Here is a 58,291-nt window from a genome sequence, read left to right on the forward strand (position 1 = left end):
ATGATTACAGAATATTAAGCTTGGACTTACTGCTGATGAAGGAAATGCCCTGTTAACCTGTATCCAGACCTACACAAGCAGCAAAGAAGAAATTACAAGAAGGCTAATATTAAAAGATCAAAAGTACCTATAAAAGAATTTCAGAAGCTGCTATGGAAGAGCACAAGTAAAGAAATTGAGAAGACTTATCATTAACTTTTGAGCAAACCCAGCTTCTTTAAGGACCCATAAGTCCAATTTATAAGTTCATCCTACTCTACATATGGTCTGATTCCTAAATTTGCTAGTAGAGAGAAGAGAGTGACATTTTCTATTTCAAGCCTGGGTTTCCAAATCAAATATGTTAGGAACCTTAGGATTTCTTCAAGATGAACTGCCCTCTATGGTCATCTTATCAGCAATTCTTCCTTAATTTGGAAAATGATTATAGAGTGATTGAGCTGTCTCATGTATAGCAAAACTACAAGAGTCGTGTCCCTTCTTTGATACTTCTAGATCACAATATAGACTTAAATTTCCCAACTACCCATTTAACATTCCTCTCGACTTTGGAAATCTTCCCTGTAATGCGTATCCTTCTCCACTAGGACCTTCAAAGCCAATTCAAGGCAACAAAACATTTTGCCTCTATTATATTAGCTTCAAAGAAGGCAATATAACTAAGAGTTCTCTTTCCCCCAAAGTATTGAATTTCCTCTTGCAAGTCTATTCTTCTTCATGGACCATTTTGAAACAAAAAAACCAGCTGGAAGAAAAGAATTGAAACCTCCATTGGAATGCTCACAACTAAGCAACAAACTAGAGCAAAGCAAGCTGATAAAACTACCACAAACACTTTCTACTGCCCGGATTTTTTTAAGAACACGCCATTAACTGAAACAACAATGAACCCAACATTTCATTGGCCGAACAGGTTATTTATGCATTATAAATTCTAGAGTTTTCTTTTAGAATGATTTTTTTCGTAATTTTACAGAAAAATCTCATGGAAAATCGTAAAGAAATCATAAATTCTATAGTTCGGATAAGTTCAGATCCAGGAAAAAGAAAAAACAGCCTGGGAATTTCCCAGATTCACCATCAGGAACTTTTCATAATTTAAGACCAGGATCAAGTAGAAAACTCCCTTCAACCAAGACAAATACAACCACTTCACTTAGTTAAGCTTTCCTTCCGTTTTTCTAGAAACATAGAAAAAAAAAAAAAAAGACAAGATGGAAAACGATATATCATTTTCTTTCCCCTTCCCACACTTTCTCAGCAACCAAATGGAGCATTAAGCGCTTGGCTTTTCGTCAATCCGCCGTGAAACACCACAATGTGCACAGGAAAACCACTAGCCATACTCTGTTTGGTTGCTGAGAAAAAAGGAAAGCAAATAACAGAACTTGGAACCCTTAATGTTCCATTGATTCAAACTGCATGGGTGTTAGAAACCAAATCCCATCCCAATATATAAAATTTCTTCTGATTTTTACTCCACTTTCTCAGTAACCAAACAGCTTCAAAATCCAAAACAAAAAATAAATTAAATAAAAAAAGGCAAAAAGTAATGGAGGTTCAAAGAATCAAAATGAAGAGAAAATAGCTAGAAACTTCAATATACTCACACAGGGAAGGAGAGAGATAAACGGACAGGCGACGTCGTTTCAGCCGTTAGAAAACTACACGGCGTCCTTCCTTAATATAAAACGACATCTGAAACGACGTCGTTTTAATCAAGTTGTTCAGTCATTCGTATAAATACCTCATACCTCACACTAAACGCACCCACACATATTTGCCAATCCTCCACTTCCATTACCTTTTCCGACCTGATACCTTTTCCGACCAGCTTCCTCCACTTCCATTACCTTTTCCGACCTGACTTATGGCTGAAATAGAACACAACACTGCGAAGCAACTGAAACAGTCTCCTCTAGCGCAGGGTGAGGAGCGATGCGCTTATTGCCCGAACAAAATGAAGATCAAAGAATCGGAAAGACTAGCGCACTTCAAATGCTTCCACAAGAACTATATCTTTTGTTGCCACGGGAAATGTGGACTGGCATTTCCTGATAAGGCAGAGTACAGAGAACATCTGCTGAAGAAACATGGTGACAAACGCAGAATTTGATGCAGTAAACTCTCTCTACATTCTATTTTTTTGGTTTTTTTTTTTTTTTTTTGCCTTTGATTATTCTTTTGTTATAATCTGTCTCTTGTTTTTCTTGTCAGGTATCATTTGTCGCCTTCTTGTGTTGCATTTTAAATTCCTGTTTTGCATTTTAATAGCTTCTTCCTTTTCCTGGTGAACGTGCAATTTGATGATCATGTGTGTAGACATTGTTTGTAAGTTTTTGGTTTTCTTACTGCATCTGAACAGCTGATTTTCTTTTGTTTCAATCTATTTTCTGCTTTCTCTCTGTCTCTCTCTTCGAAATTTTGCTTTGTGGAGTTTCTGTTGAGAAGAAACAAGAAACTGTCTAATGGCATTGCAGGAGAACTACAGAAACTCTCTGTTTCTCTCTTCAGTTGTGAAACAAGAAACTGTCTTATGGCATTGCAGGAGAACTACAGAAACTCTCTGTTTCTCTCTTCGAAATTTTGCAGAGTCGTGGAGTTTCTGTTGAGAAGAAACAAGCAACTGTCTTATTATTCATTGTTTTTCTTTTTTCTTTTTTTTTTTTTTTACTTTTAAACGGTTTTTAAAACCATTACTTTTTTAAAAGAATTTTATATAAAAGTTATTATAATTTTTTTATTTTTTTTTTAAAGTATATCCAAAGCAACACTAAATTTATTTATTTATTCTTTTTAAATATATATAAAATAACAAAAATTACTACTCATAAAAATAAAATGTAAAGATTTATAGTATTTACTTATGGTAGATTGGAATAAGGTGGTCAGTCCAAATCTGACTCATTTGATGATGTAATATTTTGTCTCCACATCACTTCTCAATAAACTCGGAATAACTTGGAGGGATACAGGTATACAACTTGTTTCAAAAAGTTCAAAAGACCAAAATTTGCTATTGTTTCAATTCTAGAAGCAAGATAGGAAACCAAGCAAATCATCATTTGACATAAGGGGAATGTTGATATTAAAGGAATATTATTTATTAGTGTCTTCCCCATGTGAATGATGACAAAGTTTGACACGATTTACAAACACGACACTAATTCAACATATTTTTTACAAGTTTTAATTGAGTATAAATGAGTTTTAGTCAAATTCATGTTAATATGTATAACTTATTTAATAAATAGGTAACTTTTTACACAAATTTAATTTGTATTGACCCACCTAATAAACTCATTATTAACTTAATTCTATCTTTAAGCTATTTAAGTCATATTTGACTTATTTTTAATTTGTTTTTAAATAAATAAGTTAATTGAGTTATAAAGATATTTGATTGAGACATTAATCATATAAACATGTACAAAGATCTAACTTAACTTGATTATTAAATAAGAAGATTTAATAATTAAATGAGTTATATGACAAGTTACATGTTTAATAATTAGGTAGTATTTAGACTTATATTTCTTATACGATTATTATTCGTGTTAAGTTTGGATTGAACCGTGTAGCAGAATACCCAGGCTTTGAACATGACATGAATACGACCCACTAATATGAATTGTCATCTCTAACAATAACACCCTATCTCATTTAAGAGGTATTTCTATAATTTGGAAATTAACAAAAATTATTCTAGTCATCTTAGGAATGACCGAATAAGTCTTATTAGATTGTGTGTAAATGGGCCACTTGCAAATCACTGGGCCACTTGAAACTTTCGGGGCTAGATTAAGATATGGATGTTTTTTGTTTGTGTAAAATTTTGAAATTTCGGGAAGTGGAATTTATTCCTATACGAGAGATTTTTCCTCCTTGCTCCACAAGGGTGTTTGTTTTTCTTTTTAGTTTTTTTGTTAAAGCAATCTCGTTTATGTTGTTTATTTTTTTTTTTATATAACTTATTATAAACTTTTTACTAAATAGAAAAAAATAAATATTTAGTTTTTTCCAAATAAAAAAACAATATATTGATTTTTCTTTAATTTTTAATATTTAATAAAAATAAAATATTACAAAAATAAATAATCTAATACTTAATGCTATTAAATATTAAAGTTTTATTTAAAGTTAAGTTAAAAAACAAACACCACATTAGTATAGAGAAATGAGGTCCGGATGAAGAATAATTTTAGGAGTTTTTGGATCTACTCCATTTACATTCCTAATTTTTAATATATATGAGGGCTTGAGCTTGGAAATGGATGTGTTTTTTTCTCCATGAGACAAGAATATTTAGAAAAAAAGGCAATTTAAAATAGAGTTTTTTTTTTTTTTTTTTTTTAACATATGAGACTCTCCTAAAAAATAAAAAATAAAAAATACACTTTTTTAACTAGAAGAAATATCAAGATTGTAATTCAGGTTATTAAGTGTTTCTATTGGAAGTATTTTTAGTGAAAACGTTTTTTCTAGAAGTATTTTTAAGGGAATTAACTATCAAGTATTTATTTAAAAAACATTATAAGTGATTTTTCAGATTTTTAAAAGTGTTCTATAAATTTTGTCAAACATTTAATTTTTTTCAAAAACATTTTTTAAGTTAAAAGCGTTTCTTAAAATCAATATAAAATAAATTCAAAATATGTTGAGGTTGTACTAAGAAATATTGTATTAAATATATTTGTGTATTTAGGTGATATTCAATAAAATAAATCATGTAGATTTTCACACCATCATATTGATTTAGAAGTTAGTCCTATAAATTTAATTAGATTTGATTTGACGATAACACCTCAAATTTTTAAGAAACAAGTTTCGTAACCACCAAGCTACTTAAATAATTTGATGCTATTCTGCTCGAGATAAGTCATTGAAATAAGCTCCATCTATTACCCCCTCAACCTCTTCCCTAGCTCCACCCTGCAAACTACCATTACTACATGCAGGGTGGAGAAATGTTGAAGAAAAGTTGGTAAGCTAAGTGTATGTCATGCTCATACATTTGTGAATAAATACAATCACTCAATAGAGGAAGTTGGTTTGATTCAACTAACAATTTGCTTGTGATTAACTTCAAAGATATTTGACATTGTGATCATGTCCAAAATACCAACCTAATTTTAATATGTTACCTTTGGCATATAAAAAAATGCACTTTACTTGCTTATTGCTATTGCTTATGGTAGGTTAGATGTTATGATCTACAAGCGTTTGTTCTAAAAATGAATTTTCAAAAATTTGTTTTAAAAACATGGTATTTTTTATGAACATATTTTTACTTATTTTTCTAGAAGATGCTTGAAAAATAACTTCACAAACGGAAAGATTAATTTAAAATAAAATATTATAGATAAAATTTATTTTTAAAAATATTTGAAAATTATTTTTTGAAACTTGATTTCCTAAAGGTTTTCAAACAAGCTTTTAACCTCTATTTTAAAAGTGCTTTGAAAAATAGTTTAAAGTTAATAAAAAGTTTATTTTACATATTTTCTATGTTTTTAAATATGTACATAATACTTTTTTTTTTTAATTTTTTTAAATCCTTAAAAATTTATTTTTTAATTATTTTCTAATTATCATATTTATTTTCCTATTACTTTTTATTTTAAAGAAAAAAAAATCTGTTTTAAAAAATTGTGACCTATCACCCCTGATTTCTCTTCCCCTATCCTACAATAAGAACCATGACAAACTCTGTTTTCTTCTCCAAAGAAACCAAACAATGGACTTAGGGTTTGTTGGACAATTATTTTTAAGAATAGTTTCAGTTCTTCGGAAATTAAAAAAAAAAAATCCTTTCGGTGAGCATTTTTAGTTGTTTTTTTTTTACTTATTTTTTTTTATATTTATTTTAGAAAATAATTATATAAATGTGTAAAATGATTGAAAGTAAAATATCTGATATAAAAATTATTTTTAAAATATTAAAATATGTTAAAAACATTTCAAAACAGATTTTTATTTACCAAAATATTGAATAATAGTTTTTAAAAACTGTTTTAAAAATCTGTTTCTCATAACTATTTTCTCGCAAACATTTACCGAACATGTTTTAGTTTTTCGTTGCCTCGTTCCAGTAACCGGGCGCTGGCAGTGTGACTACTCCGTTTCTTCCTCCACGTAAACGACGTCGTTTCCCCTTTGCTTCCGAAACCACTTTGGTTCGCACCTCTCTGCTGCCAAAAGACGCCGGTTAAGTTTATCCGATTATGCTTCTCCGAGGATAAAAACGACACCGTTCTCTCCTTTGAATCGGAGCCAGACGCCGTAGATCAATCACTGTGGCTGCAACGGTTCATCAGGAAAGAAAACTTATTGGCCGTTCCCTCTCTTATACACTTGGGATCGAATTTCATCTCCCTCAATTTGTGTAGGTAGTTTACAGATTTAGGCCACTGTTTGTAGCAAATAACATGCAATGGCTTGTCAAGGAGTCTGGTCGCTCTTGCATTTATGTGTGAACACTGCGCTTGTCAAGAACTCCTATTCCTCTTCGAAGGATCGTTGGCCGCGTACTTTGAATAAACACTATGCACTTCCTGAAATTGAGACTTCTGAATTCCATTCATAGATGCAAAACTATCAGGTCCCTGAAGCAAATCCATGCACATTTAATAGCTTCGAGTCTCCTCCATGACGAATTTGTACTCAGCAAAGTATCCGAGTTCTTCGGAAAACATATTGGGTTTGTTGACTATGCTTTTGATTTTTTGAATCAAACTGATCTCCATGTGGGCACATTACCATATAACACCTTGATCGCTGCCTATGCTAGCAGTTGTACTCCCAAAGCGGCATTTTTGGTCTATGGAAGGATAGTGGGAAATGGGTTTGTGCCAGATATGTATACTTTTCCAGTGGTGCTGAAAGCTTGTACCAAGTTTCTGGGTGTTCAAGAGGGTGAACAGGTTCATGGGGTGGCGGTAAAGATGGGTTTTTCGTGTGATCTTTACATACAAAACTCGCTCCTGCATTTTTATAGTGTTTGTGGCAAATGGGGTGGCGCTGGTAGAGTGTTTGATGAAATGCTTGTGAGAGATGTTGTGTCTTGGACTGGCTTGATATCGGGGTATGTGAGGACTGGGTTATTTGATGGGGCTATAAATTTGTTTTTGAAGATGGATGTGGTGCCAAATGTGGCGACTTTTGTTAGTGTGCTTGTGGCTTGTGGAAGAATGGGGTATTTGAGTATGGGGAAGGGGGTTCATGGTTTAGTTTATAAGCGTGCATTTGGGATAGGTTTAGTGGTGGGCAATGCTCTTATGGATATGTATGTGAAGTGTGAGTGCTTGTGTGAGGCCAGGAAGCTTTTTGATGAGCTTCCTGACAGAGATATTGTTTCTTGGACTAGTATCATAAGTGGGTTGGTGCAATGCAAGCAACCAAAGGATTCATTGGAGTTGTTTCATGACATGCAAATTTCAGGTGTGGAACCAGACAGGATTATCCTTACTAGTGTTCTCTCAGCCTGTGCAAGCCTTGGGGCTCTTGATTATGGCAGATGGGTCCAGGAGTACATTGAACGCCAGGGAATTGAATGGGATATTCATATTGGAACTGCCTTGGTTGACATGTATGCAAAGTGTGGTTGTATAGAAATGGCATTGCACATATTTAATGGAATACCTAACAGGAATATTTTCACATGGAATGCATTACTAGGCGGTTTAGCAATGCATGGACATGGTCATGAGGCTCTCAAACATTTTGAGCTAATGATTGGAGCCGGGATAAGGCCCAATGAGGTGACCTTTCTAGCCATTTTGACAGCTTGCTGCCATTCTGGCTTAGTTGCTGAAGGCCGCAGTTACTTTTATCAGATGATAAGTCAGCCCTTTAATTTTTCTCCGAGATTAGAACATTATGGATGCATGATTGATCTGCTGTGTAGAGCTGGACTTCTAGATGAAGCTTATAAGTTCATTAGGAATATGCCGTTGCCGCCTGATGTGCTCATATGGGGAGCTCTTCTTAGTGCTTGCAAGGCAAATGGAAATGTTGAACTCTCCCAAGAAATTTTGAGCCATCTTCTTGAGCTTAAGTCACAAGATAGTGGGGTTTATGTTCTTCTGTCCAACATGTATGCTACTAATGAAAGGTGGGATGATGTAACAAGGGTAAGGAGATTGATGAAGGACAAAGGGATAAGAAAGTTCCCTGGGTCAAGTGTTATAGAGGTGGATGGTGAGGCTCATGAGTTTCTAGTTGGAGATACTAGCCACTCTCGAAATGAGGACATTCATATACTGTTAAATATTCTTGCTAATCAAGTCTATTTAGAAGGACATTTTTCAACCTGTTAAGATGAGTATAAATTCTCTGCTGAATTTAAAGCTTCCTTTTTATCATATATATATATATATATATATATATATTATGTACATGGGTGTGAATCTGTTCATCAGATTTTGAACATTTTGATCACATGGATAATAATTCCTTTATAGGTGAGTTAGATAACTTAAGCGGTCTTGCATGAGTTATACCTGTTGTATTGACTACTAGATCAAGTATGCTCTTTATAGAAAATGAAGATATCATACATGGATGTGGGAACTTCTGGACCTATGAAATACTTGGAAGGACCAATTTTCTTATAGGCACCAACCATGTAACATCTACATCTAGAATTCAAATATTGTATATGCCTTCAGTTTGATCCTAACTAACCATAGTAACAAACTTGCAACATGTATATGTTTTTCAAAAAAGTCTTGTTGTCCTTGATGCTACTTCACCTCAATTGTTATTTGAATGAGTAAAAGTTATGCCTTGGTTTGAGTGGAGATTGCATGTATAAGTGAAATAAATTCGGTTTGAGTGGGGATAGTATGTATCGGTGAAATAAAACATCTTATGAATTTGCAGTAAAAGGATTGAATCTCATTTCCTATCTACAAAAGTTAAGTGGAAATAAAACATAAGCATTAGAGACTGTGTATCCCAAGATTGATAGATTAGGCATTAATCATGACTTGAAGAAGGTCCAAATGACCAAATGCCTCATATATCTTCTCATTATTTCCTATGGTGATAATGACATCCACATAAACTAAAAATGGTGGTCCTATTGGTACTGTTAGGAAAAAGAATGATCAACATGGGTCCTTCAATTAGTGGAGACAGTATGCGTTGTACCAATAATACAGAGATGTTTCAAGTGTAACAAGTATTCTATAATTTTTTCAAACTTTGGTTCTCTCCTCTTGAGGATCGACTTTTTTGGCTACATCACATGGGCTTGTTCTTTGAGGTCTCGACAAATAAATTAAAATTGATATCTATTGGATGGGGACCATGGAATGATGTGTGGCAACAAGTTTGACAACCCTAATTTACCAAGTTCAGATGTTGTGCCAGAGGTATTTAGGCAAGTAGTATTTTTTTTTTTTTTTTCATAAGTTGGAATCATGATCTCTTTTTTTTCTTTTTGGTTTTTTGTTTTTTGTATTTTTTTGGTGGGTAAAATAAGTTTAACCCAATATTGTTCAATGAGATGAATCCTCATTTCTGATGTCTTTACAACTAGTCTAAAAATAGCCAAAGAACCATTTTCTCTTGGAGAACTTTCTTGTTATAAATTGCAGATTGACCATTTGCTCTTTTTATTTAATTTTTGTTGGGTCTTTACATGGCAAGTATCTCCTTATACATAGGGTGAGTTGTTAATATTAGTAGCTTACGAGTCACTTTCATATCTTTTAATCTCTTATTTGGTTTTCATGAGTGTGGAGCTCCCATTTTTCCCTCCCCTCATTTTTTTTCCTGAGTAACTATATGATGTCAATAGAACAGTTTATGGAGACACATGAATCAGTTTTTTTACTTTGGCTGAAACATTTGCATTGCCTGTTCATGGATAGTCTGTTTGAGTTTCAAGTTGCTTACTTAGTAGCAATATCTTCCATTGATACCTTTTAATTTCACAGTAGAACCTCTCGGGCTTTATCTGCCTGTGGATGCAGTCATATCCTTGTATCATGCATAAGTTCTTCTATTTGAATACATGTTTCTTCATTTGTTATTTCTGTTTTTGTGCTTATGGACTAAAGCTCCCATTTCTGCATGGTATAGTAGTATTGATAGTGGGATAGGAGGTGAACTGCAAGGACAGTGATGTATCAAGCCTGGGAGAGTGGACTCTTAGAGTGTGTGGCAGTGGTCTCTAGTTAGGGAAGGAACACCAAAGAGCTCTTGAGAGGGACTCTTGGAGATCCTAAACCAAAAGCGCTCTTAATCCTTTTTTTTATTGTGGTATTGATAAATGAACCTTTAGACGCTTTGTATACAGACCCAAGGTTGAAACTTATTGGTTGGTGAGGCCCAACCAATGAGAAGCCTCCACATTCTCGTATCAACCAACTCTTGTACTAATATTATGCTTACGGTGCCTCATGCATTGGATGGTAGTGGGTCTATGGCAACATTTTCCCTCTCAATCTGATTGAAATGGGTTTGATGCATGTACAATCTAACTTGTTTCGATTAGTCTCCAACTTCATGCATCAAACCAAGGTCCTTAACATGTCTTAAAAACTTAATGGTGGGAGGGCAAGCCCACCCCTAGGGTGCACTAAGTCGATGTAGAACCTCCCTACTTGTGAATCGAGTGAACATAATAGCATTAAGATGCCATGCCGTAATTGGGGTGTTTTAGAAGGTGTATGAGACCAAATGGAAAGGTCATAGGATGATACAAACTTGAAGAAGGTGTACCCCGCCCTTCATCAAATGAGAAGAGTGTATCAATACCACCCATTGTGAGCATCGTACTCATGCCAAGCATGCCTTCTAGGTAACACAAGGCGTATTAGTACGTGTATGCAATGATGCAAGATGTGTGATAATGTGAGTGGAGAATCATCTGATACACATGGTAGCGCATTATTGGCGATCCAACATGTCACATTGGAATATGTGGCAGGGGTGTGTAGGTTCGCACAGAGTGCACAAAATTGGGCATAAACAAATAGGAAATACTAGCCTAACAAAGACCTTCTAGAAAGTTGTTGATTTTGTCCTGTACTTGGTTTTTCTTTTTTTTCCTCAAAGATTGTGTGGCTTTACCACCAATCTCAATGTTCCTTTTTCATAGTCTACATTTCAATTTGACAAAGATTATGGAAATTTTCCTTCCACAACTTGTTGTAATAGCATGGAAAGACCAGAGGACCGTTTTGGTTACGTAATTGGAACTGGTTCATGAATTTCCAATTCAAAGAAGTGGATCTTAGGTTGCATACATATAGAATTTTAATCCCTCAATTGGGATGAGTCATTAAAATTCCATTATTCTTTGAACTAATTAAATTTTAAATCATGCTTTACTATAAAATTAGAATTCTTAGGTTGACAAATTGATTATGGTAGTGAGGTGGTTGGTTGCAAGCGCAGCATAGAAGTGCTAGTGATAGTTGAAGATGCATATTGAGAACAATGATATGGTAATGTGGTGCTGATGTTAGTAGTGATGGTGAGTCAATGGCAATGAGTTGGAGACTGCAGGGGCTGCAGGAGTAATACTAATGAAGCCGTGATGGCAACCTAGGCCAGTTGAAGAGGTTGTGGAGAAGGGGGTGTTGAAAGTGACAATTGGTAGTGGTGATGATGATGGCAGTGACAGTGGGTGGTGGTGTTGGTCATCCTGAATTCTTGTTGGTACAATTTGCAAGTCGCTTGAGATTTTTTCCTCTCATTTTACAACTAAGATCCAATTTTTGGGTTTAGGGTGGAATTCCAATTCAGATTTGAGTTTTTGCAGCCTAAACACTAGGATTGGAATTGATGGCTCCAAATTGGATTCCTCTGCCTAGTTCCACTTCCAATTCCTTGACAAATGCACTCTTGGTGCTAAAATGAAGTCTTATGAATCCATGATGGCCATAGACCTAGACCATAAAGCCTTGAATTTTTTAATATGTTTGTTCCTGATGCCGGTACCATCAAATGGATCTGTAAAGATCAGGGATAAAATTTGATGGGTGAAAAAAGAGAAAGGGAAATTGATGCTTGAAATGATTAGATGGCTCGAGATAGACTAGAACAAGGAAAAAGAATTCACAGTGTGTACCCCATCCAATTGGGAAAAAAATATGGATAATGATGAATCCTGGTTATTTTTTATTGCTAGGTTTTCTGTTGCTTTCTCAGTGTTCCACTATGGGCTTATTGTTGACTCACATTTCTTTATTTTCATATTGATGCCCCATGCCCAATTTTGTTGCATGCTAGAAATCAACCAGTCTTCCATCAGCAAAAATATGTTGATAGCTTTAGTGGGACAGATATTTCTGTTTTTGAGTATTGGATTATTGTTTTGTCTTTCCTCTTTTTTCATGTGATCATTGTTGTCTTAATGTTCTCATGCAGTGGAGGATTTGGGCTCCTCTTCATTCAGTTAAGATAATTAATGTCGATGCTGATACACAAGCCAGAGAAGAAAAGGTGACTTTATTCTTGCAGAAGAAAATGTCCAAAATTGCATAGCATGTGTTTTAGTATGAATTTGAAACTACTCTAGTTCCTTAAGTCTTTTATCTTCTCAGTTAACAATGAGAGGCTTGCTGTCTTGGGTCCATATATTTGATTAAAAAGATGCCTGGAAATATTCAATGGCATGTGTTTTAGTATGAATTTGAAACAACTTCCCTAGTTCCTTAAGTCTTTTAAGAAACTTGAGGGAATGTGCATTAAAATAACTGCTAAATTTTGGAGTTTTCTGCTTTATATTTTACCATTTGAGGTATCTTGTCATGATGATATTTTTTATATTCTCCACTTATTGGAGAACTGGTGCTGTGGTCCTTATAAGTGATTGTGATGGGGTATTAAGTGGCCATTTCGGAACTACCTTAGAAGAGAAGTTTTGTGGTAGTCTTTATTTCAATCTTGTTGTGCTGCAAATATCTGAGTGTCCTGTACTGTTTGACACAACCCCGCATAAACCTCGCCCACCACAGAAGAATTAGAAGGCCGTGCTTGTGAAGTTCCTACTGTTAATTGTATGATCTTTGACTATTCAACAAAACATTGAGAATCTATTTGACATCTTCTATATGCTTCACTGTCTTTTAAACTGTTAATCTGCTGGTACTAAAAGGGCAAAAATTGTTCTTAAGGTGGAGTTGTTGATAAGATTCTCTCTCACTAGAGCTGTTTCTCATGCACTCCACGGAATGTAGGCTTTTCATCTACCAGTCTTCTTCAAACAATCCTCGACTGGCCTTAATGATGTGTGGGTCTACTCGATTGATTACAGAACCAATGCTTGTGATATTTCCTCCTTTTAGTAAACCTTTTGTTATTTAATCTCTTTTTGCAGATATTGATTGTTATTTATTAAGACCTTGTCTTTCTACCTGGCACATACAATTTAACCAGCTACCCATCTGGGGAGAAAGGACTAACTTTCTGGTAAGATTGGAAGTAGAAGTATGTGCCCTCATTAAGGGAGTGAGAATTATAGATTATGTTCATGGCAGGTGGTAATTGTTCTCCAGTAAACATGCACACTCTCAAGTAATATTTATTTATGCACACACTGTATGAAAAAATAAATATAGACAGCCATATTTCATTCACAATTTATATTTAGCATTTATAAATCTTGATGACTGCAGAAACTTAAATTTTTATGAACTTCATAATCTGAAAGAATAAATGAATAACTTTTTTTTGCTTAAACTTCAATAGTCTTCTGATTAAGAGCAGTGTATCTCCATCGCTCTTTCTCCACGAAGTCTGCATCCAGGAACTGAGCAACAAAAGCCCAAAGCCTGTATATGTCATCGAAATTTGTCAGAAACCCCAGTGCAGCCGTGACCACTGTTATGCCAAGATCATATTTTCCTTTCCTCTTGTTTTGTGCCATTCCCTTTGCTTCAGTTTCTCTTCTCTCAATGACCCTCTGCTTCTCTGCCTCGTACTTGTCTGAGAACCATAAGTGGTGTAAGAATCCATAGCTCAGAGAAATATTGCTTCGATCTGCAAGCTTCTGTAGGAGAATGGGCTCAACTTTTTCTCCTTTCCAATCAAACACATTGAATGCCAGTGCAGGTCCTCTCTCAAATTTTATCTTTGGCCCGTAGATTCTGACCAGGGGACTCCCCTCCTCTGTATTGGGATGATGGAGCTTTGTCAAAGCATTTACTAGCCAGTTGATCAGGTACCTGGCCCTTCTACTTATCAGTACAAGTCCCAGTGAGTCCACATGATCCAAGCCTCTACATTCTATCTCTAAGCCTTCTTTCCCTCTGACTTTAGTATTCTGTTGGACGAAATCAGCCGGTTTTTCCATTTCTATGACTTTGGAAGTTTCTGGTCTGTCGTGTTTTGCAGTGCCTTCTGTGTTAGGTAACTCGGAGGTCTCCCCTTGTTCATATTCAAATCTTCCAGACAATGTTTTCTGAATGGACAGGGGACCTGAGAAGGAGCTTGACGTATGTAATTCTTCTTGAAACTCGAATTTAGATGTCTGTTCAGGTTCGGTGTCAGTACCAGAAGAATTGCCAGGTAACCAAAACAGCTTCTTTGCTGGAACAAGATTCACAATCCCGGTGCTCGTAGAAGCTTCCAGGATTGGAACAGTGGATTTCTTGACAAATAGGCACCCAAATCCAGTTGGGTTTTCCCCAAAAACCTTGTAGAAAGAACAAATGAGGAAGTCTGGACGAAAGACAGAGAGGCCGAAGGTGTCCATGTCCTTTGGCCCCAATGCACAAGCATCAAGCAATACATGCCACCCATTCTCCTGTGCTATGTTCATCCATAGATAATGGTATCTTGCTCCAGTCATTCTAGACTGAAGGGGGAACACGAAAAGTCCTCTATTTTTTTTCTTCTTTTTTCTCACAACCATCTTCCTCAATTTTCCAGAGTTAACTCTAAGTCTCGGCCATGAGAACTCTGCTGACATGACGCGGGCTCCTCTTTTCTCTGACGTTTCAACCATTGCTTCCACCGCCTCACTCTCATAGTCATAAACCGTCAAAAGCTTCTGGCTAGATTGGAACGGATAGGATTCTGCTAGAAGTTTAAAAGCTGAGGTTCTGTTAGCAGTGAAAACCATGCAGTAATCATTTTCGGAGATATTAAGAAAACCCATGATTTTTCTCTTCATTGCAGATTCCAGTGCTGATTCCTGACCACCATATTGTAGCAGCGACTTCAGATTCACTGACTTATATGATATACCGAATAAGGGGATATTCGAACTCTGGGGAGATGGTAAATTTGATGGAGAAGAAGTAGAGGCAATTGTAGTTGGTGAAGAGGACTTAATTTGTATCTGGCAATGGGAAAAGAGACCGATGCCAATATAGTCAAGGCAGATGTGGTTGGAGAGAAGAAGATGATAGTACTCCTGGGCTCGGATTCGGTCAGCTTGATCAGTCTCGGAGTACTGAGGGTAAGCTTCCTCAAACAGAGTGAAGGCTTCTTGCAAGGAAGGGAGAGACTCGTGATTGGTGAATTGTGTATTGGGGAAGAAACAAGCAGCAGTAGTTGCAGCAAAGTCGCGGCGACAATCCGCAGCAGTGCTTCTGGAGCTGGGGACTTTCTTCTGGGGTTCAGGCAAGGGGACAGGTCTCGGACAGCAGCCATGAAGGCATACCCGTGTGGCATCTCCACTGCAAAGCGAGTGCATTGCTCTGCCCCTTCTCTCCCTCCTCCCTCCGTCTTTCACACAACAAAAGAGGACTTTTTAGCCTCTGATATTTTCTCCTACCTTTTTGATTCATAGTTTATAGAAGGGATTTCCCTTGTATGAACAGATTGAATAGGTCAAAGTTCAAACACAGCTAGTCTTGTTTTACAAGCTTTTGATGGTTGACCATGTCTTGTTTCACATACTTGCTGCTGCAGAAAAAGCCACATGGTCCCTCTGCAACTCTACCCTTCACTCCTTCCATGGCCCACCAGGTAATCATCCCAACCATCAATCAAGTCTACCAGAAACCTTCATATATCTAACCATTGAATCCAAGCTGCAGGTGTAGACAGCATAGCCCACAGGGTTATACTCTCCCTATTAAGAATATGATTATAAAGGTTGTTGGGTCACATTTCTGAAATATCCATCTTCATTAGAGGGCAGGGCCGGAAATCGATTGCAACAAGAAGAAGTGGACGACAGAGACGGCTTTTTTCTTCGTTGGCATTATCAATGCCTCCCAAAAGTAAGAGCCTCTCCAGAATGCTTCTAAATTTACTTTTTGAGGCCCACCTCCTGCTTAAGCACGCGATTAATACTCTCCACTCATCAGAGGACAAGTATGTTTGCTGGAAATAGGTTTTTGATCACAGACTCGAGTTGCTTTAATTAACCCTCAGCTGGGATTGATTTGGGGCAAAGTTCGGCTCTTTATGATTGCTTGAAACTAACCATAAGTGGTATGCAACATGGGTGGATGAATTTTGAGCCCATCTAAATCATAATGGGGACAAACCAATTGTGTAAAGTTGACTTTGCAACTATGCATGTTCTCTATAGCTGTTCTGATAGAAGACAGAATGAAAAAGAAAACCTCCTGGATAAAGAATGTGAAAAAAATGTGAGGTTAGGATGGTTAGAAAACACATTTCACGATCAAAAACTATTTTCTTTTTTTTTTTTTATAAAAAAATAAGGTATTTTTTTATAACATTTTTTAATTATTTTTTACTATTTTAATTTATTTTCTTTTATAGTTGTTTTAAAAAAATAATTATAATATATTTAAAAATAAATTAAAAATATTTTAATTTTCAAATAGACTTTTATTTCATAAAATATCATAAAACAATTTTAAAAAACTGTTTTCAAAATATTATTTTTCAAAATTATTTTGAAAATAGTTATCAAATAAGTTCTAAATATGTTAAATATGGTTTTTGTGTTTTAAAATATTTCTTTGAAAATAATTTTTATTTGGAATGTTTTAAAACAATATACAAACAGCCTCTAACTTTTCTATTCTTTTTATCAATAGAAACAAATCACCCACCCTTGGTAATAAAGATGCCTAGTTCTCAACGATCCATATTTGTCTGAACTCATTGACCGAGTCTCAAAGCTGCAGTGCCATTGTCCTGCACGCTCAATAATAATTGACTCCATCCACCCCTAGTTGATGGTGTCCTTTGTGGCTTGAAACATGCACAACCTTTCCTTCTTATTTAATATTGGAAAATTAATGGCGATCGAGGAAGGAAGGTGAGGAAGCCAGCTGTCATGACTCCTTGCCAATTCTCCATGGCTCCATTGTGCAACACGTGGCACCTGTTTAACTCTTGGGCCATCGTTGTCTATGTAAATTAATACTCAAAGCAGCCTCCCCTGGGCTTTTCTGCTTTCCGAGTCTTAACTGCTTTCAAACGATGGAAACATTTTTCTTTAATATGTCAGAAACCATTCGTTTTAATGATTGATTATGCTTTATGGATCGAAAGGCAAAAGATTTAGTAAGAGCATTTATAAATTTCGGCCACCTCAGTCCAATCCATCATCAATCCCGTCACGCAGAATATGAAGTACATCCATTTGATCATAGATATTAAATGTTGGTGGAATAATCAGAATTCAAATTATTTAAGTCTCACATGAGTAGCTCATGGTGCAGGCGGATGTTAGGCAGCAACAATCTACGTACACCTTATCATGGTTGAAAAATGACCCCAAGATGGCTGCGTAAGACCCTAAAAGATAAGACCTTGGTGTGCATGCGTTCTTCAGATGGTTAGGTCATGGATGTGACTCATAAGAGCCGCATTGAAAAATGGCCCTGATCAGGGGCGGAGCCAAGCTATGCCAGTTGGCCCCCTTCACATTTTTTACAAAAAAAAAAAAAAAAAACCATTACTAATTAATGAGTTTTGATCGAAGCCCAAGATAATGTAAAGTAAAAATGGTTAATACTTGGCTATACGGCCCTTTGGTCCCATTGTGGCCCCCCTAAACTAAAGTTCATATGCTCCCTCCACTGCCTTTGATGAATATATAAGGCCGAAAATGATTAGGCATTGGTGTAAGTCTCAAGATTACTCAAGGTCTTGAAATTGGCGTGTTGATACGCTGAGTCAAACCTGATATCTAATTGATTTTCAGGAGGTTGAAGATGATTAGACACCATCATGAAGGCTAGGAATGAGTCAAGGTCCTTAGTTGGGTGAGTTATGTCAGATGAGTCAAGTCCCACATCAGCTAGTTGCTTTTCAGTTGAGATGACTAGACGTTATCTCAACATATAGTACCTTCCCACACATTATTTTTGGATGACCAATAACTTGATTATTTACGGTGATATGGTTTTTTTCCCTCACTTCTAAGATTAGTATAATCATATTTTTTCATTCATTGAATAAGTCAAAAAAATCAATTTCGTATATATATATATATATATATATATATATATATACCTTATATAATTTTCAAATTTTGAGGTAGTAAAAATTTTCTGTTAATTTTAAAAAAAAAAATTATATTTTTTATGTAAGTTTTTAACATTATTGTATTCTGTATAAAAATTATTATTATTTCACATTTTTAAAAACAAAAACATATGAACTTAATGTTTTTTACTTTCACAATAAGAAACTTATGTAAAATATATATGTATCTTTAAAAATCATTTTCAAAAATTTTAAAACTTGAGGTAAAAAAAATATATTTGATACTTCAATTTTTAAAAAAAAAATTTTAAATTGTTTCTTTTTTAATGTAAGCCTATAAACATTTTTATATCTTATATAAAAATTACTATTTTTTATTTTTAAAACTAAAAATAAGAAATGTATACAATCAATACTAATTTGTTAAGTTATCAAAAATATGGTCAGTTTAATGCTTAATTAAGGAGAGATATGGATGAGTTGATTAGAGATTCAGAAAAGTATACTTTGAATTTAGGAGATTTTGATTATTTGTAAAGTTTCTCATACTATGCTATTTTAACAGCCCTCCATATCATCTGTTTTGTATGAATATATAGCTTGCTTTTGAACCCTAAGTTGCTGTCTCATTTCATTTTTTATTTTTTAATTTAATAACAGATTCTCTGCAAATTTGGCTAATTTTTATTCAAAGAACAAAATATTATTTCTTAAAAAAGAAAGAGAAAAAAATAAACTTAATATAAAAGTAAACAAAATATTATTTCTCATAGAAATTTTATTTTGGTTCATATAGAAATTCTTTCATATTTAATAAAATTTTTACAATATAAATATTATCTTTTAAAAAATGTAACTTCAATTTCAGTTTCAACTTCCAATATGATATTCCATGTTAAAAAGGGGGGAAAGTTATTGAGACTATATATGTATGAACTCTTATTAACCTTGTAAATGTATTTTAAAGTCTCGAGTCTCTTTGAGTCCAAGACGGACAACATCTATATTGTTAAATGTGGGTTATTACAAATGATATTAAAACCGATCTTTGACCTTGGTGTAAAAATTTGTTTGGCCCTGTAAGGAATATACAACAAGTATGTTGTGTTTGCATAGAGGAGGGAGATGATTGTGATGTCGCATATTAGATAGGAAAAAAAAATTTTGATGTCATATAAGTATTAACCCATTTTAACCATGTAGACGACTTTTAAAACCATGAGGACTCCTTTGGGTCCAAAGCAAATAATGTGTACATAATTAGGTGCAAGTCGTTACAAATGGGATAAAAATCAATTATCGATTTTGATGTAGGGGTTTGTTTGACCCCTCATGAGAGGTATTTGTTTATTTGATCTCGTAATCTCATGAGACACAACAAAGACATTGTATGTGTATGGGGGATGTTTGTGATATCCTACATCGAATAGAAAAGAAACTTCCTGACAATATATAAGTGTGTGTTTATCATAACCCTTTAAATGTATTTTAAAGCATGAGAGTTCTTTTAGACTCAGAACAGATAACATCTACATGATTAAGTACGTACATCCAATTAAAATCGAAAATAGGAATTAGCCAACCTAAATGGATTTGTAGTATGAAATTGAATACATTAGTGCTTAAACTTGAGTCTATGAGAGTTCAAACTGAAGACCCTTTAAATGAGGGGCCAGGCAAGGCAGTATATCCACACTGGCTACCCTGATGACAATTAATGTCTAGCTAATTCCTACATTTACTGCCCTTTTGCACTTATATATATTAGCATAAATGAGAAACCTATATAGAGAGAAAATGCTTTTATATCAAGCTGGTCAGCGAGCTTACCATATAAAAGTTGTGCATGGGCAGATTAGGTCACAATATCACCTTAAGCCGAAGCAGTCACAGGGCAACTCTCCTTTGGCAAGTCACATCTTTATACTGCAGCTAAGCTATGTATATTCATATATAGGAGCCACTGCCTGCCAAGAAAGAGGTGCCCTATGATTGATTCACTTACAGAAGTCGCTTCCTCTTCCTGCATGGCTCCTCTCCGGGCTGCTAAATTCTTGGTTTACATGTAAGCTCTTTACCATCTTTATATATATAATAGGTGCTTTGATTTGAGGCCAAGAGATGGAATAAACCGATAACACAATGGCATATGCTAGAGGGAGTGGAGGGTTATGCTGTGGATATCCTTGAAAAGCAGCTTTTCTAATCATGCAAGATTTTGTTGAAAAAGCTCTCTCCGGCAGATGAGATTCTCCATCTCTCCTTGTCCATGCTTTTCTCAGTGAGAAGGGGAAAAAAGCAGTTGAGAGGAGATGCTCTTTCCTACAATCCTCCATATGTAGATTATGAAGATGGCTGATGGCTGATGGCTGATGGCCTTCACATGGCATATCCTTGCTCATATTCTTCCCCTCTTTGCTTTTGCTTTTACTTGTTGGCCTTTCGGTGTTTCCAAGTTCAAACAACCCTTCGCCCCATTTTCGAATTTCCCAATGCATTTTCTGATTAATATATATTTTGAAAGTTTTTTTTCTTTCTCTTTCTCTTGGGTGGAAAAATGTTTTCAAATTTCCCAATGCATTTTCTGATTAATATTTGTTTTGAAAGTTTTTTTTTCTCTTCTCTTATTGTTTCGGGCATTTTTCTTATTTATGAATATAGATATAAATAAAAGGTCCTTTCCCTAAGTTCTTGAATGCAATGATCATAGCCAATAAATAATTAAAATTAAAAAATTAAAAGTCACTATCCAAGTACATCCTAATCACTTTCCTAAAGTTCTTGATCAAAACCTACTTCTCCCTAGGTGTGTTACTCAAAATTCATCAACCTTAATTTTTTTTTTTAAAATCTATATATTTATAAAAATAAAAAAAAACATTTATATATTTTTATAGAAAAATGAAAAAAAATATATATAATATAATTATAATTTTTATTTTTCCTTAAAATTAAAATATAAATAAAGTAAAATAAATATTATTATATAAGATAATATATATTAAATATGTATATTTTTAAAATTTTAAATTGAATTCACTTTATACTCGTGTTATTTAAACTTTACTCGTGTTATTTAAACTTTGGTACGAATCTAATTTAAATTAAAAAAAAAAAAAAAAACCTTAATTTAACCTCAATTAGAATATTACAAATAATTATCCAACTCCATCAAAGTATCAACCGATTCCAATGAGGTTAGGTTAACTACTCCAAGTTCCACCCCTAGTGATGAACCAACAAACATTAATGGTTGTGTTGAATTCTAGATATTCATGCTAGTGACGGATGCTGTGAATGATACAAACCTTCTAAATAGACCATTCGAGGAAGTTGTGAGTTTCATATTTCCTTAGCTAGGATTTTCCACTAACCACAAAATAATTACTACCTACTCCACCAGGTGCAACTCCACTGGTTGCAATCGTCCAAGGTTGGATCAACCACCTTGACAGGTGGTTACTTATTCCTAGTCCACCACCCCTCTTATGTAGGTCATGGATGACATCGAAAACACATGGGGATGTTATCCTAAAAATCCTTCATATGACTCAGCATCTCACATCCAATCTGATTTGTTTTTATTATTTACATCATGATATCACTGCAAAGCTTTAAAATGAAACAGTGACAGATTAGTAAATATTTGGACTAAACTAGATGGAAAAACTTCCAAAATTTCTAGTCGTCCCCACTTTGTTCGATTCTCTTAATTCTGAATTCCTGCCATAGAATTCATTTTGACACACTTGGCAAGGTAATCGGAGGCCTGTGAAGCGTTGTCATGTTCATGCATGACAGACGCCTGTACGCTAACTTTTCTCTGGGGATAAGTATAAGGCAGCTCAACCGCCAACAGACCGCCTCACAAAATGGATAAGAAAAGTAAGGAAACTATTGGGTGCTGCAGGGACCACCGTGCTCCATTGCTGCAGTCGTTATTTAACCCTCCAAAATCATCAAACAAACTTCAAACAGTGGATCAATGATTTGATCATCACCACGGGACTGCAGAATCGACGGCTCTGATATGGAAGCACGACAGTTATATTACACGACATCTTACCCCATCACCACTTCAAATTCCTTGGGTAACGGACACTAGCCCGTAGTGCGGCGGAGAAACCGGCACATCCGGCAGATGTGCCGCCAAGCAACCGGGAACTCCCAGGTGTTTACCGGGAACAGCCGGTTCCCTCCTCACTCCATATGATAATCACAGACGGTAATGGGATGCGTCTGTGATGTTCTAGTGTGGATATTTTCTCGGGAAAGTGGAGCATAACGATAAAGAGAAAGAGATAGAGGGAAGATGAAAAGATCAGTGGAAACAAGGAAGATGGAGAATCAGAGGATAGAGGAGAAAGCACCACCTATGATCATAGCCACCACTAAGGGTAACTCCTCTGGAAGAAAGCTGGACACCATTTATGAAGACAAGGACCCACATGGACGCTCTCAGAATCAGACGGCTGGGGTCTCTTGTGCCAACTCTGAAGGGTGACTTACGCTGTGCTCCTTTCTAATAGATATATGTGATGTGTATCTGTAAATTACTTCATTTTCAGTTCCTGTCATGGGGTTGACTGAGAGATGGTAAAGTTCTCAGCTTTTTTCATAGTTCAATATCAGGACCGGTCATGAAACGTTTTGGTTTGAGTCTTGCTGGTTTTACTAATTGTATCACATTTTCCTTAAGTTTTTATTTGTCTTCTTCTATTTGTACTTAGTTTTTCTTTATGAATACTTGTAATCTAATACTTCTTAAGACAGTATTGTAATTTTACAGAGCTTCCATTCGTAATGTAGTTGAAGCAATTTATTAGAAGCAGCTGCAGCAAATCCTTAGTTCTCACAATTTCAAACCCACTTGATAAAGCCCAAAATAATAATAATAATAATAAATAATAAATAAAAATCACAATTTTTGCTAGTTCATCTCTCACCAAGAATCTTCTCTCCCATGTACCTGCATTAGAAAATTAAAAGGAAAAAAAAAATCAGTAATAATGGAAAAAAATACGAATATTTGATTATGATAAACGACTAGGTACCTTCCAAGCATCATAACAGTAGCTTGTGGATTAGTCCCCGGAGAGTGATTAAAGGTGGAACCATCTATAATTCTTAGCCCATCCACGCCAATAACCTTGTAGTCTTGGTCCACCACTCGCCCAACATGGCAGCCTCCATGATAATGCCAGATCGTCATTACAGTGTCTATGCAAAACTGTTCTAAGAAGATGGAGGCGCCGACATGTCTAGGCCGCAAGTTCACTGGGGAATTCACCACCATATCTATAAGAAGTTGGACTGGTATGTGGGGGAATCGGAACTTGGAGAAGGCTTTTGAGTTTATGACTTTTATGATGGTGCGCATGCCTTCCACACATCTCTGGAGGTCCTCGGGCTCCTTGAAGTAATTGAAGGTCACATATGGGTTGTCTTCTGGGTTGGTGGTTCGGAGCTTCAGGTGGCCTGTTGAGATCGACCTCTGATCTTCTCAAGGATGATTCCACCTCTCACTGTTGCTTTCATCATGGTGTGCATGGCTTTAAGGGTTTTCTCCGTACCTTTTGGTGTAGAATCATTGGATGACTGTTCAGGAGGCCTGTGAAACCAAGAATGGATGATATCGGAACCGCTAGCGGCTTCAATGTAACTCCCAAACGTGGTGATGCCCACGACTTGGGCGAGGGAATTTTCGACGGGCCGTGGAGAGGGAATGGGCAGGGCATTCATTGGGTTGTCAGCCATGCCTTCGCCAACCATGGGCTGGTCCAGAAACACTGGGATACCATGGGCCTTAAGATGGGCCTCAGGCCCAATTCCACTCAGCATCAACAATTGAGGGCTTCCAATTGCGCCAGCTGACAATATGATCTCGCTCTTGGAGTCCCTCCTATACGCACTATGCCTGATTCCTACTTCATCTCTAAATATCACACCCAAGACTATTGGCTTTGATTCTCCTGCATCAACCATCATCATAAAGATGAAAAAGCATTAATTTCACAATCATATCAAACATATTGCCCAAGATTCAGAATATCTCATTTTCCCTATAAAACAATGCTATTTTATGTTGTCAGAAAATCACTTGACATTTTGGATTTTTTTAGATTAATGTTCGTAGCAGCTTATAAAAATAGGTATCCCCCAAACAGATCATTAAATATATACAAGGTTATGTAAACCCTAAACTAATGTTTTTCATCCTTAATTCTAGGGGTTTGTTATCCAAAAATATATATTGTATCAACACGTTAATAAATCTTACCATCATGCAATCTAAACTCAATCTTCTCCACTGTTGCATGTAGAAGAACAGCAATATTTTTAGGGTTGGCATACTCGAGCAAATCAGCAGCAGTGTGTCTGTGATCCTGATGATCGAATATGGTTCCTCCAACTTTAGTCCCATACAAATGTTCATAGCTAAATCCATTGTATGGCAACACACCTGCCTCCAGCAATCCATCTCTGACAGCAGACTGCCACTGCAGCATCGGGGGCTTGAACACCACCTTCTTTTCCACCCATTCATAAGACTCCTTCACCAGTCTTTCGTCCCAGCCTGAGCCTTTTACGTAGCCGGCGCTAGCTCTTGAATAGAAACCAGCATTCAAGGCGCTTCCACCACCTAGAACACGGGCTCGATTGTTGAAGACTCCATCTTCTGAGATGAAGGATTGGGAAGGTGATAATGGAGAATTGTCAAAAATGTTGGCAAAGAACGAATCCAGGTTTCTTATCTTAGGGTTGCCATAGGGCGAGCCTCCTCTTTCAAGCACCAAAACGGTAGCGTTTTGGGAGAGAGTTGCAGCCAATGCACAGCCAGAGGTTCCTCCCCCAATGATTATATAGTCGTAATATAGGTTTGGTGGAGCCTGTTTTGCTTCTTGGAGGAATGAATAATTGGGAGCTGCATATGGAGAGTATAACAAGATCAATTTTAATGGAGAAATTAATAAACAGAGAAACAAAGCTTTGCATCTTATATTTTTCTGATCTTTATATGTAATGAAATATCAGAATTCAGTGAGAAATTCATACCTTTCTCTGAGTAACAGAAGCCATGAAAGAACAGTAATACTCCAGCAAGAGCTGCACCAAAATTTCTCCACCACCTCAAACCCATAACCTAATTAACTTCAGGATCCCAACCTCAAAAAACACTTTTTGGGACTTCTCTAGAAAATCTAAACCAGACTAATAAGCTTTATGTCTGCTCAACATATCAATTTCTACCGCGTTACATGAATGAGCTCAAAACCATGCAAGGATATCGGTTTCAATCCACTGGAGACATGAAGTTGTAGCTCAACAACAAGAATTGCTTGCACCCATTCCTGCAGGGATATAAAGATTTAGTTCAGTGCCCAAGAAGGTAGCTACCCAGCTTGTTGAAATGCCAATATCCCTTCCCTTTTATCCCTTTGGTTGTAGAAAAGGGTGCCCATACAGCTTGTTGGTAGAACTTGCATAATTAATATGGCATATATGGTTTGGTTAATTTATAGACCCTGAGACTTCGTAACGGAGAGTTGGCAAGTGATTAATGTCTCCAATTAATGAATATCCAAAAGATATCATCAATCAAAAGATGTCATCAATCAACCACATATATATATATATATATATACACTGATAACTGCTTTTAAAAATAATTTTGAAAAATATCGTTTAAAAATTATATGATATTTTATAAAATAAAAGTTTGTTAGAAACTATGAAATATTTTTATCATACTTCTAATATTTTTAAATATGTTTTTAAAATATTTTATATATCTAGTTCTATATTTTTAATTATTATATATATTTGCATATTTATTTTTTAAAATAACCATTCAAAAATAATTGAAAATCAATAAAAAATATTATATAAAAACACCATATTTTATATTTTTAGAAAGAGAATAGTTTTTTAATTGTCAAAAGTGTTTTCCTATTGTTTATTTTAAAGAACAAAATATTGTTTTTTAAAATAGTTATCAAACAATGCCTAAGCCTTGTTTTTTTTCTTTTTTTCTTTGTTCCTTTTTTATAACTCCTTAAGTTTGATATTTTTATAGCATTTTTCCTTTAAAATTGAACGTGTCAATGTGATTCTCCAAATACAATGTACTTTGAACATTTTTCTAAAAGAAAAAAAAATGTTTGCATATGGTTTTGATTTAGAACCAAAGAAAAAAATTTAGGTGAGTTCATTAACTACTACACTAACCAAATTAGAGAGAGTCTAGGAAAATGAAATGTCCCGACCTACCCTAATGAATTAACAATTATAAGCCATGGAGCCATCCCTTGGTTGCGACAACTCAACCATACTAAAATAATCATATTTACCATGTATTTCAAATTCGAGAGGCACACAACTTCATATATATTGACGAATTTGTCATGAGGATGCTTTTTTAATTTTACCTTAGCCTAAAAGAGGTATTTCATGCTACGAGTTACCAATTGGTGTAGTATATATTGTTATTAGTGTTTAGTTGGTAATTATTGATCCTTGAATTTGGAAGTATTTGTTATTGTAAAAATGCTCTAACAACATCTCAATTTGTGAAATCTATAAATTTCACATTTGAGATTTCACCTACCATTGACCTATGATATATATGTTAATTAATCAGTGTTAGTAATGTAGTGAATTTATAATTCCAAATCAATCTCATAAAGAAAATGACATGGTCAATAAAAGAATTTAAATGGAATATCTTATTACAAGTTCAAAAATCACAATCATTCCAACTACTCAAAATCTACTATTATTGATTTTCTTATCGAACTCAATCCACATGATTAATTTCCTACCTCTTATTATCTTTTCACAATTCATGGTCAATGCTTCACTAATTTGAAATCACTTCACCTTAATTAATCTTTAGGATCTAACCTACCTACATCTTACCAATGACACAAAAATGGATGAATCATAGAATGAACTCATATCTAATTCAAACATTCAAATGAAATCTTGTCAATGACACAAACTCTCCATGATGATCTTCAGTTGGCCCATTTTTGCTCCCAATTTCGAATTTTGCCATCGTGGAAGATCCCTCTATGTATTCCCTCTTTGGGACTAATAATTTGAGTTTCAAAAGTTTGACTTTAAGCTTGAAATGTTTGGTTTTAAAATGTGACAAAAGTAAGCATATTTCCTAAACAAAATTTAGACTCGTGACTTCCAAGAGAACAATAAAATTAATATTCATTTGGTTTTGATTAATTTTTTTCCTTTAAAATTGAACATGTCAATGTGATTCTCCAAATACGATGCACTTTGAACATCTTTCTAATAGAAGAAAAAATGTTTGCATATGGTTTTGATTTAAAGCAAAAGAAGAAAATTTAGGTGAGTTCATTAACTACTACACTAACCAAATTAGAGAGAGTCTAGGAAAATGAAATGTTCCGACCTACCCTAATGAATTAACAATTATAGGCCATGGAGCCATCCCATGGTTGTGACAACTCAACCATACTAAAATAATCATATTTACCATGTTTTTCAAACCCAAGAGGCACACAACTTCATATATATTGACGAATTTGTCATGAGGATTCTTTTTTAATTTCAACTTAGCCTAAAAGAGGTATTTCATGCTAAGTGTTACCAATTGGTGTAGTATATATTGTTATTAGTGCTCACTTGATAATTATTGATCCCTGAATTTGGAAGTATTTGCTATTGTAAAAATGCTCTAACAACATCTCAATTTGTGAAATCTATAAATTTCGATCACATTTGAGATTTCACCTACCATTGATCTATGATATATATGTTAATTAATTAATGTTAGTAATGTAGTGGATTTAGAATTCCAAATCAATCTCATAAAGAAAATGACATGGTCAATAAAAGAATTTAGGTGGAATATTTTATGGCAAGTTCAAAAATCACAATCATCCCAACTACTCAAAATCTATTATTATTGATTTTCTTATCGAACTCAATTCACATGATTAATTTTCTACCTCCTACTATCTTTTCACAATTCATGGTCCATGCTTCGCTAATTCAAAATCACTTCACCCTAATTAATCTTTAGGATCTAACCTAGCTACATCTTACCAATGACACTAAAATGGATGAATCATATAATGAACTCATATCTAAATCAAACATTTAAATGAAATCTAGTCAATGACACACAAACTCTCCATGATGATCTTCAATTGGCCCCTTTTTGCTCCCAATTTCGAGTTCCGTCATCGTGGAAGATCCCTCTATGTATTCCCTCTTTGGGACTAATAATTTTAGTTTCAAAAGTTTAAATTTAAGTTTGAAATGTTTGGTTTTAAAATGTGACAAAAGTAAGCATATTTTCCTAAAAAAAATTTATACTCGTGACTTCCAAGAGAACAATAAAATTAATATTCATATGGTTTTGATTAAATTTTTTTTCCTTTAAATTTGAACATGTCAATGTAATTCTCCAAATATGATGCACTTTGAACATTTACAGAGCTTCCATTCGTAATGTAGGTGAAGTTATTTATTAGCAGCAAATCCTTACTTCTCAAACTTTCAAACCCACTTGATAAAGCCCAAAAAAAAAAAAAAAAATCACAATTTTTGCTACTTCATCTCTCACCAAGAATCTTCTCTCCCATGTACCTGCATTAGAAAATTAAAAGGAAAAAAAAATCAGTAATAATGGAAAAAAATACGAATATTTGATTATGATAAACGACTAGGTACCTTCCAAGCATCATAACAGTAGCTTGTGGATTAGTCCCCGGAGAGTGATTAAAGGTGGAACCATCTATAATTCTTAGCCCATCCACGCCAATAACCTTGTAGTCTGGGTCCACCACTCGCCCAACATGGCAGCCTCCATGATAATGCCAGATCGTCATTACAGTGTCTATGCAAAACTGTTCTAAGAAGATGGAGGCGCCGACATGTCTGGGCCGCAAGTTCACTGGGGAATTCACCACCATATCTATAAGAAGTTGGACTGGTATGTGGGGGAATCGGAACTTGGAGAAGGCTTTTGAGTTTATTACTTTTATGATGGTGCGCATGCCTTCCACACATCTCTGGAGGTCCTCAGGCTCCTTGAAGTAATTGAAGGTGACATATGGGTTGTCCTCTGGGTTGGTGGTTCGGAGCTTCAGGTGGCCTGTTGAGATCGGACCTTGGATCTTCTCAAGGATGATTCCACCTCTCACTGTTGCTTTCATCATGGTGTGCATGGCTTTAAGGGTTTTCTCCGTACCTTTTGGGTTTGTAGAAGCATTGGATAACTGTTCAGGAGGCCTGTGAAACCAAGAACGGATGATATCGGAACCGCTAGCGGCCTCGATGTAACTCCCAAACGTGGTGATGCCCACGACTTGGATGAGGGAATTTTCGACGGGCCGTGGAGAGGGAATGGGCAGGGCATTCATTGGGTTGTCAGCCATGCCTTGGCCAACCATGGACTGCTCCAGAATCACTGGAATACCATGGGCCTTAATATGGGCCTTAGGCCCAATTCCACTCAGCATCAACAATTGTGGGCTTCCAATTGCTCCAGCTGACAATACGATCTCGCTCTTGGAATCCCTCCTATACGCATTATGCCTGACTCCTACTTCATCTCTAAATATCACACCTAAGGCTATTGGCTTTGATTCTCCTGCACCAACCATCATCATAAAGAAGATGAAAAAGCATTAATTTCACAATCATATCAAACAATTGCCCATTATTCAGAATATCTCATTTTCCCTATAGAACAATGCTATTTTATGTTGTCAGAAAATCACTTGGACATTTTGGATTTTTTTAGATTAATGTTCATAGCAGCTTATAAAAATGGTACCCACCAAACAGATCATCAAATATATACAAGGTTATGCAAACCCTAAACTAATGTTTTTCGTCCTTAATTCTAGGGGTTTGTGATCCGAAAATATATATTGTATCAACACGTTATTAAGTCTTACCATGCAATCTAAACTCAATCTTCTCCACTGTTGCATGTAAGAGAACAACAATATTTTTAGGGTTGGCATACTCGAGCAAATCAGCAGCAGTGTGTCTGTGATCCTGATGATCGAATATGGTTCCGCCAACTTTAGTCCCATACAAATGTTCGTAGCTAAATCCATTGTATGGCAACACACCTGCCTCCAGTAATCCATCTCTGACAGCAGACTGCCACTGCAGCATCGGGGGCTTGAACACCACCTTCTTTTCCACCCATTCATAAGACTCCTTCACCAGTCTTTCGTCCCAGCCTGAGCTTTTTACGTAGCCGGCGCTAGCTCTTGAATAGAAACCAGCATTCAAGGCGCTTCCACCACCTAGAACACGGGCTCGAGTGTTGAAGACTCCATCTTCTGAGATGAAGGGTTGGGAAGGTGATAATGGAGAATTGTCCAAAATGTTGGCAAAGAACGAATCCAGGTTTCTTATCTTAGGGTTGCCATAGGGCGAGCCTCCTCTTTCAAGCACCAAAACGGTCGCGTTTTGGGAGAGAGTTGCAGCCAATGCACAGCCAGAGGTTCCTCCCCCAATGATTATATAGTCGTAATATAGGTTTGGTGGAGCCTGTTTTGCATCTTGGAGGAATGAATAATTGGGAGCTGCATAGGGAGAGTATAACAAGATCCATTTTAATGGAGAAATTAATAAACAGAGAAACAAAGCTTTGCATCTTATATTTTTCTGATCTTTATATGTAATGAAATATCAGAATTCAGTGAGAAATTCGTACCTTTCTCTGAGTAACAGAAGCCATGAAAGAACAGTAATACTCCAGCAAGAATTGCACCAAAATTTCTCCACCACCTCAAACCCATAATCTAATTAACTTCAGGATCCCAACCTCAAAAAACACTTTCTGGGACTTCTCTAGAAAATCAAAACCAGACTAATAAGCTTTATGTCTGCTCAACTTATCAATCTCTACCGCGTTACATGAATGAGCTCAAAACCATGCAAGGATATCGGTTTCAATCCACTGGAGACATGAAGTTGTAGCTCAACAACAAGAATTGCTTGCACCCATTCCTGCAGGGATATAAAGATTTTAGTTCAGTGCCCAAGAAGGTAGCTACCCAGCTTGTTGAAATGCCCATATCCCTTCCCTTTTATCCCTTTGCTTGTAGAAAAGGGTGCCCATACAGCTTGTTGGTAGAAATTGCATAATTAATATGGTATATATGGTTTGGTTAATTTAGTAGACCCTGAGACTTCGTAACTGAGAGTTGGTAAGTGATTAATGTCTCCAATTAATGAATATCCAAAAGATATCATCAATCAAAAGATGCCATCAATCAGCCACATATATATTTTAATGTTCTATTATTTTTACTTCAATCTCATTTCGTTTGTGACTTATATTCGATCTCTTATTTGTTTGTTTTAAGGCAACCCACTTGTGAAATGCTTTGGCCCAGTCTCTAGATTCTCTACTCACATTCCAATGAGGGGAAATTACTCCAAGGAGAATGAGGGTTTTGATTAGCATCTTGAGATGTTTTCCGAGTAAGGCAACAAATTAATTTTCTTTGAAGTAGTTCAACTGCATGCTGCCCCTCAATGAAAAGTGGAGTCCCAGAAATTTAAAGCTTGGTAATGGAGAATGAGGTGGGACTGCCTTGGATTCTTTGAAAACGGAACTCATAATAAAACACAAACCCGCCTTTATCATGGTTGAAAATTTATTGGCCGAAGAGTTAGTAGCCCTTAATAATTGCATTAACTTTTGGGTTGTTAAGAAAGATGCTAAAGCCCAAGTAGTAACTGTTTTCAAAAATGCTTTTGAAAAATAGCTTTTAAGAATTTTATCGATATTTTGTAAAACAAAAGTCAGTTAGGAGATATGAAATATTTTTACCATATTTTTAATATTTTTAAATATGTTTTAAAAATATTTTCTATATCTAGTTCTATATTTTTAATTATTATACATATTTGTATATTTATTTTTTAAAACAATTATTCGAAAATAATTGAAATCGACTAAAAGATATTATTGAAAAACACCACATTTTATATTTTTAGAAAGAGAATAGTATTCTAATTGACAAAAGTGTTTTCCTATTTTTTTCATTTTAGAGAACAAAATATTGTTTTTTCAAATAGTTATCAGGCCTAAGTCTTGTTTTTTTCTTCTTTTTTTTTTCTTTTTTCCTTTTTTTTTTACTCCTTAATTGATATTTTTTTTATAACATTTTTCCTTTAAAATTGAGGCACACAACTTCATATATATTGACGAATTGTCAAAAGGATGCTTTTTTAATTTCAACTTAGCCTAAAAGAGGTAATTCATGCTAAGTGTTACCAATTTGTGTAATATATATTTTTATTAGTGTTTAGTTGGTAATTATTGATCCCTAAATTTGGAAGTATTTGTTATTGTAAAAACGCTCTTACAATGTCTCAATTTATGAAATCTATAAATTTCACATTTGAGATTTCACCTACCATTGACCTATGGTATATGTGCTAATTAATCAATGTTAGTAATGTAGTGAGTTTAGAATTTCAAATCAATCTCATAAAGAAAATGACATGGTCAATAAAAGAATTTGCGTGGAATATCTTATTACAAGTTCAAAAATCACAATCATCTCATCTACTCAAAATCTACTATTATTGATTTTCTTATCGAACTTAATCCACATGATTAATTTCCTACCTCCTACTATCTTTTCACAATTCATGGTCAATGCTTCACTAATTCGAAATCACTTCACCCTAATTAATCTTTAGGATCTAACCTAGTTACATCTTACCAATGACACTAAAATGGATGAATCATAGAATGAACTCATATCCAATTCAAACATTCAAATGAAATCTTGTTAATGACACACAAACTCTCCATGATGATCTTCAATAGGCCCATTTTTGCTCCCAATTTCGAATTCCACCGTCGTGGATGATCCCTCTATGTATTCCCTCTCTGGGACAAATAATCTGAGTTTTAAAAGTTTGAATTTTAAGCTTGAAATGTTTAGGTTTTAAAAGGTGATAAAGGTAAGCATATTTTCCTTTTTTTTTTTTTTTTTTTATACTCATGACCTTCAAGAGAACAATAAAATTAATATTCAATATATCTTTATATGATAATATAGTAAATCTATTCACAAAAGTGTTACAATTAGATATTGTAAAAATTGAGAGATTTTATCCAATTAGATTCTACTAAGAAAGTTTTTAACAAGGCACTTCTAATTATCAAATCATTTATAGAATATTATAAGTCTTTCTTTTACCAGAGGTTTTTTCCATCCAATTTTCCCTAGTAAATTTTTAACAAAATATATTTTTACAATATCTAATGAGAGAGTACGATAAAATATGATAATTTGTCAAATTATAGGAACTTATATAAATAACTATACATATGTATGTAAATCTTTTCTGAACAAACTATCTATGAAAGATTTAATTCTTTTATTTTGCACCAAGAAATGATAAATTACAAAAATCATCTATGTACTTTAAGTCTATTTTTACTTAAATTTTTAAAATTTTTTTAAAAAATAATGTTAATTCTAAGCTATCTCAAATATTTAATAGATCATATTGGTAGAATTTTTTATTAAAAATATTTTTTTTAAAATCCATATGACATACATACAACCGAATTAAAAATATTCAAATATATCATAGAGAAAAACATGCAAATTATTTTTAAAAGAGGTGGACTTATCTATACCAATTTTCTCTAAATTCAGTCAATGAGGATGACATTGCCCAAGGCCCAAACTTGTTCACAGGTCCATTCCAAATTTTGTACCCATCACATTTTTCATTTTTGCAATGCTTATTAAAAAATTTCAAATTATTTCTTGGACTGCTTTAGTATATTATTTAATGTATTTATTATTAAATAAATAAAATTAAAATGTGAAAATCCAAACTCTTATTCACCGCAAACCAAGGTCTGTCAGTACTTTTGCGTATCCATGCACATTTCATGGAATGGTCGAAGCCCAACTAATTGTCTCGGGCTAAGATTGCGGGCTAAGATACCGGTTGGCTCAAGCTGAATTGGGCTTCATACAACTTACCCACCAACGTTAATTTCCACACATGCCTAATCCAAACTCAATGTGGCCTGCAACAAGGCTCATGTTATACAACAATCAATCAGAAACGATTCAAATAAATAAATAAATAAAAATAAATTAAATTAAAAACAAAAAAAAGGTTTATTGTATTTTACCCCATAACTATACCGTGTTTTGCACATTACCCCCTCAAATTTAAAATCAAACAATGTATTTTCCATGTTTTAAAATTATATGTAATGTAGAATGACAGTGTTACATTTTTAAACGCACGTGCTCTCCATGTGACCGAAGGCAAAAATGTTATTTTCTTTTTATAATTGTAGCTCTCTCTTCAACAATAGCCCCAGCCGCCCTATTTGTAGCTTTGACAACTAATATTGATGCCTCCACAATTTTCTCAAGTGTTAAACTAGGGTTTTTCAAATAAAAGCTTAGTAGCTCGGACATCAAATTCATTTGAAGTCATAGCAACTAGAGATAGATGCAAAGTGGCATCCCGATCAAAACTTTGTTTCTTCACTTCAGCAAAATCTAAATTTAATAAAAATAATTTGAAAACCCAGCCAAGTTATGATCTTACACATCTAAATTCAATATTAATTTATCCAAATTTCAAATCAAAATTAGAATTTATTGAAAGAAATGAAAAAAAAAAAATCAAATTTGAAATCCAATATGAAATCCTCCTATAATTTTCCATAGAAAAACATAGTAACAAACTCAAACAAAAACTCATACAATCATTTAGTTGAGTTAAGCACAATAAATTCACAACCTAACCTGAATTCACAAAATTGTATTTCCCTCTCATAACCTCACTTTTTTCTCCACAATCAAACATAACATTATCAAAACACAATTCAAATCAACAACATGCAGAGAATCCAACCCCGACTCTTTTGAAAGTTGACAAATTCCCCAATCAATCAACACCCTCACATCCAAAACAAGCAATTCAATAAATAATAAAATCAATCCACACCACCATAACCTTGATTCAAGAAAATTCCACAAATTGAATAAAAAAAATCCAACAACGACTCCGAATTAGGGTTTCAAAGAGATGCGAGAGGTGAATACAATGGAGAGAGAAAAGTCCAGCATTTGCTTCCTTGGGATTCTAAGGCTTCGATAGGGAAAGGAGAATTGGAGTTTAGGGTTTTAAAATGACAATGAACCTTTTGCCCTGACTTAAAAAGAAAATGACCATTTCGCCCTCAATCACGTGAAAAGCACATGTACCTTTTGTCCAAAAATGTAATACTATTACTCAAAAAATATACATTGTATGTAATTATAAAACATGAATGGTACATTATTTGATTTTAAACTCAAAATGACAATATGCAAAATACAATATAAGTTAGAGGTAAAGTGTAATAAATCATTTAAAAAAAAAATGTTTTTACAATGAATTTAGTGACACAACACTTTTTTAATAAAATATATTTATAAAGGATATTTTTAGAAGAAGTACTAGTTTTTAAGCTGACCTCATCATGAAAAATATAAAGATTAAAGGGAGTTATTTTCAATAATTTTCTAATCAAAATTTAAATTTGGACCCTTATAATATAAAGTTGGTATTGTTAAATTAACAAATATTAACAACTGTCATGACAAAATGGGATTGGATGTTGGGGGCGGCCGACCTCCATGAATTATTTTCTAATTCACTTGTAAAATATGGGTGAATAAATTGGGATGACCAAATATTCCTGCCTATGATATTACCTAATCCATGATTAAATTATTGTTTTTTCTAAAAAAAAGGAAATATATTCAACCGCCTACTTTTAAGTTAGGATGGCAACACATCCCCTCCAATATATTCAAAATAATTATCATCCTCATCCATAGAAAAAAAAAAAAAAACCTTCCGCCCACCAACTTTAACTTTTTTTAATTTTTTTTAAATTTTTTAATTACATTAAAATAAATATATTGTATAAATAATTAAAATATTATATTTTTTATAATTTATTTTATTGAAAATTATTTTATGATTATTAAAAATAGGAAAATAAAAATAAATTTAATTTTAATTTTAATTTTATATATAATCAGAGTGAGGTGGAATGAAATAAGACAATATTCAAACCCAAACCCATCTTGATTTTAAAAAATAAAAAAATAAAAAAAAATAAAAATCTCGAACTCATCCTAATCCGTTTATTTAAAATTTAAACTTGTCCTTGACTATCCAAAAAAACACTATTACTATCATCCTTACTTTAAGTTATATAAATAATATAAATAGTTTTTACTAGGTACATTAGGTGATGAAACTATATACAATATTTTTATATAACTTCATATTATAAATTTACAACACTTCTAGCATGTAAAAACTTGTGTAGTTAAAATATAATAATAAATATAAAATAATTATTATATTTCTGGACTTCAATTGAACTTGGACCAATGAGGTTGGGCATTCTTGACCGTTTGGTCCAAATTAAATTAGGCTTTAAACCAACTCGATCCACAAAAGTGTATCGCAGCCCAAATTTCTTCACATCCCTAGTCCAAACTCAATGTGGCCTGCGGTGAGGCTCATGTTATAACAATTTTTAATATGTTTTTTTTTTAATTTTTTTTACAAGGAATTTAGAAATACGACAATTTTTTAATAAAAGATATTTATAAACTGAATTTCGCAAAGAATTACTAGTTGTTAGGCTGACTTCATGATAAAAAAATATGGTGACTAAAGGGGGTTATTTTCATGAATTTTCTAATCAAAATTAAATTTGGACCGTCATAACCATGAAGATGATATAGGTAAATTTTGTGACAAAATGGGATTGGATGTTGGTGTGACGACCAACCACCATGAATAATTTTCTAATTCATAGGATGGATTTATATTCCTCCCTATTATATACCCTATTCAACAATTAAATTATTAATAAATATATTATTTTATTTCGTAGGTTTACTATTAATAAAGGTATTATTTAATTTGTAGGTTTGTGACTGAAGACCCTAACCAAATATTTTTTTTATTTTTTATTTTTTATTTTTTTATAATATAATCTTTGGAGCTTTGTGATTGATGAGTGCCAAAAGCTTCCTGCCCGGTTCATTTCTTTCCCTTTCAACCCTCCATTTATTATTAAATTCTTATTAATCTAATTATTTTTAACTTCACCAGAAGTGGCTTCACGTAATGAATGCTCCACCAAAAAGATCGGGGAAAAGTAGGTTTTTGCCCGCGAATTTGAAAAAATATAAAAAAAATCATTCCAAACTTTTATAAGTAGGTTTTATCTTTATGCATTTAAAAATATTTTAAAATATATAAAATTTTTTTACAAGTAAAATGATTATTTCTTAAAATAACTTTTTATTTGTCAGGTTAATAATACTAATCGCTTTTTTTTTTTTTTTACCATGGAAGCTGATTTGAGATCAATAAAATAATAAATTTTTAAAATTAGAAATACAATTTAAATAAAAAAAGCTTTGATGTTAAAAATATAAAAATTATTAACTTTCATTTGACTAAATTACACTAATAGAAAATATGATTCAAAAAAGAGTTGAAAATAGGACAAGAGTCAATATTTTATTTTTAAAATTTTTAATTTTATTGGTTTTAATTGTGTTTTTAATTTTTAAAATTTTTTATGTCAATTAATAAAATGTTTATAAAAAAAGAAAAGAAAATGAGTGGATTTATATAATAAATGATATTAAATCATTATTATTTAAGAAATTAGAAAGATTTTATTTATCACGTGGGGATGCTGAGAATTTTTTCAAAATGATTTGTATGTCATATTATATAATAAAAAATTTATAATATATTTATTTGTAAGATATTTTTATTAAATTAAAATAATAAATTAAATTTTTTATAATTTTATTTAATATTATCAAGTAGATTGATATTTTAAAAAATAATTATATGACTTATAAAAATATATATATTTAAAAAAATTAAATAAATAAAGATAAAATTGATGTATAAAAATTGAGATTGCTTTTTATATATATATGTTTTCAAATTAGTAAGTCAAAACTCACTTTTTCTAAAAAGATTTTATATGCAAAATTTGGAAAAATGAAGATTTAATACATTTTCTATTATTTTTTTAAAAATAAAATATCTTATATTAAAAAAAATATGGATTTATTTTATATCTTTAAGAAGTAAAAGATCTTGTACAGATTTATCTTTAATCTTTAAAAAAAAAATTAAATTTAAGTCATTTTTGTACTTTCCTTAAATAGTTTTTAAAACCAAATATTTCTTAATGTAATTAATATTATTTTCTAATTTAAAAAAAGGAAAAAAAAGACAGAAAATATATTCAAATAAGACAATAAAATATTGTTTTTTATATTTTGAAAATATAAGTACTTTAATGATGAAAATATGAAAAGCAATTGAAATTAAAGCAAACATGTTGTTATTTTCTTTCTTTATGAAAGCCTATTTTCCATTTTAGCTGCCAACAGATTAATCTTATCTACTTATCTTAGATTAATCTTATCCACTTATCTGGATTCCAAGTCACAATTTCACTATAATTAGAAATGAATTGAATTGAATTGAAGTCCTTCTCAAGCCACACCATATAAAAAGTAAAAACATAAGAAAGAAATCAAAAGTTGAATGATGGGTGCAATCCCCATCTCATTGAACTTAGCCATCGTACCATACACAAGTAGCCGACCACCCAAGAGAGTTGTTAAGTACTTTATTTTCCCTTCATTTGGACCCTAAACGTGTCAAATATTAAGTCACCCTAAAGCTTAAACAATACGATTAGAAAGAGAGACGGCTGATGCGGCCTTTGACCCCTGATTCCAAGTTTCTAACTACTCCCCCCTTAGACCAAGTGGGTCAAGCCATCACCCCCCCTCCACACTCAAAACACAAACCCCTCTCCCGCCATTGAATTGTTCAATTGGACCAACCATTTGGTAACCCTAAGGGGTTCAGCCCTGCAGGACACACCCAATTGGAAGCTTGGGTCCAATCTCAAATGTCAGAAATCATACTCTATGGGGATGATGATTGGTAAAGTTAAAACGAGGAAGGTGTGAAAATTTTTGAGGATGATTGTTGATGTTAAAAGAGGAAGGTGTGAGGTAAAAGGATTGTGAATATTGAATTCTCGGTGTGGATGATCACCAAACTGATAGTCTGATACTGACGAGAGAGGGTTTTGAGTTGAGTTGAGACAAAGTTGATGAAGGCATGATCACTTGTCTTTGCTGCTTTCTTACCCAACCGCCTTCAATTTTTTCTTATATTTTTATTTCTCTTTTTAGTTGCTTCAAAAAAAGGAAAAGATAATGATGATGGAAGTATTGTTTATCCATTAAATTTATCCTTCCCTCCTTCCTTAGGATTTCCGAAACAAAATCCATTTCCTTCATGCAAAGAAGAAAAAATGGAGGTTCGAAATGGAAATATAGAATCCAAGATAAGTCTCAGAGTCACTGTAAACTACCAATCCCCTGAAGCTCTCTTCCTTGTCAAGAAGAATCCCATATTGAAAAGACCTCATGTTCATCTTCTTCGCATACCCAATGACAGACACAAGTAGAGAGAATCCATCATTTTCATATCCTACAAACTCATATTGAAAGGACTTTTTTTCTTTTTCTATATATATATAGATATATATATATATATAAAACAAAGAAGGGAAACAGCAGCGGCCCATGAACTTATTTCAGGCACCATCATGTGACTGGGTCCTTTACATCAACCAAAAGAAAAAGAAAAAGAAAAAGAAAAAGTATAGAAAAAAGAAGGGTTCTAGCTTCCTATGAGAATCGATTCCCCTTATAATACAACCTTGTAATCAAAAGGTATAAACTACCTCAGCAGCTTCCTCTGCTTTGAAGGAGTGATTTTGATGACAAGTCCAGGAAAGACATCATCTGGGTCATGGATATGTGGATTCTGCTCGACTATATACGGGTCTCCACACTTGTCGCTGATGGTGTGGAGGGTTTCTCCTTCTCCAACAACATAGATTTCATCACATGGCCGCGCCCGAAGTTGGTTCCCCTTCACCGACTCGTCTGTGGGGAGAGAAGAATACTCTCTGACAGAGCCCAAGAGGATTAAAGCCACCAGAATAACAGCACAGTAACACGAAGCAGCATCAGCTACTGCTACTGATGACCTTGAAAATCTGGGCTTGTTGAAAGACATATTGAAACAAGATGATCGAGCAGAAGGGCCCTGCCGTTTATATATATATATATATATGAAAAGAAAAGGGAAAGAGGGAAGGAGAGAGAGATGGGTGTAGATAAAACGGAAGAAATTTGGAGTTTATATGGGAAGAGAGAGAGAGAGAGAGAGAGAGAGAGAGAGAGGGAGGGAGAGAGGAGACTTTGGACGTATCGTTTGTGGGGAAGTTGGGTTCAACGACAGGCGGACGTGGCCTTGGGACTTAAGCTTGGAGTGATTACAAGACTCACCTTCCTTCCCACCCAATTGTCTCTGAAGGCTTTTGACGCGTGGATTCTGTATATTTCTTTTCTTTTAACTTCTAGTTTTCATGTGTTTCTTGATAGAGGTTTTCAGCTCAAAGTTTTTCTCACGTGGGGCCATTCTATATATGACTAGTGGCCAAGGATCACCTCTTCAAATAGATTTAATATGACCATTATTTTGATCATTCTCAACGGTTTTGAACCCAAAAATGACCTCCAAACGTGGGTATTTGGACACTATTCCATGGGTCAAATACAATTTTTTTAATAGAGTAAAATAATATATGCTATAATAAAAAAATTAAAAAAATAAGAATTATCTATTAAAATAGGTTTCAAAGTGGTTTCTAGTGTTTCAAACATTTCTAATTCAAAAACGTTTTTTAAAAATTATTACCGATTTTATAAGTACATTATAATAATAGTTGCATTTTCTGACAAATTAAGCTAATATTTTATTTTTTGTTCAAGAAGTTTTATTTTTTAGAATTGCTTGTGTTACAATCTTCCTTGCAAAGTTTATTAACTAACTATAATAATTGAATATAAAAAAAAAATCTTGCTTGATTTTCCTTCCAAAGTCCTTAATATAATATCACACTAAAATCAAGGATCAAAGCCCAAATCATGCCCAATTTGCCTAAACGTTGATGGAGGGATAATTATTTGTATTTGTTACGATTTAATATAAGATACATATGCATATTAATATATTATATCATGACACATTTCAAAATTTTTGACCTCAAAACGTTGCTTCTAAAAATAAATTATCATTTTCAATATTCCATAAGTAGATTTCAATTCATGACATGGTTGATTAATGCTTTAATATTTTTAATCATTGCATTTACATTGATTGCCGAATTGCTTTCAGTGTCCTCCAATATTTTAATTAATTTACAGGGATCACTTTCTTTCCCCACTTATTTATTATATTTTTGCCTTCCAAATAACTAAGGTGCATGCAAATAAGGCTTAGAGGGTGCATGAGAACAAACACCAAGAAAAATTTGAAAAATGTTGAAGCTCATAGAGACAAAAGCAAAACCCATTTCATAGACAGAGTTTTACAAAAGGGTATATATGGGTTTTTTATTTAGAAATGGGGGAGAGAGAGAGAGATGGGGGGTGGGTGGGGGGAGAGAGAGAGATTCTGAGTGAAAATGTTGAAGCTCAAAGAGACAAAAGCATAACCCATTTCATGGACAGATTTTTGCAAAAGGGTATATGTGGGTTTTCTTGGAAATGGGGGAGAGAGAGAGACGGGGAGAGAGAGAGAGAGAGATTCTGAGTGAGGTGATGGGTTTGCAACTTGTGTGGGGAAGTTGGAAATTGCGTGAAGAAATTGTGCCCTCCCCACACTCCACCTTTGAAAAATGTAACCATCAAAACACCCAAAACCGTCCAACTAATGCACAACCCAGAGAAATAGGGAAGGCTAGCTACTCTACAAACAACCAATTATGGGACCATATCGGCTTGCCGCTTGGGGTCTTCTGACCTTTTCCCCTTCTTGGCGTGCCTTAAAGTTGGCTGGACCAGCTGACTTAGCCATGCACTTCCATCTCATTTGCGACCCATTCAAGCTCTTGCACATCTAAAGAAGGAAAAATTCAACATCATTTTCAAATCGTGTAGATCACTGCAGATCAGAAGATGATTTTGGCATTTTGGAGGTGGGTTCATTGTCTTCAATCTTGGATATGGAAAGTTCATTGGGAGGGCCAAAAACGCTACTGTCGAGGCCGTTGAATTAAATGCCACCGCCCTGGCTCACAGGTAGTTCAGGGGATGTTGTCATCAAGGCTAACTGCTCTTAGTAGAAAAGCATTAGAACAGGATTGAACTCTTCCCAACCCACAACATGTATGTGATATCCCACATATTGGAAGGTGAAAAAAAAAATTCAGAAGCTATACATGTATTTACTTCTGCTAATCACTTAAAACGAATTTTAAAACGGGTCATATATGTATCAACTTCTTTTTATCATGTAAACACATTTTAAACGGTCCTTTAGGTTTAAAATGGACAAAATTTATACGATCGGAAGTAGGTTATTACAAATGACATCAGAAGCAGGTGATTATAAATAACATAAAAGACTATCTTTTAGCTCTTTTGTGGCTAACAAAAGGTGTTTTGTTTAATTAATCATACTATTCTACCTCACAGTCTTATAAGACACGATACGAATATATTTACATGAAATGATTATGATATCTTATAAGCTCATTATGTAGATACATTTTAAGCTTTAAAAGCTTTCTTGAGCATATTGTTATGGAACATGTCATCCTAAAATTTGATAACTTTTTTTTTCAAAAGTTGTACTCCTTTATAGGTGATAAGATTCGTGAATACGTATGCGGTTAAATTAATGGTTTTTCATTTAATCACAAAAGCATATGGAGGCATCAACTAATGAGTCCTTGGTTTGATCATTGATGCTGAGGCTGATCGTGATAATTACAAGTGCCCATCCAACTAGGAAGCACAATTGGTCTATGTTAGGCTTTTTATATCACTTAGCTAACCAAAGAAAGAACCGGAAAAAATATATGTAGATAAATGTGAACCATGTCCTCATTATACCCATGCCTCAATCACCTTTACATTATTAATTAAGTGGAAAATGACACCAATATCACTGCCCCCTCTTCATATCCTTGGTGGCTTAAGCATCTTTATGAGGCATGCATATAGTAGATATCGAGGATATACGCATAAAATATTGGATACAGTGAGAGGGGACAAGTTTCTCCATATCAGCTGTATATGTTCAGCATGCCTAATAACAGTCCTAATCATGGCCAGAATCCTTTGAAGTAGTTAATCCATCTTTATTAACTAATTGCACTACTCTTTATATATTCTTGTCAAGTCTAATAAAGATTACTTAGTACACCAACCATGGTTCAACAATATTCCATGAGCAGTACTTTTGGCAAATCACATGAACCCTCTTCCACGATTTTGAGCCTGTAGACATTTCAGGGTTCCCATCAACGATGAAGTCAATGAATACTTTTACGCCTAGCTATCAACACACCCCACCCTAACCCTAACCCTAACCTTTAGCAGATGGTTACTCCTCCGCATGATCCCAACCATGCTACATTCCCCAATTTTGAAATCCTACAACCTATTTGAGCTTGGTATATATGACATATTCTGCAGTCGATTCAGAGGTAATGTTGAGTAGTACCACCAACTTCTATGCTGAAATGTTAAGAAAAATCAAAGTACTTGACCAATTTTCAACTCATCCACCGAACTCTTCGAGTCATTTGGACCCATGCATACCCCATTTATCATTGTTGGTTAGTTAAGTAAATGTAATGAGCACTAATGATTAGCACGTACCCCATTAATTAAAGTTAGTGCCACACCAAAACCGGCCCTGCACTTGAGCTTTACTGTGCATGACACTAAAAAGGCATAGCTTAAGTACTCTAAACTTTATGTAAGTTCAAAGCCGGTCCAATACAGATGCTTCTACAATTTGGACTAAGCAGTATCCGATATCTTATGTGACCAAACATGTTTATATGGTTTGGGCAAAATATATATATATGTTGCTTGTTTTCCTCGATCTCATCATATTCCAATTTAGGGTATACCTTTTTTAATCAATGAAGTACTACTTACTTCATGATTAACCAATCCATCAAGCTGATAATACTATATATATAGGGATTGGTAGCGAGAAGCTACCATGGGTCAATGGTATCCGAATTCACGAAACAAAGTTGGTCAAGGTGCATGAATCGAATCAAAGGTTGATTTAGAGAAGTAATCAGCCACTTATTTTGATCAAGTTTAGAATTTTGGAGAAAGTAGGACAAAAAACCTAAGTCACAGAATAAAAATAGGGGGAAAAAGGAAGAAGAATGGTGGCAAATGTGTTTCCATGTCAGCATCTGTCATCATTGAATGCATTGAACACCAACAATAGTTTGTGGGAAATCTCAATCATCCGATGTCATAGCATTAGTGTATTTGGAAGCTTATTTCGGCCACATTATTTGCTTCAAATGTCGATCATTTAGGACAGTGACGCATGGGATATGTGTCTTTATTCTGATTCTTCTATATTAAAATGACTGGTAACTGCCCCATTATATGGTCTAAGCCAAACCATATTTGGGATTAGTAATGGTTAGCATAGTTGACTTAGGAACAGACCCACCAAGGGCCTAGAAGGATCATGGTTTGACTTGTGTTCCTTGTGTTCCTTTACTCCAACGCTCCTAGACCACCACCTACCACCACCACACCGCTACCACCACTCATAATTTTCACATCTTAAGACAGCAGTGGAGGGCTGGAGTTTAAATCTTATCAGAAAAATATATGTTGTAGGTCACCTACTCTTTTTGAAACAATCATTTGGGCCCTTCCATATGGTTTCTAGGTTTATTTTATTGGTTGTATGGCAAGCATACACATAGAGAATTGAACCTTGTGGGTCTGGCCACTTTGAATTAGTCATGGCTCTGTATATTGGATGGTTGAGCTAGGTGTGGACCAGACCAACACATTGGACTGAGAGCCACTGTCAATATGTTGAGCCACCCAGACGTCAGCCATAGGATTAACTGGCCTGGTCCTAAACACTCTGGTATGAGCCCGGACCTTGCCCTATCAAGAAAATAGTATATTAGCTTAATTTGTCAGAAAATGTAACTATTATTATAATATATTTATAAAATCGCATTTAGTAGTAATTTTAAAAAATGTTTTTAAATTAGAATGCTAAAAGAATATCCATTAAAAAAAAAACTAAAGTCTTGTTTTACAATTGTTTTTTAGAATAATTTTATGTTCTTCGGAACAAAAAAAATAAAAAAACACGATTTGACAACTAGAAAAATATTTTCTGTTTTCTATTCTTAAAAACAAAAAAAAAATGATGTTTTTAAAAAACATTTTTTTTAGTTGTTTTTAGTTATTTTCATTTATTTATTTAAGGGTTGTTTTAAAAAAAAAATTATACAAACATGTAGAGAAAATTAAAAACAAAGCATTAGACCAAAAAAAAAAAATTTAAACATATTTAAAAATTTTTAAAATATGTTAAAAGCATTTCAAAAGATAATTTTTAAAAACTATTTTTTAGAACTGTTTTTTTAAACAGTTACCAAAAATGGCCTAATTAACCTTTTTTTTTTCTCAAATTGAAGAAACCTTACTAAGAGTTATCTTATTCAAAAATTATTTAGAACTTAGGGCTGGGAAGTGGGAACATTCTCGTTATAAAAAATTATTTCAAAAAAAAAAAAAAAAATTGGCAATTTGAGAACATTTTCAAAATAGCCATCAAAAATAGTTTTTTAAAACAGTCTTAAAAAATAATTTTATAATATTTTATAAAATAAAAATTTATTTGAAAACTTAAAAGGTTTGTTTTTAAATAATTTTTGAAAATAACTTTTATATATGTTTTATTTTCAATTATTTCTTTAAAATAGTCTCGGTAAAACAATTGAAAATAATTTTTAAATTTTTTTTAAAAAAAAATTAATTCAAACAATAGTTTTGGAATGTGCCTAAAACAAACATTTTGTTTGATTAAAGGGCAAATTTCATCCAAAATTCTATACTCACATGTGAACTGTTAAAATAGTCAAGCCTTCAATAAAAAGGAAACTGTTTGGCTCTTCCACAGTACATGGGATATTGAAAATCCACCAGAAAGAAAAAACGTTGATGGGCCATATGCAAGGTTAGGCCCACCCACTGAAATCAGAATCGGTTTATTGTGGACCTGGAAAGCCCAGTTAATATAAGATTTTATGAGACCCTCGTTCATAAATCGCGACCCAAGTCACGTTGCCTGGTTCCGGGCGGGAGGTTACATCTATCCAAGATTTTTTATGATCCTCATTCAAATTTTCCCTCCATTTGTCTTCCATAATCATTCCAATTTCTCATGAAACTCGCGACGCCCAATACGCGTCTCTTCACGAGCTCTTCTATGGCCCCAAAATCAGGGCGAGTATCCAAGAATTCAATATCCACGGACACCAGTAAAGAGCTCCACGCACACCTCATAAGAACCCAATTGCACACTGACCCCTTTTTAATGTCTGATGTTATCAGATCGTATTCTCTATCATCCACAAATCTGCACAAAGCCCATCTCGTTTTTAATCAGATTGAATGTCCCACATTGGTTGTTTGGAACCATATGATCCGGGGTTTGTCACAAAGTGACCATCCAGTTGAAGCAATCCACATGTATACTCGTATGCATCACCAAGGAATAACTGGGAATAATCTGACTCTTATATTTCTTTTCAAGGCCTGTGCTCGGGTCTCGGATATTGTGTCTGGACGAAAGATTCATGTTCATGCTCTGAAACTCGGGTTTGAGTCGTATCTTTTTGTTTCCAATGCTCTGATTCATATGTATGCAATGTGTGGTCAATTGGGTTTTGCGCAGAAAATGTTTGATGGAATGCTGGATAGGGATTTGGTTTCTTGGAACACTTTGATTTGTGGTTATAGTCAGTACAATAAATATAAGGAAGTGTTACGCCTTTTTGATGCTATGACAGCAGCAAATATAAAGGCTGATGCAGTGACTATGGTGAAGATTATTTTAGCTTGTAGCCATTTGGGTGATTGGGAGTTTGCTGATTCAATGGTGAAGTACATAAAGGAAAATAATCTTGAGATTGATGTTTACTTGGGAAACACTTTGATTGATATGTATGGGAGGCGTAGTTTAGCTGAATTGGCACAAGGAGTTTTTGATAGGATGCGGGAAAGGAATATTGTTTCTTGGAACGCCTTGGTCATGGGGTATGCAAAAGTGGGAAATTTAACTGCAGCTCGGAAGCTTTTTGATAACATGCCGAAGAGGGATGTGATCTCTTGGACCTCTATGATAACAGGTTACTCTCAAGCTAGCCAATTTTCAGATGCAGTGAAGCTTTTTCAAGAAATGATGGCAGCTAAGGTGAAACCTGATAAAGTTACAGTGGCTAGTGTGCTTTCAGCTTGTGCCCATCTAGGCAAGCTGGATGTGGGATGGGCTGTTCACGACTATATTCGCAGGCATGGTGTACAAGCAGATATTTATGTGGGGAACTCCTTGATAGATATGTACTGCAAATGTGGGATGGTAGAGAAGGCATTGGAAGTGTTTCACGGAATGAAAGATAAGGACTCTGTGTCATGGACTTCTGTCATTTCAGGCCTTGCTGTGAATGGTTTTGCCAATTCTGCACTTGACCTCTTCTCACAAATGTTGAGAGAAGGTGTTCAGCCAACCCATGGAACCTTTGTTGGGATATTACTAGCTTGTGCCCATGCTGGGTTGGTGAATAAAGGTTTGGAATACTTTGAAAGTATGGAAAGTGTTCATGGATTAGTACCAGCTATGAAGCATTACGGGTGTGTGGTTGATCTCTTGAGCCGCTCAGGCAACATAGATAAGGCATATGAGTTCATAAAGAAAATGCCAATAGTTCCTGATGTTGTAGTATGGAGGATTTTGCTGAGTGCTTGTAAGCTTCATGGAAATGTTGTCCTAGCTGAGATTGCCACCAAGAGGCTTCTTGAATTGGATCCATGTGATAGTGGGAATTATGTTCTTCTATCTAATACCTATGCAGGGGTGGATAGATGGGATGATGCTATGAAAATGAGAGAGTTGATGGATGATGGTGATGTGCAGAAGCCATCTGGGAGTAGTTCTATTGAAGTGGATGGCATGGTGTCAAATTACTCTCAAGAACCTGGTCTTCTCCAAGTTGAAACAAGGAATGATTTTACAGTATGTAAAAGTGAAGATATCCCTAAATCAATGCATGGGCAGTTATAGGACAATCAATATATGAACAATAGGTGCAGACACTTAAAAATAAACTGTACCTTATATTCATACAGCTAGCATTGTCCACAAGATGATCCTATTCGGTACTTTATCCAAATATCATCCTTGTCAGAGTCTGATTTGCTTCTATGTGGGAATGAATAGTCAGGCTTTTTGAAATTCACCTTTGCGTGGGTGAAATAAAGGTTGGTTAATGTTGCAGCTGAAAGTATAGTGGTCTTAGAATTCACCATGGCTTGCCTGATGTTGTGAAGCAACTTGATGAGGTGGTTTTGGCGCTTGGAATCAAAAGCTTATAGTGTAAACCCTAATGCAGCCTGAATTTTCTTTGTAACCCTAGAGACAGTTCTGTACAGTTAGAAAGCTGTGAAAAGAGGCCCTTTACTTCTCTATGGTGATAAAGAAACTTAGTCTGTGGCAAGGCACAGCATCACGGGATGAGAACCCAGCCAGATATCAGCTTTCAGATTACTGACCAGATATTCTCAGATTGATTTATTCAAACCCCAAGCATTCTTTTGTTATGGGGATAAATGCTAACAAGCATCCTACATGGTAACTGTGCATTTTACAGAACTTGGGAGCCATGAACATTTTCAGGTGTCCAAACATGGTGCAGTGGTGGAGATTTTGATGACCGAAGAAATAGCAGGCGCCCTGACACATCGCAAGGGAAGTGAATGGCTTCATGGATCTTGGAGATCTCAAAGACAGTTTTTAAAGGTAAACAAGTAAACTTAACCATCTTCATTTTAACTTATGCGTTCAGTAGTTTTTCATGATATTGGATGATGATAGAATGTTATAAATACCAAAGGATGTGATTAAGCTGAAATCATATTGTTATATGATTGGTTTTCTTTTGCTAAAAGAATTCAAATGTTACGGCTCTGCTCTTTTCTCATCCATGCTTTCACCCTGAAGATTTTTTGGGAATGAAAAGAATGTTCATGCTTGTTTGGTTAGCAAGAATTTGGAAAACATTTTGATGAAGGAAGAAGATAAATAACAACATAGCCTAGAATATTTTCATAGAAAACATATCACCCCATGCAAATAGTTAAAAGAGAGAACAATAGTTTATTACTACATAATATCCTTCAACAATCATCCATGAGGATGATTGTTGTTTATTTACCATGTAGATTACTATCGGTCTCCACAAACAATAGATAGATGAAATCAAAAGCAGCAAGCTTCATCGCCTAGAAACATAGCCTGATCTCCATTTAGAGATTAAACATGACCTTGATAGCATTACCCCCACGAGCACTGGTTTCAAAGGCTTCCTCCACATCCTTCTGTGAGAAAGTAAACCTGTGGGTTATCAGGGGTTTAACATCAATCTTGCCACTCCTCAAAAACTCAAGGCAGAGCGGCCATGTGTTCCTATAGCGGAATATGCCAACAATATCGACCTCCCTGTTGCCCCAAAAGAAAAACCACAATTATTAAACATACAAAATCAAGCCCTAAACAAAAGTAGAAGCATAGGATAGAAAGAAGATGGAGGTCGATGTAACTCTGTTGGGGTGGGGGTGTGTGGGTTCTTCCCAAATTCAACACCCAGAAGTATGGTTGGTTTATCAATGGAACAGTGAAAGTAAAAGAAAACCATGGTTTAAAATCTGGACTGGACTGGTCGGTCCGGACTGCACTATCCTCCAGCTGCCGCCGCCGCTGGAGCCGGCGCCTACGAGGATGCTGACAGTCCTCTGAATCACCGAATTGCAAAGTTGGAATATTGCATTTTATTTTTTTTCCTAATATTTAATATTTTATCGTATATTGATTTATTGAATATTCATTATTTATTATTCATTTCTCATTAAATCAATTTAAATTTGAATCATTTCCACTTTACTTTATTTTTATTTTATATTGATTTTTAAAATGTCCTATATGAGTTTAATTATTTTATTTTAATAATATATAAAATATATATTTTGAGGTCACCGTTCAGGTGTTCAAATCGGATCGATGATCAGAACCAATAACTTTTTGGGTTCTGAAAACATTGAGGAAAACGATCAAATATAGATGACAAACAGAGAAATCATAGATCAATTACCTGGCAGCAGCTGGAGTGAGAGGAACAGTCATCTCACTCTGGGCCAAACCCACAAGGCAAACTTTACCGCCTGCTCGAGTCGCGTTCAAAGCTGTTGACATGGTTTTGTTGAAGCCGACACAATCAAAGCTCACATCAACTCCAGTAACCATTGTGCTTTGTATTTTTGCCACTTCTTCATCTAGATCCTTCAGAGGTCAAAACCAATAGTATTGTTAAATGGAAAGAAATGGAATCCCTTACCAAATGATAGATTTTCAAGGCACTAGATATATGTGGTAACTCCTGGTTCAACACCCCTGATGCTTAGGCCTGGAATGAAGGAAATATACATGGAAATAGTTAAACCAAACCTGAATATTCGTTGAAACCCGGATAATATCGTCTGCGCCAAGATCTTTTGCAATAGCTAGTCGCTGATCATCTACGTCCACAAGGACAATCCTCGGCGCTCCAAAAGCACGAGCAGCCAGCATTGTGACAAGGCCGATGGGGCCTGATCCCATGATCAGTACGTTGGTCTCAGGGCCAACATTAGCACGGCGACAAGCATGGATGCCGACACTGAGCGGCTCACACATTGCTCCTTCCTCCAAGCTCACATTGTCAGGTAGTTTGAAACAAAGATTTGAAGGATGGACCACCTAGTACAAGAAAGAGCATATTGTCAAGGCCAGGCATCATCCCCAAATGGTCACTCCAAGCTAAAGGAAAACCCACATCAAAGAAGACCCAACAAAGCATAAAAACTAAAAGCTCTGTTTTCAACAGAGCAATTACCTGGTTAGCTAGAGAACCATTGGTTGGAGGAGATCCAAAAAACTTCATTTCTCTGCATAGATTGTATTGACCATTCCTGCAAAGACTGCATCGGTTACAGCTAATACCGGGCTCCAGAGCAACCCGGTCACCTACTACAAGATTCTTCACTTCACTCCCAACTTCTTCTATGATGCCAGCACACTCATGCCCTATCACCATTGGCTTCTTCACAATGAAATTTGCGCACCTCATTGTCTGATAAGATTGAGAAAAAAGAAAAAGGAAAAAACCCTGAATTAGTCTTTGAATCAAGAAGGTCTATAGTAGAAAGCAAATGAGAATTGCAGAGATGACTCCACCTTGAAGTGATGAACATCACTTCCACATATCCCTACAGCTTTGATCCTAACTCTGACATCATAAGGGCCTAAAACAACACAAAATTAAAGGGAAATTATGAAATGATACTTGAAAGAAAGAAAACACAAAGGGAGGAAAAGGAATGATACCCAGAGAAGGGAGAATGTAGGGTTGAATCTTGAGGGTCTTGACGCCAAGAAGCCAAGCTGCCATGTTCTCCTCTCCATGCTCCTTGCCTGAAACAGCATCCTCAGAATTGCCTCCTTTCCCCATCTCTCTTCCTCCCTCCTTCTCTCCCCTGCTTTCACAACTCACACACAAGAGCTCTGGACCCTCACTCTGAGCTTCTCACAGGCTTTATCCACCCAATGGAATCAATCCTTTTGGGTATACGTCCAATCACAGCCACAGCTTGTCAATTATTCTGATATCCTGTTGCCCCATGAGTTGCAATCAATACAACTTTTCCTTCTATAATTGTTTTTTTGTTTTTTCTCTTCAAATTTATCTCCCCGTAACAAAATGTCAGATTTCGTTTCCCTTCTTGGTTGAGCTAAAAGCTGTTTCCTCGTCATTTTCTCCTATTTCCACGTGTGACTTTTTCACAAGATTTTTTCTCAAATGTTAAGATAGCATAATTCTTTATTCCACCTCCAAGATTATCCCACATTTGAAATTTATTTCAAATTCAATTTAGATAAATATGAAGCAATTTATTTGAAATTAAATTTGGATAATCGTTTCTAACGATGCCCATCGGATGGGGGTTCCAAATATTCTTTTCTAAATCTCAGTTCGTACCATTTTAATACGAATGTGTTTGCTTTTATTATATAGAGAACGTATTCAATAATAAATGTTGGACAATGGTCCCATCTCCCAACTACTCTGTCTTAAATGGCTCCTCCCCTTTGGGTGGGTTTTTGCTACTCAAAAAGTATTTTTCCATTGGGAGGATTAAAAATAAGTATCTCCAAACTGAATCACCTTCAAGCATCAAAATATCGGTTATTTAAAAATAGATTTTAAAAACAGTCTAAAAAAAATTTTGTCCGAAATTTTATAAAATAAAATTTTATTTGAAAACCTAAAATATTTTTAACTTGTTTTTAATATTTTTATATATATTTTAAAAATAATTTTATACCTCGTATTTTATTTTTAATTATTCTATATATTTATATAATTATTTTTTTAAATAATTAAAATAATATTTTATAAAAACACTTTATTTTTTATTTAAAATAAATAAATAAATAATAATTTTTAATTATTAACTATGTTTTCTTAATTTTTTGTTTTGAACAACAAATAACTGTTATAAAAAATAGTTACCAGTCATCCTATAAATTAAAAAAAATAAAAAATAAAAACTAAACTTAGTAAGAAATCTCTCTCTATTTGCCAAATAGGTGAATACAAATTTTAAAATTTAGTTATTTACACAATGAATTTTGCTCCAAAATATACATACCTATAAAATTTCATCATACAAATTTTATAATCTCTTTTACTGATAGATAATTTGTTAAACATCCCCATCAAATATCTATTGACCCCTCCTCCCCACTTGCCCACCTACCCCACTTGTTTTTCTTTTTTTCTTTTTTTTTTTCTCTAATTTAAAAAAAAAAAAAATTGAGGATGACAATGAAGTGGAAAAGAATGAAAAGGAAAGAAAGGGAAAATAATAAAGATGTTATGTTGGGTTTTGATGAGTGTCGGTGGGTTGAAAAAAGAAAAGGGGGAAATCTTATTTTCATGCCTAAATAGGGTGGGGTTGGGGGGTGGAAGTGAAGAAATTTTGCATTCTTACCTTTAACGGTTGCCAAATTAAATTTGGTGTGGTGATGTTATGGAAACAATCAACATAAGTTGACCCATCCCAACATCAACTACCCTGATGTAATTGTTATAATTCTAATCAAATTTAATATTTATAATTTATATTATTATAAAATAAATAATTGATATTATTATAATAATATTTATTTTAAATGTTTCTTTTTTTTAAGTATTTTTAGAGGACAACACATTAAACATTAAATCGTGTCTATATTTAGAGTCTGTTTGATTATGATTTTAAAAAGCGTTTTTAGTTTAAAATATATTTTTAAAATAAATTTAGGTGTTTGATAAAATTTAAGAAATAGTTTTAAAAATATGAAAAATTATTTATAAAATTAGAAAATGATTTAAGTGGTTTTTCAAAATTTTAAAAGTGTTTTCTAAAAATTTTCAAATACCTATTTTTTTTTAAAAAAACGTTTTCTAGAATCATTGTAAAATAAGTTCTTATCCTGTCCTCTAAGTAAACACTTTCATTAAAAATATTTCGAGTAGAAATATATCAAATGCAATATTAAAGTAAGTTTGATAATGTTTTTTATTTAAAAAAAAACATTATAAAGTGATATTTTTAATATTATAAGTGATTTTTAAAAGTATTTTTAAAAATTTGTTAAACATCTTATTTAAAAATAATTTTCAGAATGTTTAATATTATTTTATTTTTATGGAAATAGATATTTCCGCTTTTATATTATTAAATTGATTAAACAATATAACTCCTTGGGCGGGATCAAACAAAAATTTAATCCTTCAAAGCTCCTTAAATTTGACTTGACCAACTTGGTAAAATCAAATCTCAACTCAAATTTGAAAAACAAAATATTATTGAATTGAACACTTGGGTCCGCGTATTTAACACGTAACCCATTTTAATTTAATTTTGATGACTCGGATTTGATGGGTATTTTTTGTCCTGATCCCAAAAGTTAGTTGTTTGTCCTTGGTGTGGCAAAACTTGTGAAAAGTGGCGCAATTTTTGTCATGAGAAGATAAAGGGTGGTACCACTTTTATAATAGAGACGCCCCTGTGAGGCTGCACATGTCATTTTATTATTGTATGCCAACCACAAGTAGTGGGGCCCACCCCTGACCCTTCAATTTTTTAATGCACACGTGGTTGGGCCCCTCCCCCACCCACGTTCAATTTTTATTGAATTTATCAATTATTTTCTATTTATTCTAGGTCTCAAATGGAATTTTGGGAAATGATAAGAAAGGAAAAAAAAAAAGGAAAATCTAAAAATAAATTTTATCCTATTAAGACTTTTAGATTATATTTCATTGGGAAAAAATTGAGACAAAAATGTTGAAGAAAGAAAATAAAAATTAAATTTAAAATAAATAAATTATTTTTATACATCACTTCAAATTCATTTCATATTTTTTTTCTTATATATAAATATTAAATAATTTAGAAATATATAAATTCTTAACTCAATTTAATTATATTTTTTTAATATTTTTTTTATTAATTTTTACAACCAAGCGTAACTTTATTTTTTATTTTATAATTAATATTAATTTTTATGTTAGGTACAAACCCTTCTTACTTTTTATTTTGTACTTAATTGATGTATTGAAAATTGATCTTCACTTGAAAAAAAAAAAAAAAAAAAAGGTTTGTGTTGTTTTGTCAAGCTTCATAAAGTTTTTCAAGTGGAATCTGACTCCAATGCTTATGATTTTCACAACTATATGAATGAAACAGAAATGATGATGATGGTCCATATAATGGGATTCCATATTTTTTTCTTTTTTCAATTTTATATTTTGATGGGTAAGGTTAATGGGATTCCATTTTTTTATATATATATTTCTTAAAACAAAAAGCTACATCATGATTGGGTATTTTCCTTTATCATTATTCATAGGAATATGCCAAATTACCCGACATATTCACAAGCATATTATTATTAGTATTAGTATACAAATGTCTTTGGTGATATCTGATTGATTGAATATGATATAAGATACGATAAGAGAAAAGATAATATATTTTATTTTATATATGCTTAGTAATGGAATAAGATAAATTACTCTATCGTTTATCATATTTTATCTTATGTTGAAACAGAATAAAGAGTGGGATAAAAATATTCATATATATCATCTTTTTTTTATTCTTTCTGCATTGAATATGTTAATCCTAAGTTAATATTTAAAATTTATTTTATAAAATAAAAAATTTTGATAAAAAATAAAACTTCTGGTTGAAAAATGATAAATAAAAAATATTTATGAAATATATTATAAACTAATTGTTGAGATATTAGAAATACTTTCTTTATATCATTCTTTCCTTATATCATTTAGTGTTGAGATATTAGGAATGTTTAGATATTATGAAAGTTGAGATATTAGGAATATTGAGATATTATGAATAATGAGATATTAGGAATATTGAGATATTAGGAAAGTTGAGATATTAGGATATTAGTTGTTATTTCTTTATATCATTCTTTCCTTGTATCATTCCTTCCCATTCTTAAAATGGTGATTATTTTACCCTCTATATATACTTTGTACATCAACGAATGAAAATATGAATGGAAAAAACTACCATTTATCAATTTGAAGACTAATATTAATATAATATTAGTAATATATGTATTATTGAATAACATAATATATAAAAAAAATTATAAAATTTAAATATTTTAATCATAAATATTATAAATGAAAGATAAATTTCATATTATTTTTAATTATTAAATATTGGAATATAATTTTTATTTTTATTTTAAACAAATATCGAATATTGAAAAGATAATATATTAAGATTCATGAATATTAGATTTAATATTATCATATTATTAACCCCGAGGGTTCTTCTAAGTAAGTTTTGATAATAACAAATCATGATTAGTTTTCTAATAAATTTAAATCCGGATGAGTTTGGGTTGTTACTTAAGAAATTCAATTAGAAAATCAAGTTAGATCAAAGAAACTCAAAGATAATCATTAAAGGATTAAAGAAGTGCAAGATCAAGTATGCTTAAAGGTCTTTCAAGTTTAGGAATCCTATATGAGATGTTCACTTGGGAGTACTTAGGATTTTAAATTCAATCCATGCATATTTTTCGTACTCGTCTTTAAGTCTTGAAAGTGCATATCTTTATAAGCTCAAGTTTTAATTCAAAGCTTTAGGCAAGAATCTTTCAATTAGGTATCATCAAGTGATTAAAATTATTGCCTAAGTGGTAGAAAGTTTTAAAATTGAGAAGGATGGGTTTTCCAGTTAGGGAATAGGTCAACTAGTTACATTTTCTTGGTCAAGGTCCGATCAATGGGGCATTGAAATTTTGTCTCTCATCCAATAAACTTGTCTTCTCACCTTCCCAATCGAGCTCCCAACAGTTACTTGTTAAATATTTAATGTCCAAGGGTTAGTGAACCAATTGACTTGAGCTTGAAAAAGCCTGTTGGAGCACTTTTTAGTATCCCAAGTTGGAAACTTATAAATTGAGAGGTTCACTTCATTTATGAAATAGAGAACATTTGTTTTAAATTTTTTACCAACCTATTTCTCATATTAAAAATCTCTCATTCTCTTTTTGTGCATTTAACTCTCATTTGCAAATCAACTTAGTGCATTTTAGTTATTCATCCTAGCTAGGAATAGCAATTTTGTAGGTAATTCGGGTCACCCACCCCTATTGGGACAGGTGTGGGAATATCATATTCGGGTATAGAACGGGTTTGGGGAATATATAAAAACTCGAATCGGGTTCAGGGCGGGATGAGTTTTGCAGTTTTCGCCCCGCCCCGTACGTGAATTACCGATTTACCCTTATGTCATTGCAAAATACCCAAAAAGTCCTCCGTATATAATCATTTCTTCCTCAAGTTTTAGGGTTATTTTGCTTGTGAGAGAGTCAAGAGGGTTTTTGCTCCCAGAGGACTTTCATTCTCATTTCTTCCCGTTTTCTCATTTATTCCTAAATTGCTTCTTCCCGTGTCACCCTAAAAGCACAATTTTTGCTCTAAAAACCAAAATACTAAATTCGTAAACAACAAATTATTAGGGTTTCTATGGATTCCTTATTTCCAGGTAAGAAAACCTTAAGTTTTAAGGCTTTGTTAGAAATGTCTTGTTTTTCATATTTTCTGGTTTTAGTTTATAGATTTGAGATATTTTGGATTATTTATTTGTAGATCTGTGCATTTTGTTCTCGTATGTGCAGTTTGTTGTTTTGTTGCACAACAAATGCTTGATTAAATGTGTTTATGATAACCAAGATAACGTTTATTGAAATTTCAAAGACCCGTGTTCTGTAAAAACATAATTCCCGAAAATACATTTGGGACGGGGATGGGATTATCAGCTCTTTTGTAAAAAGGCATGGGGGACACCAACTCACCCGCCCATCCCATACCCGCCCCGTTGTCATCCCTAATCCTAGCCTTCTTGTTTCTTGTTTATTAATTGTGTTAGGTTGAGTGTTCTTCTATTCACATTTATTGAAGTGAGGATCAAATGTTAATCTTCAAGTTTAGGATAGACTTGAACAATTG

At 33.8% G+C, this 58,291-nt stretch overlaps 6 protein-coding genes and 1 pseudogene across 7 annotated transcripts; 2 read left to right on the top strand and 5 right to left on the bottom strand.

The window, feature by feature from the left end:
• Window positions 1–6,101: 6,101 nt before the first annotated feature.
• On the top strand, window positions 6,102–15,834 carry LOC117933781 (pentatricopeptide repeat-containing protein At4g38010). Of its 2 annotated transcripts, XM_034855316.1 has the most exons (3): window positions 6,102–12,459; window positions 13,134–13,428; window positions 15,139–15,834. In XM_034855316.1, exon 1 carries the CDS (start codon window positions 6,546–6,548, stop codon window positions 8,316–8,318), a length of 1,773 nt encoding a protein of 590 aa, XP_034711207.1. In that variant the 5' UTR covers window positions 6,102–6,545; the 3' UTR covers window positions 8,319–12,459; window positions 13,134–13,428; window positions 15,139–15,834. The 2 variants fall into 2 exon arrangements, with proteins under 2 accessions (XP_034711207.1, XP_034711206.1); XM_034855315.1 differs by lacking the exon at window positions 13,134–13,428.
• Window positions 13,561–15,743, bottom strand: LOC117933780. Its single transcript, XM_034855314.1, has one exon. The coding sequence runs from the start codon at window positions 15,656–15,658 to the stop codon at window positions 13,694–13,696; it is 1,965 nt and encodes a 654-aa protein (XP_034711205.1). The 5' UTR covers window positions 15,659–15,743; the 3' UTR covers window positions 13,561–13,693.
• Window positions 15,835–23,178: 7,344 nt separating the features above from the next.
• Window positions 23,179–25,878, bottom strand: LOC117932919 (annotated as a pseudogene).
• A 2,870-nt stretch (window positions 25,879–28,748) lies between these two features.
• LOC117933325 (protein HOTHEAD-like) lies at window positions 28,749–31,187 on the bottom strand. The gene is made up of 4 exons (XM_034854692.1): window positions 31,103–31,187; window positions 30,330–30,971; window positions 29,098–30,019; window positions 28,749–29,013 (listed from the first exon to the last, which is right to left on the bottom strand). Exons 1-4 carry the CDS (start codon window positions 31,185–31,187, stop codon window positions 28,980–28,982), a joined length of 1,683 nt encoding a protein of 560 aa, XP_034710583.1. The 3' UTR covers window positions 28,749–28,979.
• An 8,542-nt stretch (window positions 31,188–39,729) lies between these two features.
• Window positions 39,730–40,796, bottom strand: LOC117933140. Its single transcript, XM_034854535.1, has one exon. It carries the CDS (start codon window positions 40,594–40,596, stop codon window positions 40,255–40,257), a length of 342 nt encoding a protein of 113 aa, XP_034710426.1. The 5' UTR covers window positions 40,597–40,796; the 3' UTR covers window positions 39,730–40,254.
• Window positions 40,797–46,714: 5,918 nt separating this feature from the next.
• LOC117933499 (pentatricopeptide repeat-containing protein At2g22410, mitochondrial-like) lies at window positions 46,715–49,623 on the top strand. The gene has a single exon (XM_034854879.1). The coding sequence runs from the start codon at window positions 46,822–46,824 to the stop codon at window positions 48,718–48,720; it is 1,899 nt and encodes a 632-aa protein (XP_034710770.1). The 5' UTR covers window positions 46,715–46,821; the 3' UTR covers window positions 48,721–49,623.
• Window positions 49,624–49,734: 111 nt separating this feature from the next.
• LOC117933500 (L-idonate 5-dehydrogenase) lies at window positions 49,735–52,277 on the bottom strand. Its single transcript, XM_034854880.1, has 6 exons — window positions 52,075–52,277; window positions 51,925–51,992; window positions 51,584–51,820; window positions 51,157–51,447; window positions 50,804–50,991; window positions 49,735–50,154 (listed from the first exon to the last, which is right to left on the bottom strand). Exons 1-6 carry the CDS (start codon window positions 52,196–52,198, stop codon window positions 49,962–49,964), a joined length of 1,101 nt encoding a protein of 366 aa, XP_034710771.1. The 5' UTR covers window positions 52,199–52,277; the 3' UTR covers window positions 49,735–49,961.
• Between the last annotated feature and the right edge of the window lie 6,014 nt (window positions 52,278–58,291).

The sequence above is a fragment of the Vitis riparia genome, chromosome 16 (genome assembly GCF_004353265.1).
Source record: "Vitis riparia cultivar Riparia Gloire de Montpellier isolate 1030 chromosome 16, EGFV_Vit.rip_1.0, whole genome shotgun sequence".
Lineage (NCBI taxonomy): Eukaryota > Viridiplantae > Streptophyta > Magnoliopsida > Vitales > Vitaceae > Vitis > Vitis riparia.

Coding starts and splice junctions, on each gene's coding strand:
- LOC117933781 (XM_034855316.1), top strand. CDS start 6,546: ATGCACTTCCTGAAATTGAGACTTCTGAATTCCATTCATAGATGCAAA.
- LOC117933140 (XM_034854535.1), bottom strand. CDS start 40,596: ATGTCTTTCAACAAGCCCAGATTTTCAAGGTCATCAGTAGCAGTAGCT.
- LOC117933325 (XM_034854692.1), bottom strand. CDS start 31,187: ATGGGTTTGAGGTGGTGGAGAAATTTTGGTGCAATTCTTGCTGGAGTA. Junction 30,020..30,329: donor GATTGAGTTTAGATTGCATG/GTAAGACTTAAT, acceptor TGGTTGGTGCAG/GAGAATCAAAGCCAATAGCC. Junction 29,014..29,097: donor ACTGTTATGATGCTTGGAAG/GTACCTAGTCGT, acceptor TTTCTAATGCAG/GTACATGGGAGAGAAGATTC.
- LOC117933500 (XM_034854880.1), bottom strand. CDS start 52,198: ATGGGGAAAGGAGGCAATTCTGAGGATGCTGTTTCAGGCAAGGAGCAT. Junction 51,448..51,583: donor ATGGTTCTCTAGCTAACCAG/GTAATTGCTCTG, acceptor TTCTTGTACTAG/GTGGTCCATCCTTCAAATCT. Junction 50,992..51,156: donor GGGTTTCAACGAATATTCAG/GTTTGGTTTAAC, acceptor TGACCTCTGAAG/GATCTAGATGAAGAAGTGGC.
- LOC117933499 (XM_034854879.1), top strand. CDS start 46,822: ATGAAACTCGCGACGCCCAATACGCGTCTCTTCACGAGCTCTTCTATG.
- LOC117933780 (XM_034855314.1), bottom strand. CDS start 15,658: ATGCACTCGCTTTGCAGTGGAGATGCCACACGGGTATGCCTTCATGGC.